Source organism: Haliotis rubra, unplaced genomic scaffold (genome assembly GCF_003918875.1).
Source record: "Haliotis rubra isolate DU_JTF1 unplaced genomic scaffold, ASM391887v1 Scf1008, whole genome shotgun sequence".
NCBI lineage: Eukaryota > Metazoa > Mollusca > Gastropoda > Lepetellida > Haliotidae > Haliotis > Haliotis rubra.
In genome coordinates, this window is record NW_025764902.1 from 201,803 (window position 1) to 273,891 (window position 72,089).

The 72,089-nt window shown below is 41.5% G+C and overlaps 6 protein-coding genes across 6 annotated transcripts in view; 5 read left to right on the forward strand and 1 right to left on the reverse strand.

Annotated features, from left to right (window-relative positions):
- LOC124268172 (scavenger receptor class F member 1-like) overlaps nt 1-3,134 on the reverse strand; it is a 7,283-nt gene extending 4,149 nt beyond the window's left edge. The window contains exons 1-3 of the mRNA XM_046703199.1: nt 2,959-3,134; nt 1,553-1,891; nt 1,162-1,258 (exon numbers count right to left, since the gene is read on the reverse strand). Of these exons, the coding sequence (XP_046559155.1) occupies nt 1,162-1,258; nt 1,553-1,891; nt 2,959-3,010 (488 nt within the window). The 5' untranslated portion in view covers nt 3,011-3,134. The remainder of the gene's footprint in view (nt 1-1,161; nt 1,259-1,552; nt 1,892-2,958) is intronic.
- A 14,968-nt stretch (nt 3,135-18,102) lies between these two features.
- Nucleotides 18,103-21,572, forward strand: LOC124268101. Its single transcript, XM_046703123.1, has 4 exons — nt 18,103-18,245; nt 18,498-18,584; nt 19,103-21,220; nt 21,517-21,572. Exons 1-4 carry the CDS (start codon nt 18,143-18,145, stop codon nt 21,570-21,572), a joined length of 2,364 nt encoding a protein of 787 aa, XP_046559079.1. The 5' UTR covers nt 18,103-18,142.
- Nucleotides 21,573-24,569: 2,997 nt separating this feature from the next.
- LOC124268112 (ankyrin-3-like) lies at nt 24,570-26,022 on the forward strand. Its single transcript, XM_046703134.1, has one exon. The coding sequence runs from the start codon at nt 24,655-24,657 to the stop codon at nt 26,020-26,022; it is 1,368 nt and encodes a 455-aa protein (XP_046559090.1). The 5' UTR covers nt 24,570-24,654.
- Nucleotides 26,023-26,922: 900 nt separating this feature from the next.
- On the forward strand, nt 26,923-27,750 carry LOC124268118 (ankyrin repeat domain-containing protein 17-like). Its single transcript, XM_046703142.1, has one exon. It carries the CDS (start codon nt 26,923-26,925, stop codon nt 27,748-27,750), a length of 828 nt encoding a protein of 275 aa, XP_046559098.1.
- Nucleotides 27,751-31,743: 3,993 nt separating this feature from the next.
- Nucleotides 31,744-47,120, forward strand: LOC124268071. The gene is made up of 5 exons (XM_046703093.1): nt 31,744-32,328; nt 42,731-42,906; nt 44,537-44,622; nt 44,951-45,149; nt 45,738-47,120. The coding sequence occupies exons 1-5, from the start codon at nt 32,025-32,027 to the stop codon at nt 45,852-45,854; spliced, it is 882 nt and encodes a 293-aa protein (XP_046559049.1). The 5' UTR covers nt 31,744-32,024; the 3' UTR covers nt 45,855-47,120.
- A 1,725-nt stretch (nt 47,121-48,845) lies between these two features.
- Nucleotides 48,846-56,890, forward strand: LOC124268081. Its single transcript, XM_046703103.1, has 3 exons — nt 48,846-48,954; nt 55,838-56,013; nt 56,498-56,890. The coding sequence occupies exons 1-3, from the start codon at nt 48,858-48,860 to the stop codon at nt 56,585-56,587; spliced, it is 363 nt and encodes a 120-aa protein (XP_046559059.1). The 5' UTR covers nt 48,846-48,857; the 3' UTR covers nt 56,588-56,890.
- Nucleotides 56,891-72,089: the final 15,199 nt, after the last annotated feature.

Here is a 72,089-nt window from a genome sequence, read left to right on the forward strand (position 1 = left end):
GTTTGATTGTAGGGAGCTATAGTGACAAGTGGTGGGAGGGACTCAACACAGCAACATGCAGACAGTACGATCGGTTCAGTTTATGATGAAGGAAAGGTTTGATTGTAGGGAGCTATAGTTACAAGTGGTGGGATGTACTCAACACAGCAACATGCAGACAGTACGATCAGTTCAGTTTATGATGAAGAAAATGTTTGATTGTAGGGAGGTAAAGTGACAAGTGGTGGGACGGACTCAACACAGCAATTAACATGCAGATAGTACGATCAGTTCAGTTTATGATGAAGAAAGGTTTGATTGTAGGGAGCTTTAGTGACAAGTGGTGGGAGGGACTCAACACAGCAACATGCAGACAGTACGATTAGTTCAGTTAATGATGAAGGAAAGGTTTGATTGTAGGGAGCTATAGTGACAAGTGGTTTGGACGGACTCAACACAGCAACATGCAGACAGTACGATCAGTTCAGTTTATGATGAAGGAAATGTTTGATTGTAGGGAGCTATAGTGACAAGTGGTGGGACGGACTCAAAACAGCAAAATGCAGACAGTACGATTAGTTCAGTTTATGATGAAGAAAGGGTTTGATTGTAGAGAGCTATTGTGGCAAATGGTGGGACGGACTCAACACAGCAACATGCAGACAGTACGATCAGTTCAGTTTATGATGAAGAAAATGTTTGATTGTAGGGAGCTATAGTGACAAGTGGTGGGAGGGACTCAACACAGCAACATGCAGACAGTACGATCAGTTCAGTTTATGATGAAGAAAGGGTTTGATTGTAGGGAGCTATAGTGACAAGTGGTGGGAGGGACTCAACACAGCAAAATGCAGACAGTACGATCAGTTCAGTTTATGATGAAGACAATGTTTGATTTTAGGGAGCTATAGTGACAAGTGGTGGGACGGACTCAACACCTCAACATGCAGACAGTACGATCAGTTCAGTTTATGATGAAGGAAAGGTTTGATTGTAGGGAGCTATAGTGACAAGTGGTGGGAGGGGACTCAACACAGCAAAATGCTGACAGTACATTACAGAGCAGCTGATGTCAGGGACGACACCTCACGTCGTCGTGGTAGGACCCCACGTTATTGTCACTGACTGGGACATTCACGTTAGTGTCAGTTCTTGCGATAAACAATGCGAGGACGCGCGCACCTGTTCTGCCTTAAGCGTTGACAACACTTGCAGCACATGACCAGGAAGATGATTGAGGAAACTCCGGACAGTCCCACAGATAGTCCCACTGTAGTACCTTTACAAAACAAGTTAATTAATATAAATAACTCGTTCCCTGGGAGAACATTGAACAGAATCAGCTGGAGATACTTAAAATTCTAATTTACAATTACGCAAAACTTATTGTAAACAACAAAGAGTGAAACTTAATACTGTTGGTGTTTGTTGTTTGTGTCATCAATTTTGCCTTTGAGTATAGTTTCTGAATACAATGAACTAAGGGTAGGAGTGTCATTTCTCCGTGGACTCAAAGCCCTGGGGAGTATACAACATAGTCTTCATGATAGAATAATAACCTAGCTGTACCTACCAGCTTTACAGACAGTCCCGTAGTAGGAGTCTACACATCCAGACACACAGGATGACCCCAGCTGACAATATCCTCCATCACAACCACCTGGACATGCTGTACAGCTACCTCCTGGACTGTCACATGGTATGTTGCAGCCAATGCCAGAATAACCTGGCACACAACCCTCAGTGCAGTTACCGCTACCATGTTCTGACAGCACGCATGTGTTATTCCTACAGTTTCTGCTGCATGTAGAGTTGCATTGTCGATCGTAATACCCAGTGTCACACTCAGTGTGGCAATCCCCCGTCTCTCTGTCACAGTCTGAACAGTGATGGGTGTAATGGCATGGAACAGCTGAAAGTTATTGTGACAATATTATTTCATTGTTTTGCGTAATGGCAATAAAGAGTTTGTTCTTCAACAAAAACACAGGATACTTAACTATAGCAAATGAGTTACAAGACCTATAATACCTGAACGTTTAGCGGTACAGAGTGGTGGTTGTCCCTATGATTTTTCTATTTTTTTCTTGTTATTGTTCTTGTTCAACACTGCACACACCTATATGGCGGCGGTCTGTACACCATCGTGTCTGGACCAGACAATCCAATGATGAACGGTATGAACATCGATCAACGCAACTGGGATACGATGACATGTGTCAACCAAGTCAGCGAGCCTGACCACCCGGTCCTGTTAGGCGCCTCTTACGACAAGCATAGGTTGCTGAAGACATTTCTAATCCGAATATTCAAGGGTTCTATTCTTAATAAAGATAAGCAACACTTGTACGGTTTTGAAGCACTACAAAATTGTTGGGAGCAGGACAAAAGCCACGCGGACAAAAAACACAAAAAAATTGGGTATAATCGAGTCTGGACCCAAAATTGTTATACCTGTATACTAGTGCATGATAGAAAAATACCCAAAAAATATTTGACATTCATACAGCAGTTACTCCACGAAGTATGGAGCAGGATGTAGCGTGTTGGGTTCCAACCTATGACCCTACCCCAACAAGGAGGTCAAACCTTTGTTTTAGCTAGTCAGTTGAAGTGAAATTGGGTTTAACGTCGTGCTTGAGAATATTTCGCTCATATGACGACGTGCATGCGTGTGTATGTGTATGTGCTACTGCTTGTACTAGCCCAGAATTAAGCTGGTTTTACAGTACTAGCCCACTGAGATACCACGCCGCAGTGAAGCATGAGTACCCCACTCAGACACATTATACTCCGAGCCGACCAGTCCTTGTTGTACCCATTAATGCCGAGCGCCAGGCAGGGACCAACAAGTTCCATATTTTAACGTATGGTATGAGGCGGTCGGGGATCAAACCCGCGACCTTCCGCTCTCCGGGTGGACGCTCTAACCACTACACCACGGAGGCGGTCAGCAATGGTAACAGTACAATGTCTTACCTTCTGTAGCCATTACCATGAGTGCTGTCCACATTATCAACCAGACAGTCATTCTCTTCACTGAAACAGAACAGAACAATTAAGTGATATTTTGTTAACATACTATAATAATAGATTACGATCATAACCAAAACACGAAGACAAGGGGGACTTAGGCAGCTTAGGGATGTGCAAGTGTATACTCCCCAGGAAACTGAGAACATAATAATGACGGACACTGAATATGTAGCATATTGTGGAATGTAGTGGTGCATTCATATTCTCAAATGATGTAGTATGTAAATAATAAATCAACAATATATAACTCCTTTGAGTGGCATTTTAGAAGTTAAGAAGTCCAATATAGAACAAACTTTATGGATAACAACTTCTTTTTTATTCGTGAGTGCGACGTTTCGATACAGATTCATTTAAAAAGGAAGCAAGCTTCAAAATTCACAAAAACTGGACACCCTGGTATGAAGGTTTGAACTCTAATGAACCAGCACAAAGTGAAAAGTCAATAAATAAATTATCAGCTTTTACAACGGGGAAGTACTTACGTTATGGTTTACATGTGTATACTTCACAGGAAGTTGATAATAACATAATGACACACACTGGATATGGAATCAAGTGATCTGTTCATGTTTTTTGAGAAATGTGTAAATCTGAACTTCACAAGATATAGCTGAGAGTCAGGAATGACGCGTCAAGGTTCAGAAATCTTGACTACGTTCTGTGAAGGTTCTTACGCTAGTGAAAGTCTCTGTGTGATGTACTTACAATATGGTGGACCTTCTACATGGAATTCTGTTTATACTGTATACAGAAGACACGATTATTCGGAGCAAGAATCATCCCTATCTCCGATGTCCGATGCGGCTGGCGAGCATCCAAAACCTTCTTGTGTAATCACGGCATGTTATACGTCTAGCACCCTTCTTATTACAAAAATACACTTCCTCTTCACTTCCCTCTTGCCCCTAACCAGGAAGGTGAAAATCTCTGGTTTCCCCAAACAATTGCGCTTTCTCACATTCTGTCCAGCTAAACGAATTTCCTGAATCTTTGAATACAGAAATGTACGTGATCTATACTACCAGTTGTCAGACTTTTCTTTTCTGCATGATTAGATCGGTGCCTTTGTTTGCTGTCGATTGATGTGGGTTCGAATCCCGGATGGGACTCAGCCTAACAGAACTACAAGAATCCGTATTTTACTGAGAAGGTATAATCTCAAATATAAGATATAAGTTGTAGGTGTACTATGTAGTCACTGTATGTAGGTGTACTATGTAGTCACTGTATGTAGGTGTACTGGGTTGTCACTGTATGTAGGTGTACTATGTAGTCACTGCATGTAGGTGTACTATGTAGCCACTGTATATAGGTGTACTGGGTTGTCACTGTATGTAGGTGTAGTGGGTTGTCACTGTATGTTGGTGTACTGGGTTGTGTGTGTATCTAGGTGTACTGGGTTGTCACTGTATGTTGGTGTGCTGGGTTGTCAGTGAATGTTGGTGTACTTGGTTGTCAGTGTATGTAGTTGTACTGGGTTGTCAGTTATGTAGGTGTACTAGGTTGTCTCTGTATGTAGATGTACTGAGTTGTCTCTCTATCTAGGTGTACTGGGTTGTCTCTGTATGTAGGTGTACTGTGCTGTTTCTGTATGTAGGTGTACAGGGTTGTCACTATATCTAGGTGTATTGCTTTGAGTCTGTATGTAGGTGTACTGGGTTGTCACTGTATATAGGTGTACTGGGTTATCTCTGTATGTAGGTGTACTGAATGTAGGTGTACTGGGTTGTCACTGTATGTAGGTGTACTGGGTTTTCTCTGTATGTAGGGGTACTGGGTTGTCTCTGTATGTAGGTCTACTGGGTTGTCTCTGTATATAGGTGTACTGGGTTGACCCTGTTTCTAGGTGTGCTGGGTTTTCTCTGTATGTAGGTGTACTGGGTTTTCTCTGTATGTAGGTGTACTGGGTTGTCACTGTATGTAGGTGTACTGGGTTGTCTCTGTATGTAGGTGTACTGTATGCAGGTGTACTGGGTTGTCACTGTATGTAGGTGTACTGGGTTGTCTCTGTATGTAGGTGTACTGTATGTAGGTGTACTGGGTTGTCACTGTATGTAGGAGTACTGGGTTGTCTCTGTATGTAGGTGTACTGTATGTAGGTGTACTGGGTTTTCTCTGTATGTAGGTGTACTGGGTTTTCACTGTATGTAGGTGTACTGGGTTGTCTCTGTATATAGGTGTACTGGGTTGTCTCTGTATGTAGGTGTACTGTATGTAGGTGTACTGGGTTGTCACTGTATGTAGGTGTACTGGGTTGTCTCTGTATGTAGGTGTACTGGGTTGTCTCTGTATATAGGTGTACAGGTTTGTCACTGTATGTAGGTTTACTGGGTTTTCTCTGTATGCAGTCGTATTGGTTTGGCTCTGTATATAGTTTACTGTGTGTCTCTGGATTGTCAGATTTGTGTTCCATTTTAGATGGTATGGCAAACCTCTTGCATTGAAAACGTGCGCAGAAATACAATAATGTATTTTGTCAATATTCCAATTTAACATGTTTCCGTGACCATGGTTTCATAAACAAGAACGTTGTCGTCGAGGGATGGTGAAAGCCTACAAAATGTAAATGGGACAGCACGGAAACTGAAAGCACACATGTGAGGTTAAATCACGTCTTTGTCAGACAGATGTAAGAAATACTTCCTGGCTGAATGAGAGCATCGTCATAGTAATCAGTAAACCCAAGAATTCGTTCACCATGACCTTCCATTACGCGTCAGTCAGAAGCACTCCAACAATAGCAGATTGTCTGTGACTTACTGAGACTTGACCAGAAGCCCGAGAGGTTGATATCGTGACACATGAAACCACGTCATGCAATCCAGTGAGTGAGTGAGTGAATCTGGTTTTATGCCGCTTTAACATCATTCCAGCAATATCACTGACTGACTGACTGAGTTTGGTTTTACGCCGCTTTTAGCAATATTCCAGCAATATCACGGCGGGGACACTAGAAATGGGCTTCACACATTGTACCCATGTGGGGATTCGAATCCGGGTTTCTGGCGTGACGAGCCAACGCTTTAACCCCTTGGCTACCCCACCGCCCCTCAAGCAATATCAAAACTGGGGACATTAAAGATGGGCTTCACACATGGTATCCGTATGGGGAATCGAACCCTGGTCTTCGGCGTGACGAGCGAACACTTCAACCACTAGGCTACCCAACCGCACCGAAATCCTGAAAGTTGCCGACTGCACCGAGAGTCAAGTACTCCACCGAGAGTTACTGATCATCAACATGCGAAAATACAGTAACTCATAGAATGAGTGAGTTTTACGCCGCTTTTAGCAATATTCCAGCAATATCACGGCGGGGAACACCAGAGTGAGTGAGTGAGTATGGTTTTACGCCGCTTTTAGCAATATTCCAGCAATATCACGGCGGAAACACCAGAAATGGGCTTCACATATCGTGCCAATGTAAGGAATCGAACCCAGGTCTTCAGCGTGACGAGCGAACGCCATCACCACGAGACTACCCCACCGCCCCAGTAACTCATAACAAGTTCGCAAGTTCATGTTCAGGGCCCTATGCATTCAATCCCCAAAGGAGTATTTACGCGTTGTTGCAATTTCGCCCTTTAGTGAAATCAAAAACAATAGTATGATCCAATGCGCGACAACGGGACAAAGTGACGATGCAATAAATGGCCAAAACGTCACATTGTCACTGTTGATTTTCACGTTTTGTTTCTTTTTGAAAGGGCGGAACGCGATAATGTTCCTTCCTGGATTCCATAGTTTAATGAAACTTTCACCAAACTGTTAATGTACACAATGAGGCATATTCAGGACGGTATTCAATTCTCGATTTATGACTGCTATCTGGGTCAATTCAACAGCTGTTACTGCAAGGTCATATGCAGACTGACACTGCAGCTTGAACAAAACGACCCCCAATCTACGCGCGACACCGTCACTTCCTTGAAACAGGTAACATAATCCCGCAGGGGTAGGAGGTACCTGGCAGTTGACCGACAGAAGAGAAATACAATACATGCATATTGTTTAAACATTTCCCTAATTAATATTTATGATGTTTAAGTTCGTTTAGTTTCTTGGTAAGAGTAACATTTAATAAGTACGTCATTCTGTGAATGGCTGGACTGACTGTCACCCCCATATATAATAAGCTCGCCCACATTGTATTCTCGGGAAATACGCTCAGCTCGGTCCGACTGCAGAAATATCTGATCACGATATGTGGAGAAAGAGGCCTCGGCTTGTTTGAGGGTGAGTGAGTTTAGTTTTACGCCGCAGTCAGCAATATTCCAGCTATATGGCGGCGGTCTGTAAATAATCGGGACCAGACAATCTAGTGATCAACAGCATGAGCATCGATCTTCGAAATTGGGAACCGATGACATGTGTCGACCAAGTCAACGAGCCTGAACACCCGATCCCGTTAGTCACCTCTTACGACAAGCACGGGTTACTGGAGGCCAATATTCTAACCCGGACCTTCACGGGGAAGAGTGTGACAGCCCAGGGCTTGAAGTTACCAAGTGCAGGGTTGAGGAAGGCAAGTTTACCAGTAGAATTGTATGCAGGTTGTATAATCAGACAGATTGATCGTGTAAACTTGTGAGCAGTAGCGGGTGCGGGTGCGGGGTGGGGTGGGGTGGGGGGGTGGGAGGTGTTGTTAGTTCTATGAGAAGCTGTTGAGATGAGAAGTTGGGAGATATTTGTTACAACTGAGGACGTGTTGGATTGATCTATGAATGAATTCACTTTACTACAGCGGTCAACCTGTCCTTGCACATGTCATCGTATCCCAGCTGAGTAAATAGATGCTCATGATGTTGATCACCGAATTGTTTGGTCCAGACTCGACCATTTACAGACCGCTGCAATACAGCTGGACTATCACTGAGTGCTGCGTTAAACAACAAACAAAACAAGCAAACACTACCTATCAACTGCACATGTCATCGTATCCTAATTGCGTAGATCGATGCTCATGCTGTTGATCACTGGATTGTCTGGTCCAGACTTGATTATTTACAGACCGCCGCCATATGGCTGGGACATTGCTGAGTGTGGCGTTAAACAACTAACAAAGAAACCAGCAAAAATACATCTCTTCTGCGCTTCTTTATTTAGGCGAATATTTCATATATATCACTACCTGTTTATTGTTATATCTGTCTAGTCAGTGTCGTAGTAGATACAGCTTGTCGCAGAGTCTACCCAAGGATCTGTGATGTTGTATGGGGAGACACTTGGACTAATATGTTGTATTCTATGAAGTAAATAGTACAACCTTGTGTAATATATTACAAGACACTAGCAGATGGACTCATTGCTTGTGTGTAACGGATTACGTGACTATTATAAAACCACAAACGATTAAATAGATTCCCTCCAGATATGACTCATTTCCCCTCCATCTTGTTTGTTAGTCAAACAAAACTCTCATGTCACAGGAGTCAGCAAACAGCCAAGTGTAGATCACCAAACCCAGTGATTGACATTATGAGCAAGTGATCACATCAATGCACTGATCAGCCTGGAATTGTAGCACTGCATTCGTAAGCCAGTGATATAGTATAGCGTTGCGATAGGTCGTAACTTTACGAACGCTTTGGGAATCAGGACCCTGATGAGTTTCTCACAGTCGCTAAACCACACTATTTTCCGTACTGCCAGGCCCTGTCTGCAGTTCTAAAGCCCTAAATAAAGTAAGTCTAGATTTCCTCAGGTTCAGGGTCTGTAAACATCTGCAAGAAAACTAACTCACTTCGGGGATCGGGTTACGAATTAAACACATATTACTGCGATGGCTGGTCGGACTAACATCCTCACCAGTGGTCTGGAACCTTGCCTCACATTTGCATCTGTCAACTCTTTATCAAAAAGAGCTCGGGGTGACACGAAGCTATTATATAGTGTGGGCCTTGTTCACAGTTTCTGCTTCTTAGGAGACAAATCAAGCAAAGTCTTGGGGAAAGGTTTCTCTAGACTAACAATCAGTCTCTGAAAAGAACATATTTTACAGAAACAAAGGATAAGAAGGTAAACTCTCTTGAAAACCCTTTCCTGACCTGTGGATTTTCTGCACAGCTGTTAAGCGCTTGTACAACTGTAAACTGTAATCGATGTGACACAGAACGGGTTTTATTGACTTTCACTGTGATTGGCACGTGATCGCGGTGTTGCCCGTGACTACGTTTGTCCTATGTCACATTGTGTCATGGCGCTGTGCAGCCATAAAGTGGAGGACGGTTGATGTCTGGAAGGCTTTTACACCATTGCATTGTGTACCTCACTTCTTGTGAGGGTGATGAGAAGCAGGTAGGGGTCGTGTCAAAATCACACAAATTAAAACATTTGGACAACTTTCAAAAGAACCTTGTAAGGCAGTCTATCAACAAGCTCTATTCTGAAAACAAATACATGTCGCTGAAACCACTCACACCATCCACACAGCAACCACTCAAACCACCCAGGCAGCAACCAGTCACACCATCCAGGCAGCAACCACTCAAACCATCCAGGCAGCAACCACTCAAACCATCCAGGCAGCAACCACTCACACCATCCAGGCAACAACCACTCTCACACCATCCACACAGCAACCACTCACACCATCCAGGCAGCAAACTCTCACACCATCCAGACAGCAACCACTCACACCATCCGGACAGCAACCACTCACACCACCCAGGCAGCACCAGTCACACCATCCAGGCAGCAACCACTCACACCATCCCCAGGCAGCAACCACTCACCATCCGGGCGGCAACACACCATCAACCACTCTGACACCATCCAGACAGCAACCAGTCATACCTCCACACAGCACCATCACAGGCAGCAACCACTCACACCATCCAGGCAGCAACCACTCACACCATCCAGACAGCAACCACTCACACCATCCAGGCAGCAACCAGTCATTTCACACAATCCATCCACAGCATCCCACTCAACCATCCAGACAGCAACCACTCACACCATCCAGGCAGCAACCACTCACACCATCCAGACAGCAACCAGTCACACCATCCAGACAGCAACATCCAGACAGCAATCCCAGCAACCACACCATCCAGACAGCAACCACTCACACACCATCCAGGCAGCAACCACTCACACCATCCAGACAGCAACCACTCACCACCATCAAGACAGCAAACTCACACCTCACACCATCAAGACAACAACCACTCACACCATCCAGACTGCAACCTCTCACACCATCCAGACAGCAACCACTCACACCATCCAGACAGCAACCTCTCTCACCATCCAGACAGCAAACACTCACACCATCCAGACAGCAACCACTCACACCATCAAGACAACAACCACTCACACCATCCAGACAGCAACCTTTCACACCATCCAGGCAGCAACCACTCACACCATCCAGACAGCAACCTCTCACACCATCTAGGCAGCAACCACTCACACCATCCAGACAGCAACCAGTCATACCATCCAGACAGCAACCACTCACACAATCCAGGCAGCAACCACTCACACAATCCAGACAGCAACCACTCACACCATCAAGACAGCAACCACTCACACCATCCAGGCAACAACCACTCGCTTATTCTACCACCCGTCAGGGCAAAGTGTGTTGGATAATTGCCAGCTCCGGTAACCTTAACTACCAGACGCCATATCTGCCCACCAGGGACGCAACCAACGGTAAACACGTGGCCAAATTTGGTCGCGTTTTACGACCAGCAATGGCTCTGGATCCTTGTGCAGTTTGTATTTACGGCAAAAGTGAATACAATTTGTTTTGCATTTTAAAACGTAAAGCCATTTTCATTGGCCCAGTTTTGAATTGTATTGATGCAGAGTTGTAGCTGCTTTTCTATTGCGTGCATGTTCTCACCACGACATGAAATATTGAAATCATCCACGAAAAGGGACCCATCAACACAACTGTTTAAAACTTTAGTGAGGCTGTTAATTTTGATGCTAAAAATGTGACAGACAGGATGCCGCCTTGAGGGACGCTCTGGTCTTGGTGGAATTAAGCAGACAATGTGGAACCCACCACTACTTGAAATTGTCTGTTGTTTAAAAACTGAGATATGAACAGAGGTAGTTTGCCATTCAATCCAAATTCATGCAATGTTTTAAAGATACCATGTTTCCACGTTGTATCATATGCTTTTTCAAAGTCGAAAAAGATAGACACACTGAAAGACAGTATGTTGTTTGTTGACAAAATCATTCCAGACGCACCAGATGGTCACTGGTACTTCGGTTCTTTTGGAAACCACATTGGAGGTCACTAAGCAGGTTATTGGTCTCCAAGTACCAGATTAGACGATTGTTGACCATGCGCTCCATGGTTTTACAAACACAACTAGTTAGGGATATAGGACGGTAGTTTGAGGGATCAGTATGATCCCGGCCAGGCTTTTGTATAGGGATAATAATGGCATTGTGCCACGAAGGAGGAAAGTTGTTGTTTCCGGTTGTCCAAATGTCAGAAAGAGTAGAGTTTCCAAACTTGAATTAGGGAGGTGTTTCAGAACCTGATAATGAATATGAATTCATGGAGAGAAAAGGCTTCATTGTAATCCTCACCATTATCAGAGTTAAATTTGACGGGGTTTTATTCTTGTTCGGTTTGGTACCTCTGAAACAGGATTATAATTTAATGATGAGGAATGTTTTGCCAAAGTCTCACCAAGTTTATTTGCAATGCCAGATTTATTCAGAGTCACAATCTTGGAGATAGCGAACCCCAGATTATGATCCTTTGCCCTTAACCGAAAGTGCTGAAAGTTCAAAGTGTCCCAGGATTTCATGATCAGCACGGTTGATACAGTTGACATCCACGTCAGCATCACTTTCAGCGTTCCTTCTACATTTACGTGATATAACTTTAATTTTTCACTATTCCGCTGTTAGACCAGTTTACTATCAGATATTTTGTCTTTTATAATCAGTGGATTCATCTGCGGTACATTCAAGCTGCGTATCTGCGTAAATTATGCAAATATTTATGTAAAATCACAATTCCTATTAAGTTTAGTGCGTACAAGTATGCTTGAAGTTTGGTAAATACTTTAAAAGATTGATCTTAGATGCGTGCACACACAAATGTCAAATCTTAGCTTGCGTGCCGATGGATAGATACAATAATTGAGATATTTTGAGAAATTCTTTTTCTACACATGAACTTTTTCATCGTTTCTCATATTACTAAATAAATGTAAATAAGAAACACGTAAACCAGCATCTAAACTTCAATACATTTTTACAACTAATGGGAAATTGGAAATTACCCAATTGAGTTTGAGTGAGGTGGGGACAATGTATTTGGTTACTCAAAGGAAAATTAGGATACCCAATTGAGATGAACACAAGAGAGTACAAAACTCGTATAGGTATAGGATATATTGTCGAATACATTTCAACTCAGACAATGGTGAATACTATAATAGTATTAGTATTTTCATTACATGAGCTATATACAGCCCTTCCGCAAATTCATGATGCAGCAACAGGGGCATATAATATTCACTATCAGCTCTTTGAAGCATTTCCCTGAATCATGTCTGGAAACACTTCTAGATATATTTGAGAAAATGTAAACCTTACACCCCACGACCAAACGCACAAGAAGTGGGACAACCAAGTAGGAAACAATATATTACATGCACTAAAACCAAAGTTTAGTTACACATACTTGTGTTCTCAGTCCAGATTTGAAGAGGTCATGATGCCTCGATAACATGTAAAGGGAAACGTGAAGTGTCTGACAGGTGTGATAAATTACGTACGGAAAATCCCTGATGACGTGTCTGCACGTGACATACATGGCGGGTGGCAGCAGTACTAAAGGTTGGGCTTAGCGGTAAGAAGGTGAGGATGTCATATTTGCCTTTAATTTTGTCCGTAATACTCTGAGGTTGGTTTCCCTGAAGATAGGGGACTTGTCCTCTCACTTGTAGACAACAAAGACTGCTACCAAACAGTTGGTTTGAGATCAAGAAACATAGGCGTGTGAAAACTCAGCTAGAGGACAAAATGGCTGCGCAAGGTGACATAGAAATCGGGAACATGATTTAAGTTCCAACGGCAAATTCGTTATACCTTCTAGGTTTGTCTGTTACTGGTTTGTTTGTCAGGTTTAGGGTTCAAGTTCATGAGTTGTATGTGACGTCTCATGGGTCTCTCTCTCTCTCTCTCTCTCTCTCTCTCTCTCTCTCTCTCTCTCTCTCTCTCTCTCTCTCTCTCTCTCTCTCTCTCTCTCTCATCTCTCTCTCTCTCTCTCTCTCTCTCTCTCTCTCTCTCTCTCTCTCTCTCTCTCTCTCTCTCTCTCTCTAAATACTCATCTCTCTCCCCCTCTCTCTATCTCTCTAACACAACCCACACACACACACACGCACTACACACACACGGGATCACGCTCAATATCGTTGCTGTATGCTTGTCATTCACTGTGATTTAATTGTGTTTTTCAGTAATTTAACACTATGGCAAAATCTCCTCTAACCGTTAGTTTGTTTAGCAGAGTCACATTACACTTGACTGGTTTGTGGCAGTACGTGCCTGTGTGAGTGTGTGTGTTTGTTCTCAAGTGAATTATTACGTCACAGGCAACTCAAGTTTTAAGTAGGTCACTATTGCGAAGTGTCTCTCCTGATAAGCATGAAGTGTCAACAGTTAAAGCTGAAGCTGTTTCAGGGACCGTCTCAACACATTGTAACAAAAACAAACTTAACAAACGTGTCCATAAAGAATTTATTTGTCGGTTGCAGAGATCAAATGAACCTATCTCATCAACGAAATTAAAACACTTAAACATGAACAAGATATTAATATCGCTTGGTACATGTACAACTTTTGTGTGATGTTGGGTTACAAATACAAATGGTCAAATAACCGAAAACTTTGATACTTTGTGAGAGGGAGTGAACGCCATGTGTCTCAGGGCTATCCGTGACATAGGAGAACAAGGTCATGAAATTGTCCGCTAAGGTAGACCCACAAGCGTGACAACATCCAGGCAGTTTGTTTTTTCGAAGCACTTTAATTCGGAATGGGAATCTTAAGGCACATTGTCACGCCTTTCAACAATATTTTTGTCTTTAATATACTATATATATATAAATATGTGATTTCTGCAGGTGTATAAGCAATAGATATACAAAATATGAGTCCAGATATCTCATCTTGCCAAATTTAATTTATATATGCACGTTCAACGGCTCTTCAGGTGTACAATGAAAGCTGAGTGTCGTCATCATGCGTATGACGTTAAGCAGTTAGTAACAATAGCGGGAGACATAAACCGTAGTCATAGGTGACAGTAAGGTTACGTTTGTGACGGCATCCTGTTTTTGACGTCATAGTTAGAAACAATAGTGGTGGACGTGTATGCGTTTAGTCATGTGACCAACCTAATGACTTCATCATGTACGTCGCTTAGGTCAGTCTTGTTCTGTGCACTCCATGCAGACAGACGTTATGTCGGAGGGTTCTGATAACAGAGCATTAACTGCTGCCATTTCCCGCATTGAACAGAATCTTTGGTAAGGTCCGACATTCCACAGCTCAGAAATAAATGGCCAAAAGAGGACGATGCACAGAACAAGACTGACGTAAGAGACGCATGACGTCGCTTAACGTGATGATGTCATTAGGTTGGTCACATGACTAGACTGAAGACTGCTGCAAATGTTTTTTTTGTGTGAAGACAAACTATATACTATCAAAACCAAAAAAAATGTTATATATAGTACTAAAGAAATTGCTTTTTGAAAAACATTTAAGGGAAGTCTTGAAAGTCTTTGAAGAAAATCCAGTGAACCATTCTTGAAATATCTTGCTGACAATTCAGGTTAACATGCTGAAATCTTCAAAGTGTCGCCATGACCTTGAAAATAAAGTGAAGGTCACCAAAATCGAGTATGGGCCCAACCTGCCGTGGATAAGCTTGGTGTTGCTGAAATCAGTGAAAGTGTATCTTGCTGATGAACCTTGTTAATATGCTGAAATTCTGTGTGAAGGTCATCAGGATCGAATTGACTGGGCCCTGTGCCTTCCCTAGACAAAGTTTTGTATTGCATATGAAGAAAATCCAGTGAACGGTTCTTGAGATAGCTTAACATGCAGGTTTACATGCTGAAATCTTCAAAGTGTCGCCATGACCTTGAAAATTATGTGAAGGTCACCAACATCGACTGGGCCCTGTGCCTTCCCTAGATAAAGCTTTGTATTGCATATGAAGAAAATCCAGAGAACGGTTCTTGAGATAGCTTAACATGCAGGTAAAACGTTAAAGTCCCCTTGTGACCTTGAAATGAAGGTCAAGGTCACCAAACCTGACTTCGATCTTTCATATACTGTGATAAACCTAGGTGCCAAATATGAAAAGAATCTAGTCAACGGTTCTTAAGATATTCCAATTCGTACGGACGGACGGACGGAGCCTAATACTATATCCCCCCCGCTTCGCGCTAAACGCGCGGCGGGGGATAAAAAACACAGAGTTGATCTTTGTGGAGTTAGGTCTCACCATGACAGTCTTAATCGCCAAACAATGAGACCTGTGGCAGGAAATGCATGACCGAATACTGCAGCATACACATGATGACGATAAGGAAAGGTAACACTAACTACACGTGTTCGGTATGCTTTTTTTTGTTTTTTGTTGTTTGTTTGTTTTGTTTGTTGTTCAAATCAGCAATGCTCCAGCCGTATGATTACTAAATTTCTAACTTTAGTTTTACGCCGCTCTTTGCAATATTCCAGCTAAATGGCGGCGTTCCTTAAATATTCGAATCATATATGAAGAAGATATTACTTCGAAAGGTTTATTGGGATCTTCCCCTAGTTTACCTTAAGGGCGACAAGCTATGGGCCCTAACTTGGATGTCTTCGGACACTTCCATGTCCTCTTAAGGATCCGAACTTACTGAACGTTGGATTTTGCTATTTGAACATTTGGAGACTGGTCACTTTGATATTTTTTAGTCATTTCCGGCTTTGAATTTGATTTGGGTAACATGTTTCCCATTATTTTTGGATTGATGTTTTGGTATGGATTTTTCCTGTGAAGATGACCGAGCTTGAGGAAGTGTTTTTGGACGTGATTCAGCGTCTGAGTGGACTGATCTAGAGAGTATACATGAAGCTTATCTGTAACCACCCATGCCAAATCAGTTGGCAGTGTGTTGATGAAGTAGACACAGTTGCTTTGTACATGTGGCTGATTACAGAGAATGTTCTCGTAACTGAGGCATAGGATTCATTTGGTTCTATGGCGAGAACAACATTTTGGGGGCCTCAGTAAAACTTATATTCCGCGTGATTTTAATTTTATTGATCTCCATTTGTTGCTTCCAGATTGGGTATTATTTAGAAAAAGATGAATGTGTCTCAGCCAGTGCAGTTGGCGCATTTTGTAATGTTGTTATTGTAATCTTCAGTTACACAGGTTTTCTCACTGCATTGAGTGCATGTTACATCATGGTCGTACATTTGGCATTTAAAACACACTCCCATATCCTGCTTTAACTTATTTTGGAGCTGTTTCAGGAATAGGTAGGTGTTTGTTTGTTTAGTTTCAGAGTTTTGTCGGGTAGTGAATCAGTTTACAAAATTCACTCCTTGTTCTTTGATTTCTGTGACGATGTCTAGTTCACACATGAACAGTAACCAGATGATCCTGGTCAAGTTTTATGTAGAGAAACCGATATCGGTATTCCAACAAACAGCTGACATCAAATTTGTCGATTACTGTTTCCTGCTACATTCTACGAGCAGAGATCCTGTACGCAATCATTTGATATTTTGACCTCACCTGCAAAATCATGTACGTCTTTTGGTACTGCAAATTGGTTTAGCTTTATAGGTGTCAAGACAACAAATCGTGGCCAATATTCAGTTGAGTTGGAAGGTCGTTAGTTGTCACCTATCATTGTCCAGTTGACGATTGTTTCGTTTTAGGGGTTTTGTAATCCATGGTTAGTGTTTCATCATCCAGCGAGCTTCACCACCCATTACGGACGTATTATAGGCTAAGACAATGATAAAAACAAGTGGATATCCGACATGCAGCACCAAGGATGTTCGGATGATATACTCCAGCAGAAAACTAGAAGTTTAATTATTCCACAGGATCGGCCCATGAACAACCGCCTTCTGGGCATACGCCTTTAGGCCAAATGAACATCTGTTGTAATTTTAAGTCATTATAAATTCTGTGAAATTATTTTTGCCAATACCCAAATCAGGATCAGTTACAGAAAACAAATTTGAAATCGAATGCAAGGCCATGAAATCGAATGCCCAGGGCATGGCATCACCACCCGATTGATAGAACCGGGCCCATTCTACCACCCGTCTAGGTGAAGTAAGGGCAAAGTGGTGTGTTTGGCAATGGAACACTTTTCCTGGAACCAGTGCCCTCAACCAGCACAATCATTTGTAAACATGAACATGACAAATTATACATCTTTGTAAACCATGTTTTTCCATTTGTCAGCACACTCTTCACGCGTCAAGTCATATTGTATTTACGAATGAGCTAATGATTACAGTGTGATTATCGTTCAAAACTGATCCAATAGACCCACTTGACATCTCGGCGTGGTGCATGCCAATGATACGCCATTTTTCTATTTTTAGGTTTGGGGCGCTTTAGTATTTGAATTCTACATTTGCAAGCAAAGCCAAATATTGTGAAAGGTTGCACCAAAAAATAAGATAACAGAACATGTCATGATTAAGCGTCTTACGAAACTGGTGGCATCCATCACAGACACATGTAAATGCTAGTGAAGTTATAACTCGATTTATCAGTTGGTTTATCAATTTAAGTTTCACTTGAGGATTAGGTTAAATATTGTGACATTGATTTTCAGACAAGTCGAGGAATCAGAGGGAGACAGAATCTGAACGTCCTGCCAGGGAACGTGAGACAGGTGGTGATGTAACATTCACAATGGACAACCTGGCACCATCAGAAGTAGCACAACCTGGTAATGACAATGATGTTAATGTCGTTCCCCAAGGAAGACATGGTGATGGGACATTCTCCATGGACATGATAGCATCATCAGAAGTAGCACAACCTGGTAATGACAGTGATGTTAATGTCTTTCCACAAGGAACACATGGTGATGGGACATTCTCCATGGACATGATAGCATCGTCAGAAGTGATCGAGCGCCAGGCCAGTGCCACGGCTGTTTCTGAGAGACGAGAAAGGCAAGCAGTGTCAACTAGAATCACTGCAGGTAAGTAGAATGTTTACCACAAGCAAAATATTCGCCACATTTAATACAAATTAGTATCAATGGCATTATTTTCTGAAATTCATTTTATTGTCCAAAACGTAAAAGTGAGTACGCACCGTTGGTTCCACTTTTTGTTGTCTCCTTCCGAATAGATGAAATTATCTTACAAATATCATACACAATCAATCAGGCAACAACAAAGCTGCGGTAAGCTCCATTGTGACTCACCTGCTGTTTCTACTCTCATTCCAGGGTCTGACTTAAAAGGCATCATAGTACAAGACTCTTCTGATGTCAGCTTATCTGTTGGAGGACAGAATGATGGAATAATGAAACCAGGTAATAATGGCGTTTTATTGAAAAAGACTTGAATTGTTATGGAGCCCAGCCGATTCATTTAGCAGATGTCAGACTCAAAGGGATGACTTAAGAATTCAAACCTCCAAATGTAAGACTTCTTTAACTTCATAGCACATGGTGATAGACCTAAACAGAAAAATAATAGGCAGATGATCACAAGGGAGGTTTTATGCAGAAAACAATGTTGTATAGTAAACTAGTTTGTAGTGTGATGGTAGGATAACTGGGTTATGCAACTCTCATCTTGGTTGAAGGTCAGTTTAAATCTTTTGATTAAAATGGCTTCTGGATTAGTTGGCAGGTGGGCTGTTGCTACGAGATGGCAGACATACATTATTCATAGATTTCCTGGATCGTCTTGGAGTAGACGTCTCAGAAGATGCATCAGATGTTATTATGTAAATGGGCCACAAGAGATAGATTCGATACTGCAGATGAAGCAGGATATATAATTGTAAGATGATGTGGTGGAATTTAATGCCTTTTTTGTCTTGTAGATATGCTCCAAATAAATCTGAAGCGAGTCAAAGATGTCTTTGAGAAAACGGCTAACTACAGAAGAGTGAAGGAACTCTTGGAGAAGTATGACCATGTGACAATAAGTGGTGCTTCTGGTGAAGGAAAAACGTCTATTGCCTTGATGATAGGAGCAGATCTCAGGAACCAGGGGTATGAACTTGTGTTTGTTGATGATGTGGATAAATTCGAGCTGAAGAATTGTGACCTGCGTGGAAAGAGAGTGTGTCTGATACTGGATGATATATTTGGAACAGTCGGCCTATCAACTGACGTTCCCCATCTTAGGTCCATTCTACAAAATCTCAAACAATATTTAGAAGATGCCAAATCTACCAAGGAACTGAAAACACATCCAGGCGCTGAATCAGTGATTCGTGTTATCTTCACCACTAAATCGTACAACCTTGAATGTGGAGTCGCAAAGTTGGAAGGCCAAGAATATTATTTTTTCACAGGTCCATCACTTCTCGATTTGACAAAAAGTAAATCATGTCAATACAGTCCCCAGGAAAGAAAGAAAATACTCCAGAAACAACTAAAACACCATAACATCGACCTGGACCTCGATATTGATGAGCTTTGTGACACAAGAGAATCTTTGTTTGGCTTCCCCCTAATATGTACCTTGTTTTGTGAATTTCTCAGCTTTCAAAAAGAACCTGCACAGTTTTTCCGAGAACCCCTATTTTATCTACGGCGAGAAATTGACATGATCATGGAACGTAGGAATGATCAATCCGCTGCGCTCATCCTGATGTTGGTGTGTGAAGATCATCTGAACTTGAGCCAGGTGGAAATGGGATCTGAAAATGATTTCTTAGAAGCCGTAAGAAGCGTGGTGCCAGTTACCTCACGTACTGCAGTTGCCAAAGCCATCAGATGTTACAGGGGTGTATTTTTCACGGATGGAGATATACTTGGATTTTCACATCCCACCATCTATGACGCCTGTGCGTGTGCCCTATTCAAAATGAATCCATCCTTTGTTCTGAACCACTGCAGCATCAGATTCCTTTATGAGCGTGTACAAGCCCAGCCAGTCCAGTCCACTGCAATAGATAATCACCTCCACATCATCTACATCTCAGATGCTTACAATGACACAATTGCCTCCAGACTGGCCGATGCAGTTGCCAAAGGCAACTACAGTATGTCTATTACACATCCTATTTTGAGAAAAGAGCAAATAGTTGACAAAGTGTTCCAGATGCTCAAACTGAAGAAATTAAATACATTAAAGCGGTTCCTGAATACGAAGGATACAAAAAGGCTTGCCGTGTTGCATGCAAAGGAAGAAGAGAAGCACTTACTGTACTGGGCAGTTCATGCACATAGTCAGTACTTGGTTGAGAAAATCCTCGATGTTGGATACAGTTTTTCAGACGAAGAGATCATGGAAGCCTTCAAGGCCTGTGCTTCCTGTGGGAACGAAGCAGTGTTGTTGTTTTTATCTTCCAAATATAAGTCACTGCTTTATCAAAGTGTGCTCAACAAAGCTCTAGTGACTGCCACAGACAATAATTACAAAGGCGTTGCATTAGCCTTACTTAACATGGGAGCTGATATCTTTGAATCAAAAAATGATGTTGGTGAAAATGTCTTTCAAATTGCTAGGTTAAAGGGGTTCAGTACAGTTGGAAGAGAATTGTTTAGATTTATTACCAAAGGATTAAATATCACAGATCTGACTGGAGACTTTGACTTTCAAAGCGCATCCTATTTAGCCTTGCAGTACAGCTGTAGAGTAGGCGATGTGAGTCTTTCACAATTCATCCTCCCAGTCGCTGACATTAATGCAAGAGATTCTATGGGCAAAACACTGGTTATGATTGCTGCTGTACATGGAAACTATAACGTTTTCAATCTACTCGTGTCAAAGGGAGCTGATCTCACAATAAGAAATGACAACAATGACACCATCCTTCATGTTGCATGTCAAGGTGGAAATAGTCCCATTGTAGAAGCTCTGCTTCCACAGTTTGACATTAATTGTCGTGGACAGGTGGGATTTACACCAACGATGACATCAGCTTTGTATGGGAAGAAGGATGTTTTTGACCTGCTCGTGTCAAAGGGAGCTGATCTCACAATAAGAAGTGAGAAGAATGACACTATCCTTCATGTGGCATGTGAAAGTGGAAATAGTCCCATTGTAGAAGATCTGCTTCCACTGTTTGACATTAATTGTCGTGGACAGATGGGATTTACACCAGCGATGACATCAGCTTTGTATGGGAAGAAAGATGTTTTCAATCTGCTCGTGTCAAAGGGAGCTGATCTCACAATAAGAGCTGACAAGAAACACACCATTCTTCATGTGGCATGTCAAGGTGGAAATAGTCCCATTGTAGAAGCTCTGCTTCCACTGTTTGACATTAATTGTCGTGGACAGATGGGATTTACATCAGCGATGCCATCAGCTTTGTATGGGAAGAAGGATGTTTTTGACCTGCTCGTGTCAAAGGGAACTGATCTCACAATAAGAAATGACAACAATGACACCATCCTTCATGTTGCATGTCAAGGTGGAAATAGTTCCATTGTAGAAGACCTGCTTCCACTGATTGACATTAATTGTCGTGGACAGTTGGGATTTACACCAGCGATGACATCAGCTTTGTATGGGAAGAAGGATGTTTTTGACCTGCTCGTGTCAAAGGGAGCTGATCTCACAATAAGAGTTGACAAGAAACACACCATCCTTCACGTGGCATGTCAAGGTGGAAATTGTCCCATTGTAGAATCTCTGCTACCACTGTTTGACATTAATTGTCGTGGACAGGTGGGACTTACACCAGCGATGATAGCAGCTTTGTATGGGAAGAAGGATGTTTTTGACCTGCTCGTGTCAAAGGGAGCTGATCTCACAATAAGAGTTGACAAGAAACACACCATCCTTCACGTGGCATGTCAAGGTGGAAATAGTCCCATTGTAGAATCTCTGCTACCACTGTTTGACATTAATTGTCGTGGACAGGTGGGATTTACACCAGCGATGATAGCGGCTTTGTATGGGAAGAAGGATGTTTTCGATGAGCTCGTGTCAAAGGGAGCTGATCTCACAATAAGAAATGACAACAATCACACCATCCTTCATGTGGCATGTCGAGGAGGAAAGAGTCCCATTGTAGAAGCTCTGTTTCCACTGTTTGACATTAATTGCCTTGGAGAGGTGGGATTTACACCAGCGATGACATCAGCTTTGTATGGGAAGAAAGATGTTTTCAATCTGCTCATGTCAAAGGGAGCTGATCTCACAATAAGAGCTGACAACAAACACACCATTCTTCATGTGGCATGTCAAGGTGGAAATAGTCCCATTGTAGAAGCTCTGCTACCACTGTTTGACATTAATTGTCGTGGACAGATGGGATTTACATCAGCGATGATAGCAGCTTTGTATGGGAAGAAGGATGTTTTTGACCTGCTCGTGTCAAAGGGAGCTGATCTCACAATAAGAAATGACAACAATGACACCATCCTTCATGTGGCATGTGGAGTTGGAAATAGTCCCATTGTAGAAGCTCTGCTACCACTATTTGACATTAATTGTCTTGGAGAGGTGGGATTTACACCAGCGATGACATCAGCTTTGTATGGGAAGAAGGATGTTTTTGACCTGCTCGTGTCAAAGGGAGCTGATCTCACAATAAGAAATGACAACAATCACACCATCCTTCATGTAGCATGTCGAGGTGGAAATTGTCCCATTGTAGAAGCTCTGCTTCCACTGTTTGACATTAATTGTCGTGGAGAGGTGGGATTTACACCAGCGATGATAGCAGCTCTGTATGGGAAGAAGGATGTTTTTGACCTGCTCGTGTCAAAGGGAGCTGATCTCACAATAAGAAATGACAACAATGACACCATCCTTCATGTTGCATGTCGAGGTGGAAATAGTCCCATTGTAGAAGATCTGCTTCCACTGTTTGACATTAATTGTCGTGGACAGGTGGGATTTACACCAGCGATGACATCAGCTTTGTATGGGAAGAAAGATGTTTTCGATCAGCTCGTGTCAAAGGGAGCTGATCTCACAATAAGAAATGACAACAATGACACCATCCTTCATGTGGCATGTCGATGTGGAAATAATCCCATTGTAGAAGCTCTGTTACCACTGTTTGACATTAATTGTCGTGGAGAGTTGGGATTTACACCAGCGATGACATCAGCTTTGTATGTGAAGAAGGATGTTTTTGACCTGCTCGTGTCAAAGGGAGCTGATCTCACATTAAGAAATGACAACAATGACACCATCCTTCATGTGGCATGTGGAGTTGGAAATAGTCCCATTGTAGAAGCTCTGCTACCACTATTTGACATTAATTGTCTTGGAGAGGTGGGATTTACACCAGCGATGACATCAGCTTTGTATGGGAATAAGGATGTTTTCGACCTGCTCGTGTCAAAGGGAGCTGATCTCACATTAAGAAATGACAACAATGACACCATCCTTCATGTGGCATGTGAAAGTGGAAAAAGTCCCATTGTAGAAGATCTGCTTCCACTGTTTGACATTAATTGTCGTGGACAGGTGGGATTTACACCAACGATGACATCAGCTTTGTATGGGAAGAAGGATGTTTTTGACCTGCTCGTGTCAAAGGGAGCTGATCTCACAATAAGAAGTGAGAAGAATGACACTATCCTTCATGTGGCATGTGAAAGTGGAAATAGTCCCATTGTAGAAGATCTGCTTCCACTGTTTGACATTAATTGTCGTGGACAGATGGGATTTACACCAGCGATGACATCAGCTTTGTATGGGAAGAAAGATGTTTTCAATCTGCTCGTGTCAAAGGGAGCTGATCTCACAATAAGAGCTGACAAGAAACACACCATTCTTCATGTGGCATGTCAAGGTGGAAATAGTCCCATTGTAGAAGCTCTGCTTCCACTGTTTGACATTAATTGTCGTGGACAGATGGGATTTACATCAGCGATGCCATCAGCTTTGTATGGGAAGAAGGATGTTTTTGACCTGCTCGTGTCAAAGGGAACTGATCTCACAATAAGACATGACAACAATGACACCATCCTTCATGTTGCATGTCAAGGTGGAAATAGTTCCATTGTAGAAGACCTGCTTCCACTGATTGACATTAATTGTCGTGGACAGTTGGGATTTACACCAGCGATGACATCAGCTTTGTATGGGAAGAAGGATGTTTTTGACCTGCTCGTGTCAAAGGGAGCTGATCTCACAATAAGAGTTGACAAGAAACACACCATCCTTCACGTGGCATGTCAAGGTGGAAATTGTCCCATTGTAGAATCTCTGCTACCACTGTTTGACATTAATTGTCGTGGACAGGTGGGACTTACACCAGCGATGATAGCAGCTTTGTATGGGAAGAAGGATGTTTTTGACCTGCTCGTGTCAAAGGGAGCTGATCTCACAATAAGAGTTGACAAGAAACACACCATCCTTCATGTGGCATGTCAAGGTGGAAATAGTCCCATTGTAGAATCTCTGCTACCACTGTTTGACATTAATTGTCGTGGACAGGTGGGACGTACACCAGCGATGATAGCGGCTTTGTATGGGAAGAAGGATGTTTTTGACCTGCTCGTGTCAAAGGGAGCTGATCTCACAATAAGAAGTGAGAAGAATGACACTATCCTTCATGTGGCATGTGAAAGTGGAAATAATCCCTTTGTAGAAGCTCTGCTTCCACTGTTTGACATTAATTGTCGTGGACAGGTGGGATTTACACCAGCGATGACATCAGCTTTGTATGGGAAGAAGGATGTTTTCGATGAGCTCGTGTCAAAGGGAGCTGATCTCACAATAAGAAATGACAACAATCACACCATCCTTCATGTGGCATGTCGAGGAGGAAAGAGTCCCATTGTAGAAGCTCTGTTTCCACTGTTTGACATTAATTGCCGTGGAGAGGTGGGATTTACACCAGCGATGACATCAGCTTTGTATGGGAAGAAAGATGTTTTCAATCTGCTCATGTCAAAGGGAGCTGATCTCACAATAAGAGCTGACAACAAACACACCATTCTTCATGTGGCATGTCAAGGTGGAAATAGTCCCATTGTAGAAGCTCTGCTACCACTGTTTGACATTAATTGTCGTGGACAGATGGGATTTACATCAGCGATGATAGCAGCTTTGTATGGGAAGAAGGATGTTTTTGACCTGCTCGTGTCAAAGGGAGCTGATCTCACAATAAGAAATGACAACAATGACGCCATCCTTCATGTGGCATGTCGAGGTGGAAATAGTCCCATTGTAGAAGCTCTGCTTCCACTGATTGACATTAATTGTCATGGACAGGTGGGATTTACACCAGCGATGACATCAGCTTTGTATGGGAAGAAAGATGTTTTCGATTTGCTCATGTCAAAGGGAGCTGATCTCACAATAAGAAATGACAACAATCACACCATCCTTCATGTAGCATGTCGAGGTGGAAATTGTCCCATTGTAGAAGCTCTGCTTCCACTGTTTGACATTAATTGTCGTGGAGAGGTGGGATTTACACCAGCGATGATAGCAGCTCTGTATGGGAAGAAGGATGTTTTTGACCTGCTCGTGTCAAAGGGAGCTGATCTCACAATAAGAAATGACAACAATGACACCATCCTTCATGTTGCATGTCGAGGTGGAAATAGTCCCATTGTAGAAGATCTGCTTCCACTGTTTGACATTAATTGTCGTGGACAGGTGGGATTTACACCAGCGATGACATCAGCTTTGTATGGGAAGAAGGATGTTTTCGATCAGCTCGTGTCAAAGGGAGCTGATCTCACAATAAGAAATGACAACAATGACACCATCCTTCATGTGGCATGTCGAGGTGAAAATAATCCCATTGTAGAACTCTGCTACCACTGTTTGACATTAATTGTCGTGGAGAGTTGGGATTTACACCAGCGATGACATCAGCTTTGTATGTGAAGAAGGATGTTTTTGACCTGCTCGTGTCAAAGGGAGCTGATCTCACATTAAGAAATGACAACAATGACACCATCCTTCATGTGGCATGTGGAAGGTGGAAATAGTCCCATTGTAGAAGCTCTGCTACCACTATTTGACATTAATTGTCTTGGAGAGGTGGGATTTACACCAGCGATGACATCAGCTTTGTATGGGAAGAAGGATGTTTTCGACCTGCTCGTGTCAAAGGGAGCTGATCTCACATTAAGAAATGACAACAATGACACCATCCTTCATGTGGCATGTGAAAGTGGAAAAAGTCCCATTGTAGAAGATCTGCTTCCACTGTTTGACATTAATTGTCGTGGACAGGTGGGATTTACACCAACGATGACATCAGCTTTGTATGGGAAGAAGGATGTTTTTGACCTGCTCGTGTCAAAGGGAGCTGATCTCACAATAAGAAATGACAACAATGACGCCATCCTTCACGTGGCATGTCAAGGTGGAAATAGTCCCATTGTAGAAGCTCTGCTTCCACTGTTTGACATTAATTGTCGTGGAGAGGTGGGATTTACACCAGCGATGACATCAGCTTTGTATGGGAATAAGGATGTTTTCGATCTACTCGTGTCAATGGAAACTGATCTCACAATAAGAAATGACAACAATGACACTATCCTTCATGTGGCATGTGAAAGTGGAAATAGTCCCATTGTAGAAGCTCTGCTTCCACTGTTTGACATTAATTGTCGGGGAGCACTGGGTTGTACACCTTTGATGTATGCAGCTTTCCCTGGAAATCAAAATGTTTGGGAACTTCTTCTGAAACATGGAGGTAACTGTGTATGTGTAGGTGATGATAATCACACATCACTACACACAGCATGTAGAGGTGGCAACATGTTGATTGTTGAAGATGTCATTGGTGATTTTGACATTGACACAAGAGGTTTGTTCGGTCGCACACCGCTTCTGGAGGCAGCTAGAGGTGGTCAAATTCCCGCAGTTGACTTCCTTGTGTCCCAAAACGCTGACGTCAAGATAGTGGACAATATGGGTAATAGCCTGCTACACGTTGCTTGTATGGGTGGACATCTTGGTATGGTGAAACATGTGTGTCCATGGTTTAATATTGATGACAGAGACACATTTGGGTGGACTCCTGCAATGGTAGCATCTATATTTGGAAATTCTGCAGTGTTTGACTACCTCAGACGACAGGGTGCAGATCTGGCACTGGTTGATAAGACTGGAGATGATTTGTGCACTCTCGCCCTTCAGGGAGGATGTAGACAAATCATAGAACGATTATCACCTGATGGACAATATGTGAAGAAGCACACCCCTTGGACAATACTGATGAGATCCGTAGTGACAGGATCTTTTGAAATGTTGAAAGTTTGCTATGACAACAGTTCTGATTTGGTTCAAACAGACCAGTTTGGAGATAGTCTGCTTCATCTGGCTTGTCGCGGAGCCAACAGACAATGTGTGGAGTATCTGCTCCTGACCTTTGACATCAATGTCAGAGGTCGGTACAACTGGACACCGGTGATGATGGCGGCTGTGTGTGGACATTGGGATGTCTTCCAGCTGCTGGTGGACCACAAGGCAGATCTCTCTCTGGTCTCAGACACAAGCGAATGCATCCTTACTCTGGCTCAGAGAGGACAAAGCAATGCCATTGTGGAATACCTGAGGAATAAGTCAGGGAATTCTCGGGAATGAGAAAGATTTGAAAAAAGTTTCGACAGCTGATGGACTTTCCTAAAAACTAAAAAATGTCAAGGATCATCCTGGGCATCAAAGATTGAATTCTTAAATATACTGATACACTGTGAAAATGCATAATAAGTATGAACAAGAAAACAGCAAAGGAATTTTGTCACAGCAGATGACGCTTCAAATGAAACCTGTAATACGGCATTGTTGATTTTGATGATCTTATGCCTCAAGAAGCTGAACAATCTGATGTTTGTGAGGTCAAATATGTGAAATAACAACAAAGAATCTGGTATGCTTTTTCAAAGCGTCTCAGCATACAATTTGAATATGCCCATTGTCTCAAGTGAATGTTTGGAAGATAACACCTTCTTGTATTTGACACCTGACTTATCGGTGTTCCACAGCTATTGGTTCCAATTGTAATCAGATCTTGTAGATATGTAAATAAATGTCGATATCATTTTGAGACAGTACATAATGCTGCAGTACATAGGTGCTGCATTACATGTGTTGTTTTACTCCTTGCCATTTAAATATGCATTAAACTTGTGAGCAATAAATAAGTGCATGGATGGAAACAGGTCGGTGAAGATGTTCAATATGACGTCAAAGTTCCCAGGAACCACCGCATCCAAATATGAACTGTTAACAGAAATCTATATCATTTCAATTTTACAAATATATGTTAAATCTTGTCCACCCATTAATCCTTGTGATTTAAATATGCATTTACTATATTGCTTGTTGCAAATGGCACACTGTGAAAAATGATGTACATTCAGGAATTACTAAATGTTTATTTCATGCCAAGACATGTTCCTTCGTTGCTATGGATACCAACTATTGCCTTTTAATCAGATGTTGTAGATATGTAAATAGATGTCTATGTAATTGTCTGACACAGTTTGTTCATTCCTGGAGAAATACTGATAAAAGACATTACAGATGTTCACTAAATATATGACATTATGTATTGACAATATGTGATGGTTGCAAATGTTTTATAACGAAAATAATTCACATTCAGTGATTACTGGATTGTTTTTTTGCATGCCAACGCATGCTTTCTTTGGCGGCTGTGGGTAGCAACTCTTGGTCTATATTCAGATTCTGTAGATATGTACATAGATGTCTATGTAATTGTTTGACATAGTTTGTTCATTCCTGGAGAATACGATGAACTGAGGGACTCGTATTTCATCTGTTCACTAAATATTTGACACAATGCATTGACTATACTTTCTGGTTTCAAATCTAGGATATTGTAAATAATTCACATCTCAGTTATTACATGCTTATTTAAGACATGCTTATTTGCTTGTTACCAGATCTTTGTTCATGTTGATCATGGAATATATACATGTAATATAATATAATGCAAATGGTAGTAGGTAAACTTATTTTCGGTTACGCATGTAGATGTAACTGATGTGTTAAGATGGCTCACAACCTGACATCTGCCTTATGTCCCTCTGCCTGTCTCTGTCTGTCTGTCTGTCTGTCTGACTGTCGAATTCCGTTCATAACATTTCTCATTCTTTGCACGTTGTCAAACGGCATATGTGTACATATCGATGTGTTCTTGGAGTCAGAAAAGATACAACCCGACGTCTGTCTGTCTGTCTGTCTGTCTGTTTGTCTGCTTTTCTGTCAGTCCGTCCTTCTGTCGATTTCCATTCATAACTTTGTCTGTGTACTCTTGGGAGTGTGGGAGTCGGAGAAGGATATTTCTCTTTCTTCCCATTTTGTCATGGCAATAAAGAAGTTGTGAGTTAACTTTGATAGACAATTTGACTGGTCGACCATTGTACAGATTGTTAATATATTCATTGTACAGTTACAGACAGAACTGATATGATATTGTACATAGACCTATTCAGATATTACATTGTATATATATGCTCCCTTTGTACCCAAGACATGCCCAGTATCCAGACACTTAAGTATATATCTACATTATTGGTAATAACTGTGAATTGTTCATTTTAGTGTCCTGATGTCTACAAACTATAATTTCTTTTCAATGTTTCAGGATCTCTTATGTGAGAAATACATTTGTACTCATTGTAATGGCATTTGTATGTCGATTCATAATTAAATATATGATAACAGCCCTCCTGAAGGAAAGCTTATTATTTCACCTGATAACATGTACTAAAAATTACATTGCATTTTTGGTTTGCCTGTATGACAAACAGCATATCTCTGCTTCAGTAACTGTTGGAGCATATTGTAACACGTGGCTGTATGTTATGTAATTCTGTTTAGATATAAATGTTCTGTTGATGCCGCGTTAGGCAGTATTTACTCACTCACTCACTCACACACTCACTAGATATAACTGTAACATTTGATAATAACTCTCAGTCTTACTTACTTGATGCCCAATATTCCACCATGTATCCCAAGTGAATCAAGCCAAGCTTTACATAAACTAGATATTGTAACATGTTGTGACTTCATGGTTCTGCTGATGAATCGCTATAATGATCTGTTGTGTTATGAATGTCTTTAGTGACTCTTAGCAGAAAGTTCACCTTACAGCCCCTCTATGGATCAGTACAGAAACTGAATGAATATGTGCACATGCGTGTGCGTGTGTTTGCTGTGATGAATCACAATAATTAAATATTGAATGTCCTTACTTTATTTACGGTTTTGTGTGTGTGTGTGTGTGTGTGTGTGTGTGTGTGTGTGTGTGTGTGTGTGTGTATGTGTGTATGTGTGTGAGTGTGTGTGTGTACTTTGTTTGTATGATAATCTACTTCAGTAACTCTTGGGACATATTGTAACACGTGGTTGTATGTTATGTAATTCTGTTTAGATATATATGTCCGCTGATGCGGCGGTAGGCAATATTCACTCACTCACTCACTGACTAGATGTAAATGTAAACATTTGAGAATAACTCTTAGTCTTACTTGCTTGTCACCCTATATTTACACCATGTATCCAAAGTGAACAAGCCACGTTTTATATAAAATAAATGTCCTAACATGCTGTGGCTAACTTTGTTGATGAATCACAATAATTAAATACTGAATGTCTTTAAATTGTTTACTGAAGTGTGTGTTTGTATTTTCATGTTGTTGTTTCTCTCTCTCTCTTTTTCTCCCTCTCTTTCTCACTCACTCTGTGTCTGTGTGTACGCGCGCGTGCGTGTGTGTCTTCTAGTATTTGCGCCCTCTTTTTAAAACAAATCGATGTATTTCTCTACTCTTTGTCCAGACGCTACCATGAGTGCCTGATCAGTTTCTGTAACAGGGAGTCAGAAATAAAAATATTAATCGTGCGTTCCATTTTGTGTTAGCTACTTGAAACAGACCGGGGGGCGGTGGGGTAGCCTAGTGGTTAAAGCGTTCGCTCGTCACGCCGAAGACCCGGGTTCGATTCACCACATGGGTAAAATGTGTGAAGCCCATTTCTGGTGTCCCCCGCCGTGATATTGCTGGAACATCGCTTAAAGCGGCGTAAAACGTAACTCACTCACTCACTCAAACAGACCGAATAGTAACTTGCAAGTTGTTTACCACAGTTGTTTGCGCAAGGCTGTAATGAATCGATATGATAATCGAACTTCCTGACATTGATGCCAAACATGGTGACGAGCTGTCTTCCGTTCTTTCATTAATGTAAACTATATAATTCATGTAACATATGTTATATTTCGGATTACACTTTCTTAGTAAAATACAGATTCTAGAACGTTTTGTTGGGTTGAGTCCCATCCGGGATACGAACCCACACCCTCTGAGTCAGGCACCTAATCGCCAGTACACAAAGTCAGTCGCCTAACCCGCTCAGCCACCGCGACTTCCACAAAAATGGAAGTCGCACAACTGGTAGTCCAGAGCGGACTTGTGTACATGTGATAAGAGTACTTTGGCCTGGCTCCGACGGCCAAAAGCTGTGATTACACAATGCCATTTAGAAGTTATGGTCAGATACACTTTCTTAGTAAAGTACAGATTCTAGTGCTTTTTGTTGGGTTGAGTCCCACTACGAAAGTACAATCCCAAATATAACATATGTTCCATTTGACCACTTTCTAAATGGCATTGTGTTATAATATATAATTCATATCTCAAACGGCCGCTCCTTAAAGATTGTCACAGGAAAACTTTGTCAGTGATTGGTCGGTGAACAGAGCCAATAAACATGTTTACAAGGCAACCGAGCGTGTACTCAATACTGGCGTCATACCACCAATTAACACATTGAGCTGTTAATATTCTCCCGTTCTCTAACTACTGATCACTATTCTAGAAACTTGCAGCATGAGGATGGTTGCGTGGGAATTTGTTCAGCTAGCTCTCGCCATCACCATGACTTACAGCTCAGGTGTACAGTCATGTCACATTTTGACATTTAACCATCATGGAAGTTTGGACGGACAAATGTTCAATGACACCTTCATCACTGAACGCAGTGTTTATGACAAAGCTGCATGCTTGTGGTGGAGTTTCCATGATCTGCAGTGCAACATGGTACTGCACAATCCAGCGTCTCAACGTTGCCGGTTGTACTATTCATCCGTCATCACTGGGGGTGAACAAGAGGCAGGCTGGCAGTATTATACAGGTAAGTATCTATTGCCTTATGCCAGTCACTGATATTCGCTTCGTGACAGATAATCTTGGCTTGTTATAAGACCGTGCTCCTTCGTACTCCAGTATTCCAGCTATATGATGGCAGCCTGTAAATATTTGAATCTGGACCAGACAATCCAGTGATAACACCATGAGCATCTGTCATCGAGCATAATAACAGAAGTTCACAATCAATTCAACAATGCATGACGACAGTACACGTTTTTCTCTTGGTGCAGTTTCGTTACATGTGTGTTTGTCCATTTATTATTTAAAAGGTTGTTCTTTGAAAAACAAAAACATTCAGAAAAGAGTATTCAATCAGTGAAGGTCTTATATGCCAATGTCGCTATATGGCTGACAATTTTACTTTTTAACTCACTAATATGTCAGTTCAACCTTCAAAATTAAAGGCAGAGAAAGGTAGACGGGAACTATGGCTTCATGGAAGTTTAATCATTCCATGGCACGAAGGAACAGAGTTTGTCCCTTTATCTTATGGTTCCTCGAGAACCAGTTAAATTTGAGACCTGTGAATGACCGATTTTTATTACTTACATTTTTTACTACAACGAATTATGTGATGTCCAGTGAGTGCAAGACAGCTTTTTGTACTCTCTTTCTTTGGAATAGATATTGATAAATGTTCAGGGTTCTAAATGAATCAATAGATGGGTCCATTTTGTTGTTGATTTTAAAAGTGGGAATGTTTAATCAAAGTTCCTAAAATGTTTGCTTCGTCAAAGAAAGAGAACCACTAGACAAATTTTGATTAGCTTGCGTGTGTTGTAAAGTAACTAAAATATTATGATCTGTGGTTATTGATGGAGGTTCCATTCTGGAAGCTACAACTGTATTAAGGGTTTGTCCAATGACAGTCTCTAGTAAGTCCATCATTGATCAACGTGAGGGTCGGTCTAAATGCTGCTGGGAAGTGACACAGGAAGGAAGGGCTCTGTAAGTCCTCATGATCCCCAGTAAGGTGGTCTCAGTTTGGTTACTGGTCTTTCATAGGTATTAATTAAGGGGGGTTATATAACTGTCATTTGTTTTGAGTTATTCTAAACTATGACATACACCACAGTCTAGTTGTCCTTGATCGACACACCTTTAAATATGAATATATTGTTTTCATTGCTATATGAAATGAGTTGAGTTGTTGCGTTTTACATCGCATCGGCATTATTTCAGCCATACAGCGACGACATTCTTCAAGGGCATTTAGAAGTTGGTGTAATAATACAAGACAAATCTATCGATAACGACCTTTCCGTGCTGGTTCTTGCCCCTTCGTATGTAGCGACGAGACCAGGTCTGCATAAATGAACATTTTAAGTACAAAGTTTAACTGATCAGGGTTTTTAAAAAACAAAAACAACATATTTATTCAATGCTTTTTATTTACAAACAGAAAAAAGTCATAGCACAAAAGTTAATACTTGCAATTCGTCATTCACATTATATTGGTCAACTTCCCTCAATTCGTTAACAATGAGATACCCGCCCACGCGGGAAAACATATCTTTCTGATTTCATTGCTACATTACTGTAATTTTGCCACTGCAATGTAACATTTTAACTCATTGACTTGTCGACTGCGTTAAATAACACATTGTAATTACAAAGCGAGGGGGTGAGTGAGTTACGATATTAACGTACTCAGCGATCGTACTCGAATTAAGCTGTCACTTAAAAGAACAAATATACTTCGATTTAAAAAATGGTAGACACAAACATATCTTAAGAGACATGGTCTTACATACCCACTAGGTAGGGCGATAATGGTATGGTACTTCAGCCCCCATCAAGGGCATAGTCAAGAACAATTTGGGTTGATCACAATCTCTCGATTTATTTCAATTTCCTTTAAATAAGCAATGATTAAATGTGAACCAATACTATTACAAAGAACCTTCATTGATGATGATAGGAAATATTGATCCCTTGTGATGGAAAAATCAAAACAGTCATGCAGGAGTTTAGGAACTGGTCGTAGAGTGCCTGAAGATCAGATTGTTGAAGAGCAAAATTTAAGTATCTTATCTCGAAAATTCGTCAATTAAGACATATCTCTATCCATTAGGATGTTCCCGTAACTTTTTCGCTTCATAAAAGAGTAAGTATCTGCATCGATTACGGTAGAAATAATGGTGTTGATCATCCAACCTGAAACACTATAGTCGTCAAATCGAATTAATTATTTCAATGCTTCACGTATTATATTGATTCCCAAGTTGAAACTAATGCAGTAGTTAAATCTGTTAGTAAAAGAACCCAGTTTCATACCAACAAACAACAAAAGAATGAAATACAATCAACCATTGTATTCAAAGTTTATAAATTAATACAAACTACTGCAAAGGTATGACAATGGCAGCAAAAATGAGTGTGTTTGTGAGTCAAAATGTTACGTTGTATGAACGTTATTTCACCCATATAGTTCTGAACATTCTTACACATTTTAAACACAATGTTTAAATGAGTTTCTTGAAATATATATTTATTCATTACACTATTATTGACAAACAGAAAATAATTTAAAATAAGCAATTTATCTTACCCATAACACAGTTACAATTTATGATATACATCATTTTCTCTCATTGAGATGCAGATGCAATGGGAAAAGGTTTTCAGATTTGTTGTTTCATAATGTGAGTCCCTCTCAGTTGTTATATACTTGGAACGCAACTGGTTGTATTCCTGGTGGAATGCCAAAGGATTTGTTTAAGACTTTTTGAGTATGGTGAGGGTAAGATCGACATGTGGTCTCACCATCTACCAGGGTGGGGAAGACAAAAGTCGGTAAGGTCAACCTCTGGTGTCACCCTCTGCCAGGTGGGGAAGACAAAAGTCGGTAAGGTCAACCTCTGGTGTCACCCTCTGCCAGGTGGGGAAGACAAAAGTCGGTAAGGTCAACCTCTGGTGTCACCATCTGCCAGGGTGGGGAAGACAAAAGTCGGTAAGGTCAACCTCTGGTGTCACCATCTGCCAGGGTGGGGAAGACAAAAGTCGGGAAGGTCAACCTCTGTTGTCACCATCTACCAGGGTGGGGAAGACAGAAGTCGGTAAGGTCAACCTCTGTTGTCAGCATCTGCCAGGGTGGGGAAGATAGAAGTCGGTAAGGTCAACCTCTGGTGTCACCATCTGCCAGGTGGGGAAGACAAAAGTTGGTAAGGTTAACTTCTGGTGTCACCATCTGCCAGGGTGGGTAAGACAGAAGTCGGTAAGGTCAACCTCTGGTGTCACTATCTGCCAGGGTGGGGAAGACAGAAGTCGGTAAGGTCAACGTCTGGTCTCACCAACTGCCAGGGTGGGGAAGACAGAAGTCGGTAAGGTCAACCTCTGGTGTCACCATCTACCAGGGTGGGGAAGACAAAAGTCGGTAAGGTCAACGTCTGGTCTCACCAACTGCCAGGGTGGGGAAGACAGAAGTCGGTGAGGTCAACCTCTGGTGTCACCATCTGCCAGGTGGGGAAGACAAAAGTCGATGAGGTCAACCTCTGGTGTCACCATCTGCCCCGGTGGGGAAGACAAAAGTCGGTGAGGTCAACCTGTGGTCTCACCATCTGCCAGGTGGGGAAGAGAAAAGTCGGTGAGGTCAACCTCTGGTGTCACCCTCTGCCAGGTGGGGAAGACAAAAGTCGGTAAGGTCAACCTCTGGTGTCACCATCTGCCAGGGTGGGGAAGACAGAAGTCGGTAAGGTCAACCTCTGTTGTCACCATCTCTCAGGGTGGGGAAGACAAAAGTCGGTAAGGTCAACCTCTGGTGTCACCATCTGCCAGGGTGGGGAAGACAAAAGTTGGTAAGGTCAACCTCTGGTCTCACCATCTGCCAGGGTGGGGAAGACAAAAGTCGGTAAGGCCAACCTCTGGTGTCACCATCTGCCAGGGTGGGGAAGACAAAAGTTGGTAAGGTCAACCTCTGGTCTCACCATCTGCCAGGGTGGGGAAGACAAAAGTCGGTAAGGCCAACCTCTGGTGTCACCCTCTGCCAGGGTGGGGAAGACAAAAGTCGGTAAGGTCAACCTCTGGTCTCGCCATCTGCCAGGGTGGGGAAGTCAGAAGTCGGTAAGGTCAACCTCTGGTGTCACCATCTGCCAGGTGGGGAAGACAAAAGTCGGTAAGGTCAACCTCTGGTCTCGCCATCTGCCAGGTGGGGAAGACAAAAGTCGGTAAGGTCAACCTCTGGTGTCACCATCTGCCAAGGTGGGGAAGACAAAAGTCGGTAAGGCCAACCTCTGGTCTCACCATCTGCCAGGGTGGGGAAGACAAAAGTCGGTAAGGTCAACCTCTGGTGTTACCATCTGCCAGGGTGGGGAAGACAAAAGTCGGTAAGGTCAACCTCTGGTGTCACCATCTGCCAGGTGGGGAAGACAAAGGTTGGTAAGGTCAACCTCTGTTGTCACCATCTGCCAGGGTGGGGAAGACAAAAGTCGGTAAGGCCAACCTCTGGTGTCACCATCTGCCAGGGTGGGGAAGACAAAAGTCGGTAAGGTCAACCTCTGGTGTTACCATCTGCCAGGGTGGGGAAGACAAAAGTCGGTAAGGTCAACCTCTGGTGTCACCATCTACCAGGTGGGGAAGACAGAAGTCGGTGAGGTCAACCTCTGGTGTCACCATCTACCAGGGTGGGTAAGACAGAAGTCGGTAAGGTCAACCTCTGGTGTCACCATCTGCCAGGTGGGGAAGACAAAAGTTGGTAAGGTTAACTTCTGGTGTCACCATCTGCCAGGGTGGGTAAGACAGAAGTCGGTAAGGTCAACCTCTGGTCTCACCATCTGCCAGGGTGGGGAAGAGGAAAGTTGGTAAGGTCAACCTCTGGTCTCACCACCTGCCAGGTGGGGAAGAGAAAAGTTGGTAAGGTCAACCTCTGGTCTCACCATCTGCCAGGGTGGGGAAGACAAAAGTCGGTAAGGCCAACCTCTGGTGTCACCATCTGCCAGGTGGGGAAAACAAAAGTTGGTAAGGTCAACCTCTGGTGTCACCATCTACCAGGTGGCGAAGACAGAAGTCGGTAAGGTCAACCTCTGTTGTCACCATCTGCCAGGTGGGGAAGACAAAAGTCGGTAAGGTCAACCTCTGGTGTCACCATCTACCAGGGTGGGGAAGACAGAAGTCGGTAAGGTCAACCTCTGGTGTCACCATCTGCCAGGGTGGGGAAGACAGACGTTGATAAGGTCAACCTCTGGTGTCACCATCTGCAAAAGTTGGTAAGGTCATATGAAAGCGCAGAGTTGTGAATTCTGATTCCATGTGGTGGAACCGAGCTTGACAGATTAGGAAATAGTTTTTTTTGAAAACACAACTGTATGCCGGATTTATCTGATTTGAACGTAATTTACTGATATTCTGTAGTGAAAGTATAATATGACTTTGTTCAGGGGTGATTCATTCACCCCCACTTACAGGCTGTCTACTGGAGAGGTCCTTAAAGTTCCAAGACAGAACCCTTGACCTTGGTATAATACAAAAACGGTGATTATGTCAATAGAGACAGAAATAATATTATTTACTCACTGCAAAATTGTCCAAGAAAACTTGAGACGTAATGTGAGATGAGAGTCAAGAGTGAGCTCCTCTTATATACCTAGGAAAAGGCACCAAACCTGTCTATAATGTTCTCTGCGTCAGTGGAGAGTTGTAGAATATTAAAATGCTCTGTGTCCCAGTGACAGTGACATCATGTAATGGAAATATATAACATCGACTAGTGATTTAATTGCTTGATTGAAGTTTAATATTTTTAAACTGGTTAGTCTTGCATACAACCACGAGTGGCCAAACTGATGGCGTAAATCCTCGTGGGAATCTTGCAGGAAGCAGAAGCATCGTAAGTCCCCTTGATCCCAAGGAAGGTGGTCCTGCTTGGGGCGCTAGTGGTCTATCTATCACTTCTCAAAGAAGAAACTTCCAAACATTTCAAATCTCCCCCACAAGTCAGTCCGAAACCAAGCATGTCGGTAGCAACACTTCACTCGGAGTCAGTGTCACTTTCAATGACAGGTCTACGACGCTTGTCAGACGAAAAGTTGTTGACATTTACGGTGAAAGACCCCCCTGCATGTACCTTGAGCCAAATACTGACTGGAGGTGGTTTCTCTTGCTAGAAACACAAGTAGTGTTGGAGGCATATGTCATGGACAAGCAACAGTCGGGGTGCCGGGGCTTTGTTTACATCCCTCCTTGCTTCGCTACAACATGAGGCCAGCTGACCTGAAACTGAAGAATTTGAGTTTGAGAGAATGGAGGATATCTCGGTGTGCTGTGCATCACTGATGTGAGAATAGTTATGGCGGGACATTGTTGTGCTTTCGGGCACTGTGATTCGTAAGATTTCTGTTATTTGACAGACCAACTGCTGTTGACATACGCTTCATGAACGACTCCAGTTTATGGATGCCAACTGGTTGTCGTTTGATGGCGTGTTGGTTGATATTCTTGCACAAGGTCTGAGAGATAAACTGGTGCCATGTTGTGCAAGGCTTTGAACATCAGTATCAATATTTTGTAATGGATACGTTGTCGGATGGGTAACCAGTGCAATGTGATCAGAACAGGTGTTATATGTTCTGTCTTCTTTGTGCGTGTCACAACTCGGGCAGCTGAGTTCTGGACTCTCTGTAACTTGCTCAGAAGATATTCTGGAATCCCCTGCAGCAGAGCATTGCAATAGTCCAACCGAGATACTACATATGCTTGCATCAATGTTGCAGCAGTTTGCTGGTTGATGTACTTCCTGATTAAGCCTATGTTGCGGATGAAATAGTAGGCATTCTTGCACATTTTATTGACGTGCTTTTCAAGGCTAATAGTGCTGTCAAATATCACCCCAAGATTGCGAGCATGATCAGTTGGTTCAATGATACACTCATTAATTTCGAAACTTATTGAAGACAACCTTTGTCGTGCTGAACTTGAACAGAGAATGAGCATTTCTGTTTTGTCTTGATTCAGCTTCAGGAAATGTCTGGTCATCCATTTTTGGATATCAGCAATACTATTTTGAATTGCCGAACATGCTGCATCGCAGGATGACGACTGCAGAGGCTTGAAACCTAGGTAGAGTTTGGTATCGTCTGCGTACAAGTGAAAAGCAAGGTTGTGTGATCGGCCTATGTCTCCAAGTGGTGATGTATAAATGACAAACAGAATCGGACCGAGGACTGACCCTTGAGGTACTCCAAATTGAAGTTCTTCCTTCGCCGAGATTGCTCCATTAATACACACTGACTGATGTCGGTTTGATAAGTACGATCTGATCCACTTTAACGCTAGACCAGTGACCCTGATCCTACGTTCAAGAATGGAGATTAAGATGCCGTGGTTTACCGTGTCAAACGCAGCGGATAGGTCCAGTAAAACTAGGATGGCTCCTCCTGTAGAATCAGCAGCACACAATAAATCATTTTCACACGAACTAGCGCCGTCTCGGTGCTGTGCCCTTGCCGATATGCAGATTGCATAACTTCAAACAAGCAGTTTGATTCCATGTGCTCTTTGAGTCTTGATGCAACAACACGCTCCATGAGTTTTGAGAAATACGACAGGTTAGATACTGGTCTGTAGTTCTTCATTATCTCAGAGTCAAGCTGGCTCTTCTTTATGAGAGGACTGACAAGAGCTTCCTTCATTGACAGTGGCATTGATCCTTCTGAGAAAGATGTGTTTATTGTGTGCATCAGGATAGGAGCAACAGAGTCAAGGCACTCCTTTAGGAACCATGTTGGCACGGGGTCTAGGGAACATGATTTACCCGGACTCATCTTAATTATCTCACCCACTTCTTTTTCAGTTGTATCACCGAAAAAGGCCAGTGGGGAAAATCACAAAAGTCTATATCTTCGCTGTATGCAGGCGAGGTATCAGATTGGAGATTTTCCAAACATGTCCTTATAACTTGAATTTTCTCTTTGAAGTACTTTGCAAACTTGTTTGCGAGTTCATTCAGTGCATCAAAGGTTGGTAGAACTTTATCTGTTTTCTTGAACAAGAGCTTGTTTGAAAGTCGATAAACCTCTTTAACATTAGAAGCTCCATTTAACTGCTCAACAAAACAGCATCTCTTGGTTTTTTCTATCAAACAGGTAACCATATTCCTTTGGATATTGAAAAACTGTTTGTGAATGGAAAGTCCAGTCGGTCTCATTTGTCGTTCTAGTTTTCTGCGTTTCTGTTTTTCATTGCGTATGTTGTCATTGTACCAAGCGGCATTTTGGTGTATTGTAACTTTCTTTGATACCTGTGGTGCATGCTTATCCAAAGTTTCCTTCAATGCCTCATTGTACAGATCAACACTTTCATCAGCGGATCTGTTCCCATGATGTACCAGGGCATTGTCGAGATCTTGTTTGAAGCTAGGCATATTGATAGTTTTCCATCTTCTGAACACTAATTCTTGTATTTCTCGCCTGGGGTCAATGATGTTCGTGTTGAACAGAACGGCAAAGTGATCCCACTTAACTGGTCCAGTGTGACATCGGTGATGTCAAGCTCATTGTCTCTAGTAATAACTAGATCCAGAATATGTCCTTTGCTGTGGGTGGGCTCCTTTACATGCTGGTGCAAACCGTGAGATTGAAGAAGATTATTGAACCTTACAACGTCTTTCCTCTGTGGCATATCAACATGAAGATTGAAGTCACCGCACATGAGTAACTTTCCAGGAAGTGTCACAATGCTGTCAAGCAGCAAAGGGAAAGATTGAATGAAAGTTGCTTCTTGCCCAGGTGGACGGTAAACCACAATCAGGGTTATGGATTGATTATCTACAGATAGTGTCACTGCTAGAACTTCACAGGACGACTCCCAATTTGTGAGTTTTATCCTTAAACACTGTAGAGTTTTTCTATATACAATGGCCACGCCTCCTCCTCTCTTGATATTCCTTGGCACCTGAATGCACTTGAATCCAGGAGGAGTCATTTTGCCAATGGCAATCTGATCTGTGTCATCCTTACGTAACCATGTTTCCTTCACTGCCAGAACATCAAGGTTATTGTCTACAATTAGATCACACAATGACTGAGCCTTATCATCTGTTTGATTGGCATTTAGAAGTTGGTGACTAATGAAAGTAAGAATATTTATGGATAACAGCATCATATATAATAAAGAAGTTGTTATCCATAAATATTCTTACTTTCTTATGAGCCTTATCAGTCGAGGAATCATAGGTTTTAGCTGATCTTGAGTTGATAGTGCTAAACTTCAAAGTATGTACCTTGTATGTACATGATCCAATTAAGTGTTTTAGTTTCATTGAAGAGAGACGTGAAACCTCCCCGTTGTTGACAACGTCCGCCACGGTAGCCTCGACGTGTTTTCTTGATGCGACAGATGCCAAAGTCTCTTAATGTCTTAATTGTAGTGGCTTGATCTTCTACAAGCGATATCTCCTCTGGAAACCAGTATTTGATGATAAAGCATGTTGTCACATTGAATAATACCGCCAATTCCGTCTATGAAACAGATGTACCTCCCCTCGCCTTCACTGGAAGTAACAGTGGCTTGGCCATATCCATCAATTGAAACTGTGTCCCCTGTCAAAAATGTTTGTGTGTCTTTTACAACATAATAGTGTCATCAGTCACACGTTCAAACCAACAACGTCTTTAACTCTTTGTTCAGTGAACTACGTTTAATACGAACGCTCTGAACTGACAGATATAACAAAGGCGTAAAACGAACCGTGGTTATAACGAAATTAACCCTTTGAGTTCGTTAGGGCCGTTGTTGATTGTATTAATATCTTGCTACAACATCTACAGTTTTATTAATTCAAGACCCAACAGACCCAACCTAATTATCAATAAAAACAGTTATAGACTACACATCTCTGTTGTTATTGTTTATTATTTATGACCTCTATGGATTTATTTATCATTAATTACCCCCCACATCACGTAAACTGCTTTGTCAATATGTATTGGACCGAACAAATTCACTATGTATAACTGAAGCACGGTTGGCCAAGTCTTCTAATTCACTGGGAGTTGCGTACCTAGGGCGCAACAGGAATATGATTATTGTATCCAATGTTGCTATGTCGGTAATCATCATATGCTCGTCAGTTTTAAATAACAGAGAGGCCTGTATAGAATATTTAATATTTACCAGAACTTTTCTTCCATGCAAGCTTTAGGGGTGGGTCCTCCTGTAAAATGACACAGCATTAGAAATGTGCTTTCATTCCAAACCAGAAATAATGTCATCCCTCGTGTAACCTGTTGATTCCAAGTTGAAACGATAAGGTAACTGGGAATCAGGCTGTAAAAGATCTCACTGTGCAGCAAAATATTATTTACTACTATTGTTTCAGCACTGTATTGACAGGTCAGAATTACCAACAAGAATTCATGACAAGACTGATGTGGAATCTGTGTTGTGTTTAGTTGCCTGCAGCGACTTCCGGATCCTGAATGCCCTCTCGGTGATGAGGAACCAGACCCACGAGGATGTCAGCTGCTCCAACGGATTCTCCTATCTACCGACCACGTCAGGCAAATGTTTCCATGACAACGTACCATTAGACATAGGACGGTGCATGCAGACCCTCTGGATTGACCCGGTACAGTGATACATGTCTGGAAACCTACCACATGTCTATACATATTTCCATGCATACATCACTTCACGTTTTACTGTTAATAATACAAGTGAAGATCAGAGAAAGATTTGGTCTTCAGCAACCCATGTTTGTCTTTAGAGGCGACTAAGGGGATCGGGTGATGATATTACCAAGTCGCTATTCAACACGTGTCTTCTTTAAAACAGGTGTGATAATTCAGTACCTCATCCCTGTCTAGTTGTTATGTAACACGCACCTGCTCACTGTCTTTATTACAACAGGAGCGAGTATTCAGGACGCCTCTTCCTGCTCCCCTGTCTAGTTGTTATGTAACACACACCTGCTCACTGTCTTCTTTACAACAGGTGCCAGTATTCAGGTCGTCTCTCCCTGTTCCTCTGTGTAGTTGTTATGTAACACACACCTGCTCACTGTCTTCTTTACCACAGGTGCGAGTATTCAGGACGTATCTCCCTGCTAACCCACCTAGTTGTTATGTAACACACACCTGCTCACTGTCTCCTTTACAACAGGTGCGAGTATTCAGGACGTATCTCCCTGCTAACCCACCTAGTTGTTATGTAACACACACCTGCTCACTGTCTTCTTTACCACAGGTGCGAGTATTCAGGACGTATCTCCCTGCTAACCCACCTAGTTGTTATGTAACACACACCTGCTCACTGTCTTCTTTACAACAGGTACGAGCATTCAGGACAGGACGCCTCTTCCTGCTCCCCTGTCTAGTTGTTATGTAACACACACCTGCTCACTGTCTTCTTTCCAACAGGTGCCAGCATTCAGGACGCCTCTCCCTGTTCCTCTGTCTAGTTGTTATGTAACACACACCTGCTCACTGTCTTCTTTACAACAGGTGCGAGTAATCAGGGCGTCTCTGCCTGCTCCCCTGTCTAGTTGTTACATAACACACACCTGCTCACTGTCTTCTTTACAACAGGTGCCAGTATTCAGAACGCCTCTCCCTGCTTCCCTGTCTAGTTGTTATGTAACACACACCTGCTCACTGTCTTCTTTACAACAGGTGCGAGTACTCAGGACGCCTCTCCCTGCTTCCCTGTCCAGTTGTTATTTAACACACACCTGCTCACTGTCTTCTTTACAACAGGTGCCAGTATTCAGGACGTCTCTGCCTGCTCCCCTGTCTAGTTGTTATGTAACACACACCTGCTCACTGTCTTCTTTACAACAGGTGCCAGTATTCAGGACCTCTCCCCCTGCTCCCCTGTGTAGTTGTTATGTAACACACACCTGCTCACTGTCTTCTTTACAACAGGTGCCAGTATTCAGGACGTCTCTTCCTGCACCCCTGTGTAGTTGTTATGTAACACACACCTGCTCACTGTCTTCTTTACAACAGGTGCCAGTTTTCAGGACGTCTCCCCCTGCTTCCCTGTCTAGTTGTTATGTAACACACACCTGCTCACTGTCTTCTTTACAACAGGTGCCAGCATTCAGGACGTCTCTTCCTGCTCCCCTGTCTAGTTGTTATGTAACACACACCTGCTCACTGTCTTCTTTTCAAGAGGTGCCAGCATTCAGGACGCCTCTTCCTGCTCCCCTGTCTAGTTGTTATGTAACACACACCTGCTCACTGTCTTCTTTACAACAGGTGCCAGCATTCAGGACGTCTCTTCCTGCTCCCCTGTCTAGTGGTGCGGAGATTGTCGTGGAGGCAGCCGCAGATGGAGTCAACAGGTATGTGTTTGTGAAGTGTACAATAGTCAACATTTTAATAAGTGTGTTTTTTAATGCCTGTGGATGTTTCTAATCATGTGAGTGTGTGACCTTAATGGGAAAAAGTCATCCATTTCAAGTCAGCCACCACAGAGTCGTCCTTCAGCAAGCATACTTGTTGTGAGAGGTGACAAACAGGATCAGGCCAGCTGACTTGGTTGATGACTGTTATATCTCAGTTGCATAGACCGATGCTGACCCAACAAACCAATACCTCATCTAAGACTAAAACAAATTACAGAGAACGTTTGAGTTATGGTTTCATATCTGGTAAATGCATCTTTTTCAGCCCTGTAATGTTTCTGTTGGCCAAGGATGACGATAAGGCTGTGTTTTATCTGACTGTTCGGTGGTCGCCCTATACCATCATCTACAATACTGCAGGGGCGTCCTTCACATGGGGAGCTGAAGTGAGGTTTTTCAACCCCGTGCTCACACCAAAAGTGACGTCAGTCCTCTCAATCAAGATGACTGAGACTCAGTTTCTGGTAGGTTCTGGCAGGATATGTGACACTACAAACATGCAAATGAGGTGTGCTGCAGCATCTGTTTAGGAACTTAGTCAATGAGGAGGACTGAATCTAAATCACGGTGGTGAACCTCAGAACCTTTATAATGGCATGACACATAACCACTGTGCTACTACACCACTGTTGAGTGAGTGAGTGAGTTTGGGTGTGTGTGTGTGTGTTTGGGGGTTGGGGGTGTGGTGTAGTGTGTGAGTCTTGAAAATATAGATTGTTCAATAGCCTTCTGATTATAGTAATTGCGCTGAGTGAGTGAGTTAGTCTGCTTTCACGCCGATTTTAAGCAACAGCTTGGGACATTGGAAGTGGGCTTCACACAATGTTCTCGTGTGGGGAAACGAACCTAGGTCTTCAGAGTGAAGAATGAACGCTTTAACCACTGTGCTACCCACCTTCACGCTGAGAAAACAATTAAAGATGTAAATGTGCTCAAGGTATACTCAAGGTATACATTTGTGCTGGTAGTGTCAGTGTAATGAGAAAGTATGGCCTCATTTTACAGCTGACCAGTCACTTTAATGAAATTGAATTTTTTTGTGTCTTTTTCAGATATCCGACGATGACGACAGTCTGTTCGATGTTCCCAGAAGGTTACCTCTGCAAGAGGCCGTCTCCCTTTACATTGACTTCACAGTCATCAAACGAGTGCAGATAAACTATAAATAAGTAAAAAATATACAATACAAATATTATTTTGAGTTTGATACATTTGGCAATAACATTAAGCCTTCATGAAGGAAAACATTTTTGTGAAATGTTCTGATACCCTAGAGACTGGTACTGACATCATCAAACAAGTGTAGATCAAATATCCATAATCAGGATATACAAATAATTAATGTCAAATTTCCTGATACGATAGATATTGACTTCGTCATCATGAATTTCAAATTTCTGACATGCTGGTAATTAGTGTTCGAAATCTTACAATTGATAATTATTTCATTACCAACGAGCAATAATTAAAGAAGTATGTTTATGGTCAGTTTTACAATGTATGTGTTAAGGTTGTTATTGCAGATAAGTATAACATAGTTCTCTGTTGTCTTTTGCTTTATGTAGAAACTGCGCAAATTGCATTTGCAAATTTAACACGCAATGTAAAATAATGCACCTTGCTATTTTAAAGTGAGGACATAAACATAAAGTTCCCAGAGTCGTCAAGAAATATTCAGTCTTGACTTTTCAGTTAGTAAACTGATTTTTCTGACAATTAAACACGTTTTCGGGCCCTGACAAATTCTAAGATATGTTCCATCGTCAAGTGTTTCAAATACTAAAACAGTTGCTCCAAAATTGTTCGAGTTTGATTATAAGAAAATGTGATCGATTGCTTGGTCATTTGGTCACTGCGACCAATCTTTGACTATTTCAATTAATTCGGAAAACCACTGAACACCCATGGAAATCATTTTTGTTACTTTTTGTCAAATTTCTGACATGCTAAAAATATAATCATCAAATATCCTTAATCGACAAGACAAGTTGTGATATTTGATAAATTCACGACATTAATTGAGCTTAAATATAGAAGTAAACCAAATGCCAAATTGATGGTACAGGTATATTATGATGGTCATGTTCGGGAATGTTAGCCCTTCGCAAACATCTCCTCACCAGAACAAGAATTGAGTGAGTTAAAACTTAAACTCACATCGGCTGTGTTTCAGGAATATGGTATCTATAAAATCCATACAGTGATAAGAAACAAAGGGAAGATATACATACGTGGAAACAAACAGTAGCTTCCCCGGTTGGATTGACACAATACCTACAGCAACTCTTGTAGAAATAATAATCGAAACATATACTGTTCAGTTTCAGCGATCAGTTCATATTCATTCAATGTTAATATATATTTTGCCATTAACATCCAATGGAATTTGTTTCAGCAGATAATCGACACTGAAATTCATTGCTATACATAAGCACTGTTAGAGCTGTATCATCGCGAGTTTCTATACGTCCATCTAGATTTATTTGGTCTTACAACTTGACGTAAGAGATGATGTATTGTCACTTCAATGCATGAGACCTTAAGGCTCGTTTGATCGACTGAGACAATATTACTGAGCTGCCATGTTTTGTTATATGAGTATTCAATTATGGAACCATCTGCCATTTACAGACATATCCCAACATCTTACTGATTGAATCAATCTGTCTCGACGGAGTAACAAGAAGTTTATTATTATTTTATATGTCAGTGTAGTCGATTTTCATTTGTTTCTTCATTACACTTTCATCTTTCATTGATTCTGTTTCTTTACGTGAATCGATTTAAGATATTCTCGGCTTAGAATATAGACATGTACATCACTGTCAATGAGGTGTTCATTTCTGTAATGCTTTTAATAATAAAGATTCTAATGTAAACAAATGCAGTAAGTGCTTCATGCTTAGTGAAAAAGCCCATCTCAAAAGACTTACACAATTAGATACTGTGTAATGTGATAGATAGAGGATACTAAACGACCTTCCGTGGAATACCAGTTTTATTAAACGAGTTAATGAGTTGGTATCAAACGAGCGAAAATTGGTATCCCAAGGAAGCGGGTTAAGTGTTCTGTTTATAACTCTCTAACATAAATAGATAGATACTGCCTACAGTGTGATGAGTCAGCTTTACGCGAGTCAAGCAAGGTCTAATGCCATTGTGACAGGGGATTAGCATTGTGACATCATACTTGTAAACCATTACACTGGTGTAACATCGCCGTAAAAAAATATTACACTGCATTATCTCCCATGCACATAATATAGGCGGAATCGTACAAACGGCTCAGGTAAATGATTGATTGGGCACTCTTTCGTTACCATGTAACAATCTGACTCCTGCATGAACTATTTCTCAGCCCATCTCCTTCTCCGAGTAATGATTTGCATATTTGTACGTATGAAAATAAATCATTACTTCTGCATGTTTTTCGTAGTTTCTTACGGGTGTTCACTTTCAGAATGTATTTTCCTGGATAGCTTTCACAGCTGAAATTGACCCTCTATATATTACACAAACGGACTTTGTTACTTGTTTATTGTGGTGCATGTGTTTGTCACGATGAAGACTTTACCAGGAAGTACTTTGTCATCAACCCTCTTGTCTACTTAATGCAGACCACAATGGCGGCACCAGAACAAGTACTCCGGCAGCTTGAAAGACTGCAACAAAAAAGATTTAATAATCGAACCTGCCACTATTGATGCCAAGCAGTGCACCTCATTGTCAGACGTCCGTTCATTAAGTGAAACTTATTAAAACATAAAACATATCTTTGCAGATTGTTATGGCAAGGACGTTTCTCCTCAATGATAATCACGCAATAACTGAATCAGTGATCGGTTTGTGAACAGAGCCATGTAACTTATTTAAAACGTAACCCAGCGTGTGGTCAATACTTACGTCATACCATCGATTAATACAGACTATCTAACTACGCGGACTTATTCCCAGAATCAAGAAGCAAGGGCATGGCTGTGTGGGAAGTTGTTCATCTAGTTCTCGCCATCACCATGACTTACAGTTTAGGTTCACAGTCATGTGGCATTCTGACATTTAACCATCATGGAAGTTTGGATGGACAAATGTTCAATGACACCTTCATCGCTGAACGCAGTGTTCCTGACAAACCTGCATGCTTGTGGTGGTGTCTTCGTAATCTGCAGTGCAACATGGTACTGCACAATCCAGCGTCTCAACGTTGCCGGTCGTACTATTCATCCGTCATCACTGGGGGTGAACAAGAGGCAGGCTGGCAGTATTATACAGGTAACGAATGCTGTATGTCGTTCTGGTGGTATTCACATAGTAATACATGGTCTGTGTTTGTTTGTTCAGTTGTACCCATCCCTAATCCTGCTATACAAATAGCACATAACTGAATCTGGACCACACAAGTTAGTTACTGACATGAGGTGTATCGGTCTTTGCAGTTAGGATATTTTGTTAGGATGATTGACATGGTATTCACTCATATTCTCCTAGAAAGTTAGGATCTTTGTTTGTTTTGACACCCGGCTCAGGAATATTCTGGCAACGTGATGTCAATCTGTAGATATTTGACCACACAATCCAGTGATTGACATTATCAGCATCGGACAACGCAGTTAGGGATACTGTTGTTAATCAACGTGTACTGGATATTTCAATAGAAATATACCACCTGAAATTTCACATGTTACAGATTCACTGGACCTTACAGAAGTCAAAGGGGTTATGTTATTTATTGTTCTTGTTTATTTAAATATTTATTACTTTTGCATCAAATGTTGCTTTTACAAACCAAAGGCACAGAGATCTGAAAAATTGTTGGATTTTTAGAGGAAATTCACGTTTGTTTCAAGCCTAATAACGTCCCTTCATAATATTGTAATGAAGATATTATTGCCACAATATGCGTTGTTTTCCTTTTCGTAGAATCTATTGCATTAAATAACCGATGTGTTGTAAAACAAATGTATTTCCCGATCGTCTGAACAGTCTGAATTTTAAATTATCTCACTGGATTTTCCGGCACGTCGATCACTGGATTATCTGGTTTGTTTACCTGTGCATGGCAGGTGTACTGATGTGTAGCGTCAGGCAAAATATGTTTCCAGTTTTAGGCAAATTTTTGTGAATGGCGGGCGGTACCAGGAGACAAGGGCATGCCGTATCCTTTCGCCAATAGCTGGTCTCAACGACCGATTTTCAGTGCTCTATCTATATACTTTTTTACTGCTTTTATTTCCTTTACACCACACGGGTGTGTAAGACTGGGTGTTCCTTTGGACGTTTTATATTTATAACATGTTATATATGCATGGGACAAACGCACCTGGCCTCAACACAAATACAGAATAAATGGTTTGGTTTGTTGCTAATATGTCTGTGTCGCTATATGATTGAAATAATGCCTATGCCACTTTACATGTCAGCTAACTGTTATATCAGTTCAACATTTCAAACGATTTGTGTGTCACCTTGTCAGTACAAAACTTATTCCTCCATCTTCAGTTAGAGCCCATATATTTATAACATGTGGTATATGCAGGTGGCAAAAACAGGAAATAAGGCCCTAACATGTGAGGGTTGCTATATGCTTGAGTGAGTGAGTGAGTGAGTATGGTTTTACGCCACTTTTAGCAGTATTCCCGCAATATTAAGGTGGGGGGACTCCAGAAATAGGCTTCGCGCATTGTACCCATGTGGGAAATTCTTCCGCCTTACGAGCGGACCCTTACCCATTAGGCTACGCCACCGCCCCAATATGCTTGAAATGAAGGTTACATTTTAACTCACTATTTTTTCAGTCCAACTTTTCAAAAAAATACGCAGAGAAGTTGCTCTGAGTGTCATTTTGGAAGTCTAATTATCTCCTGTCACGGCCACTTCTCAATGGGGCTATTTTTCATAAGAACTACTAAAGTTGAGGGCCTGAAAGTTACACTTAGTAACTGGTAACGATCTAAATGAGTTCGAAAATTAGTGTCTCAAATTAGATATGTCCTGATTTCCATCTCCTCCAACTTAGTCTACACTGCACGGACAGGTGTTCTCAAAACTACTAAAGTTACGCAGATTTCCTCACGCCTGTTCGAAAATTGGTGTTAATGTTATGCTCAGATTCTCAGAATTAAAACCACTAGATACATTTTGAAAATGCTGTAAAGTAAGCATAACATTATCATTTGGGATTATTGACGGAGGTGCCATTCTGGCGGTTAAATAATTTTGAAGGTATTGTCCTATGGGAGGGGCCAGAAGTCCATCCTTGATCAACGAAATTGCTAACATCAGAAGAGATGGTGTAGATCCAGCTGAGGTCCATACAGAAAGTCACCACGCACCCTAGTAGTGTAGCGGACATACTTTAAACCCAGTCATCATTAAGGCTGACACCTTGCTGTTATCAGTTGATCATTCAAGTTTGTTTTGCGCTTTACACAGTGCCTGTACGGAAATCAATTACGTACAGAAAGACCCGCAATACTGATGTTGACAAATTCCACAATGATGTGAGAAGGTATCTGGAGAGTAAACCAAACCTTGGTGTAACATCCTCATTTGAGGGTAGTGCTGACGAGAGTCAACCAATCCTTGGTGTAACATCCTCATGTGAAGGTAGAGCTGACGAGAGAGCAGTAGCATACCACGAAGCAATGAGGGAAATTCTGGACTTACATGCTCCTGTAAGAACTGCTAATATCATCATGTAGCCTAAATTAGCCAGGATTAACAAGGACATACGAGTATTGACAGCAAAGCATGAACGAGGACGAGCTGAGAGGACCTGGCGGAATACCAAACTTGTGGTCCACAGACAAGCTTCCTACATGCTCGCAGTAATGTTAAGGTACCCATCGAGAAATCCTAACTTTCTGTCATAAAGGACAACATCAGTGAGAACAGACACAACTCCAAACAGCATTTTTCGATCGTGAAGAAGTTAGCAGAAGTCAGGGAAGCCTGTTCTGGAAGGTGTAATTCATATTCCAACCTGCATGCTAATCGCTTGGTTGTTTTGTTTCCAGAGAATGTGCGGAAACTTCAAACCAACAGTCTCATCAGGACAATCTGTCAGACGACACAGAGTTCAGTGGTACCACCCTTTAGGGGTTCATTCCTGTCAGTGAACTGGATGTGACCAGCATAGTTCGGACAGCACCCTGTAAATCCTGCTCTCTTGGCCCAGTTCCAGCGTGGCTATTATGTCACTGCATGCATGTTCAGTCATCAGATGCTCCCTGGACACTCGCATGGTGCCATAATGCTTCAAGAGGGATTGGTCATTTTTGACTCAGTAGACAACATCTTGACATCCGGTACACGTTTGGGATTAAAGGAACAGCTCTGGCATGACTTGAGCCATATCTTGATGAGAGGTCCATGTCCGTCCTAGTTGCTGGTGTCACATTAGACAACAAGGAATTGAAGTGCGGGGTTCCACAGGGGTCGGTTTTTGGCCCCTCTCCTTCTCAATCTACACAAAACCTCTAGGTGGCATTATTCGACAGTACTCACTCCAGTTCCATAGCTATGCTGATGACAAACTCCTGTACATTGACATTAAATATCAGGAAAAGAATTTCACAGCTAGAGGAACGTGTTTGCAAAATTCATAATTGGATGTCATCAAACGTTCATAAACTCACTAGTGACAAAACTGAACTCTCATGATCGGGACGCCCCACGAACGTAATAAACTGAAAGACACACGCTCTCGGTTGGATTATCTTCCGCAGCACCTTCCACATCTGGCAGGAAGCTGGGTGTTCAAATGGACAGGTGTATGTGCAGCAAGACTCAAGTTCTAAAGAATCACAGAACCACAAACTTCAAACTTTGTGCCATCTGAAAAATTAGAAGATACCTGTATGTTGATACCACCAAAACTCTTGTGCATGTATATATCACATCCTATCTGGAATACTGCTCTCCTGTTAGGATCTGGAGCCATCACACATCTACAAGGAGTCCAGAACAAAGTATTCAGAGTCATTACCCGTACCAGACAGCATGGGCATATCACACCTATCCTGAAACATCTTCGCTGGCTCCCAATCCAGAAACGTGTATTCTTCACAATTCTGACCCTCACCTACTCTGTTCTTCACTGTGAGACAGCCCCGACCTACTCTGCTCTTCACTGTGAGATAGCCCCGATCTACTCTGCTCTTCACTGTGAGACAGCACCGACCTACTCTGCTCTTCACTGTGAGACAGCCCCGACCTACTCCGCTCTTCACTGTGAGACAGCCCCGACCTACTCTGCTCTTCACTGTGAGACAGCCCCGACCTACTCTGCTCTTCACTGTGAGACAGCCCCGACCTTCTCTGCTCTTCACCGTGAGACAGCCCCGACCTTCTCTGCTCTTCACTGTGAGACAGCCCCGACCTTCTCTGCTCTTCCCTGTCAGACAGCCCCGACCTACTCTGCTCTTCCCTGTCAGACAGCCCCGACCTACTCTGCTCTTCCCTGTCAGACAGCGCCGACCTACTCTGCTCTTCACTGTGAGACAGCCCCGACCTGCTCTGCTCTTCACTGTGAGACAGCCCCGACCTACTCTGCTCTTCCCTGTCAGACAGCGCCGACCTACTCTGCTCTTCACTGTGAGACAGCCCCGACCTACTCTGCTCTTCACTGTGAGACAGCCCCGACCTACTCTGCTCTTCACTGTGAGACAGCCCCGACCTACTCTGCTCTTCACTGTGAGACAGCCCCGACCTACTCTGCTCTTCACTGTGAGACAGCCCCGACCTACTCTGCTCTTCACTGTGAGACAGCCCCGACCTACTCCGCTCTTCACTGTGAGACAGCCCCGACCTACTCTGCTCTTCACTGTGAGACAGCCTCGACCTACTCTGCTCTTCACTGTGAGACAGCCCCAACCTACTCCGCTCTTCACTGTGAGACAGCCCCGACCTACTCTGCTCTTCACTGTGAGACAGCCCCGACCTACTCTGCTCTTCACTGTGAGACAGCCCCGACCTACTCCGCTCTTCACTGTGAGACAGCCCCGACCTACTCTGCTCTTCACTGTGAGACAGCCTCGACCTACTCTGCTCTTCACTGTGAGACAGCCCCAACCTACTCTGCTCTTCACTGTGGGACAGTCCCGACCTACTTGAAGGAACTCCTCACTCCTTCTATTCCACCACGAAACCGCCGGTCCCCAGTACAGTCACAGCTCCCTGTCCCAGTCATTAGATCTCAGCTCGCTGGTCATGCCTTCTCTGTGGCAGACCCAGCACTGTTGAATAGTGTCCCTTTTGAAGGCAGATCTGCAAACTCAACTGACTTTTTCCGCCAATCCATGAAAACATTTTCTCCAAGACATTTTAACTTCTGTGATGATTCATGTTAGTATTTATGTAATGCACTGCTGAGCAGCTTTCAGTTTGATATCAGGTGCTACAGAAATGCATTATTTTTATCAGTAGTAGTATGGTGATCTACCTTCAGTTGTTGGCAATCTATTGTCATCAAAAGTTAAAATGTTTAATTACTAGTTTCAAATTTATATCTGTGATAATCTAGTTGTTTTACTGTCCATCGTTTGCATTATTTTAAAATGTACTTTCAATTACTATCAATCAAACTTGATTTAGTCACGATATGACTGAAATGCTACCGATGTGTTCTAAAATCACTCACTCACGCACGCACTCACTTGCTGAACGTACATAATATTTGGTTGCGTCTGTTTTAATATCTGCCAGTATAACGTACACTCCTTGTTTAAGAACGTGTTGGCATGAATCTGCATTGATCTGCAGTCAGGTGGTTTCAGTCTGGTTTCTGGCGTCTGTAGCCTGGCGTTAATTAAGAAGACTTCATCTCTTATATAGGATGATGTACTAGAGTTTTTACCATGTTTGTGCTATTAAGCGTCAGACATATTGTCGTCTAAAGCGTGGAAAACCATTGCATGAACCAGTCAGAATAGCCCCCTCAGCATTCCACTCTCTGTTCACAATACATGAGATAATAATTAATCCAAACCACTCGGTATAATAAATGGACCATTACAAATTGGATATGCATGCATGTTTATTGCAACAATAAGTCTACACAATGTGTTGATGAGATCGTTAAGATGTTTGGTACCTTCTGAGCTTCGTAAAAAGGTTACAATCTACATCGATTCTGTCTGTAGATGCGTTTATTTCAGAACTGCCAAGAACTAGTTAAGATCAATATACGGCTAACAACATTCAAAACAGAACACTTGTAGAAGAAACTGACGACAGTGTGGACAGTGTTTTTGTCGATCCGTGCATTTTGTGCATAAAGGTGTATAACAAACCACAGTTATAACGAACCACAGTTATAACGAACAACAGTTATAACGAACCACGGTTATAACGAACTGAAACTAGTGCTCCCTCTGAGTTCGTCACAAGCGTAGTGTATCCTATTATTCATTTGCCACATTACATCTACAATTTATTAGAATCCTAAAAATAACTGAAAATGGGGAACTCGCTGGGAAACAAGCAACAAAGAAATGTGGGATAATTAGCAATTGTATTTTCAACGTATCTAAGTTTACAAATCATACTACTAAGAACTACTACAAAATAGAGAGGAAGCTCCAATTTTAATAAGAGTTCAAATGCACAGGCAGTATTCTATAACAGCAGATATAAAGACAAGCTGTTAGTGGTTGCTAGGAACCCTGGGCGAAAAGTGATGTTCGTGTAATTTGAGATGTAACCGGAGATGAGGCGGGAGCTGGCTCCCCTTGTATATACAGCAAAGTTCTGTATTCTGGCATTTTCTACAGACCTTGGAATTTCCACACCAGGCTTGTCTTTAATCCTAAATCAGAGACCATATAATATACTATATATATGGTCTCTGCCTAAATATAGTAACCAGCACAGCAATGTCCTGCGATGAATATTAACAGAAACAATGTAATACAAATACAACACCGTTCTTCAGTGCCACATTCAAGATGTTACCACTTCATGGACGTGAGTCACTGTACAAAAGGGCATTGATTGCTGAGGATATATCTGCCCAATATCCAACAGGTACAGCTTATGTAACAGCAGAAAAACAAAGACTGAATAACTGTTTCAGCATGGTATCCTGTATTGACAGGTCGGAATTGTCAACAAGTAGTTCATGATGAGACTGATGTAGAATCTGTGTTGTGTTTAGTTGCCTGCAGCGACTTCCGGATCCTGAATGCACTCTCGGTGATGAGGAACGAGACCCACGAGGATGTCACCTGCTCCAACGGATTCTCCTATCTACCGACCACGTCAGGCAAATGTTTCCATGACAACGTACCCTTAGATATAGGACGGTGCATGCAGACCCTCTGGATTGACCCGGTACAGTGACATGTGTCTGGAAACTTAACACATTTATGTCCACGTCCTCCAACACATACATCACTTCATGTTTTTCATGTTAACTTACTGTAAATACAATGATGGCCGATAAGAACTGTACCGTAATTATAAATCAATCTAGTTTTACAAAGACCCAAAAGATACGATGATATACGTGTCATAAGGGTTTACTTTACTTCGTCAGGATAAAGCACTGAAAGAAAAGCATACATATTGCTACAGTTCTGCATAACATTTTACACGCCTGTCTTGTTGTTCTATAACACACACCTGCTCACTGTCTTCTTTACAACAGGTGCGAGTATTCAGGACGTCTCTCCCTGCTCCCCTGTCTTGTTGTTATATAACACACACCTGCTCACTGTCTTCTTTACAACAGGTGCGAGTATTCAGGACGTCTCTCCCTGCTTCCCTGTCTAGTTGTTATATAACACACACCTGCTCACTGTCTTCTTTACAACAGGTGCGAGTATTCAGGACGCCTCTCCCTGCTCCCCTGGCCAGTGGTGCGGAGATTATCGTGGAGGCAGCCGCAGGTGGGGTCAGCTTGTAGGTATATCGCTGAAACGAAACTTACTCAACATGTAGGTGTTTGTGAAGTTCACAATCATCAGCATTTTGATTGATGTGTTGTTTAATGCATGTGGAACTTTCGGGGCCTGTGAGTAATGATGCGTTTAGAAATTGATATGATTTGATGAGAAGACAGACACAGGTCTGAATTATGTATGATTAACACCGGAAAATGTCTACCATTTAAAGTCAGGTTGTTAGTAATAGAGAAGGGGTGTATGGGCAATGATCCATAGCCAGGCACGAAATATTTGGACTTTAGCAACTCATGCTTGTCGAGCAACTTGGTTGATGATTGTTATCGTGTCACAAATACACGACTGATGCTCATGATGATCACTGGATACAAACTGATAACCAGCTAATACCTCATCTAAGAGGAATACAAATAACAGACAACGTTTGTGTCGTCGTGTTATATCTGGTGAATACAATCATCTTATCTTCAGCCCTACAATATATCTGTACGCAAGAGTAATGTGGTGTTTGTTCTGACTGCTCGCTGGTCGCCCTATACCGTCATCTACAATACTGCTGAGGGGTCATGGGGAGCTGAAGTGAGGTCTTCCAACCCCGTGCTCACACCACACGTGACGTCAGTCCTCTACATCAAGTTGACAGAGACTCAGTTCCTGGTAGGTCCTGGCAGGATGTGTGCAAATAAACACGTGCAAATGAGGTCTGCTGCAGCATCCATTTAGATGTTTATTCAGTGAGGAATATTCAATATCGACTGTCTCTGCAAAAGTATACCGAGTCATGACTATCCTCAGAAACCAATTCCGTTTGGTGTAACGGGGAAAATACATGTGAGCATTATATGAATGGATCACTGAAATCAGTGTTGACACCAGTTGTTCGTGAAAAGGTTAAGCCTGTCCCGCCCTACCATTAGCACCCGCTATTTACACTATATTCCTGAATATATAAACATTTAGCCTGACGCTGCACAGCAATACCACAATACTGTAAATAACCCAAAAGATGGATGAACCGGAAAATGCAGTCAGATAATCTATAATTACGACTACGGTGTAAAGTATAGAAATTCTGACGTTTATGAAAAAAATTGTTTGGAAAATACATTTGTTTTACAACATATCGACCTTCAGTTTTTGTGTTTCGGACGAAATATTTCTTTTGCAGGTGACTCAGCATTCTTATATATGTTACTGAATGTAAAACGGAACTCGGGGACTTCAGGGAACCTGCAGAAATATCGACCGAGTCGACTTATCAACAATATTATAGTGGTGGGCACTCTGAACCTTTATCATGAACCACTACGTTATCTGAGCGGTATATGACAGATTAGGTTGGGTGGCTGAGGCTTGAAAATATGGAATTGTTCAACGGCCCTGTTAAAATAGTTTGTGTGCTGAGTGACTAAGAAAGCTTTTACGCCGCTCTTAGTAATATTCAAGCAACAGCATTGGATACCAAAAATGGGCTTCACATATTGTACCCACGAACAAAATGGATCTTCAGTGTGAAGAGCGAAGGCTCTAACCACTGCGCTACCAAACCTTTCTTTTTTGATGCTGAGAAAATATCAAAGATGTAGCAGGTGTTCGATTATATATATACATTGTATTTGGCCCTAATGTACAGTTGACGGGTCACTTTAATGAAACTGAATTGGTTCGTGTCTAGTTCAGATATCCGACGATGACGAAAGTCTGTTCGAAGTTCCGAGAAGGTTCCCTCTGCAAGAGGCCGTAACACTTCAAGATGACTTCACTGTCATAAAACGAGTGCAGATCAAATATCCATAACTTGAAAATGCACACAAAAAATGTTATTCTCCGCATAATTGATAACTTTACATTTATAAATTTCGACAGTTTGTTTTTCTGTTTAATCAAACATATATACAATTATATTAGACAGCAGTAAACAGTGTGAATGCTTTAATTTCTGGAATGGCTGTCGCGTAGCCCCGACCTCAATCCCATCGAACACATCTGGGAAGAGCTAGCTCGACGTGTTCGTCAGCAAATGAATATCACCACAGACATCTTCAACGTCACGTCTTCCTCGGGATGTGTTTACTAAGATCCATGAGAAGACGTTGTGTGGCTGTAAGAGACGCTAGAGGAGGCCACAACCCTTACTGAAGACCCCAATCGAATGGTTCTCCACGCTGTGAACTTCCTTTTGGAGGGTACCTTGACATCATGAACGTTCTAAGATCCACGAGGAGACGTTGTGAGGCTGTAAGAGACGCCAGAGGAGGCCACAACCCATACTGAAGACCCCAATCGAATGGTTCTCCACGCTGTGAACGGGTACCTTGACATCCTGAACCTTGTCGTTGTTAAAGAGTTTCAGGGAGACATGTATTTTGTTGTCCTTTGATGTCAACATGTTCTATGCACAGCATACAACTAAAATTATTGTGTTAAATCTAATATTAAAAACCTAGTCCAATAAATGCCGAGTGTCAATTTTTCAGTTTTGCTCAGTAATCTTGATCTTGATGAATTTGACATCATCAAACATGTAGATTAAATATCAAGAATAAAAAAATGCATATGTAATAAAAACTTTGTTTGATACTAATACATTCAAGAAAAACATTGATTAAGCCTATAGAATCGAAATTAATTTGTCAGTTTTTACAGACATGCTAGAAATTGATTTTGTCTCGATCAAAAGTCATCAGTCAAAAAAAATATATTTATGTATGATTTAGTTTTAAAATGGAAACTCTCCTCCCCCCACCTCACCCTGCAAATAACTTCACCGACATAAAACGAGTTAATAAAAATATATATGATAACCTACATTCGGGAAGAAATATTGGTCAAACTTAAAAACATCGGAACGGATTACACGTTTATCAAAATATCTGCCATGTTAGAAAGTGATAGATTTCGTTTAATAAATCGTCCTTAATCGAAAGATCAATTTCTGATATTTGCTACATTTCCGAAAACATTAATTTAGATTAAACATAGAAGTAAACCAAATACAAAATTGATGAACGTATATTTTATGTACTGTTAGCCCTTAACAAACATCCCCTTAAAAGAAACAAGTACTGCGTGAGTTAAAACTTAAAGTCACACTGGGTTTATTTCAGCCAGATTGTATCTATAAAATCGACACAGTGATAGGAAACGAAAGGAAGATATGAATATGTGTCAAATAGTAGCTTTCCCAGCTCATTTCACACAATGCCTACAGTTGTTGGCGGTTTTGGGCAAATTTAGCCAGGTGTTAAAAGAACATTTGTTCTTTGATTAAAAACTCGTGAAGCCCGATTATGGTGTCCCCCGCCGTAATATAGCTGGAATATGTCTAAAACCCTCACTCACTCCCTCACACGATTTAAAACGTAGTAAGAATTGGAAGCAACTGAAAAAATACTGAAGCGCTATATTTTTAGAATGGTACAAGAGGATCACACACAGTTGTTTCAAATGGCTACCATAGACATTGGCATGGAAGTTGATACACGACAGATTTCACCCGATAGTCTCTACAAGGTGCTCAGAGAATTCTGATTGTATAAACTGTCCGCCAGTTCCTCAGGTTTGCTCCCAAGTATCATTATAAGATTGAAATACACCCATCTGAATCACATAGAGTAACTTTATTGGCATATTTCTCTATCTAAATGTTGCATGTAGACTGGGTTTTATTCCTGCATTTTCATATTCTTGCATTTCAACAGCTTAGCCGATCTTTGCAAACATGGAACTCTCTCGTGGCATGACTGAACTGCATCACATTTGGCGAACACGTTTTGTGCAAATACATTGTAAGTACAAAGTATGTATGTATATTCCAGCAAAATCAGGTTACATGGATACCAACCGAAGGTGGATGTAGACATAGATGGAATATTGGTTACAGGTATTAGTATTAACACAATAAGCCTCAAAAGCAGGCTCAGATTGGGATTGATGAAGCTTCCCTCTTAAAGATAGTAATTAATACTGCAAAGTTGTGGCACAACATGCTAAATTAGTGCACACATAAGTCGTGAAATGTAAAAGACATAACATGCCAAGATAAGGCAACAAATTGTTAGTGACAGGGCACCCAGTGCATATAAACACCAAGCATGATATAGAAATGTTAATTATGAAAAGTGAGAAGCCATGAGACTTATTAAGGCGCGTTGATTTGGGTTCTTTATAGATCGAGCAGAGATAAACACTTATCAATGTTTGATGAATGATTCTAAACACACTATGTGATCGATGGTACTTCTGATTTTACCTCAGTCATTAATATCCAAATCCCAAGCTGAACAATTATTGATTATAGATTATCATCAAATGGTTTTGCAAACGCAGCTTGTTAGTGAAATTGGTCGATCAATTAAAGATCGGCATGGATTCAACTTGTTACTTTAAATTACCAATCTTAAAACATGTATCCATTCCGTTCTCAGTGAGATACCCGTTCACGTGGGAAAACAGATGTTTTAGATATATGGTGAGATAGTGTGAATCCCTTGCATTTGAAAAGTCCACACAGTCAAGGAGAAAATGTTTGAATGTGAGCACTTTGTCACAAAGGTTAACTGGTGACGTCAGACCTCGCGCGGTCAGTTGTTGACCCTCAGGAGCGGCCGCACTGTTCTGTAAGTCACCAATACGCCGCTCTCAGTGGTCGTGGCGTTTCAAAGCATTATAAATCTTAAAACAAAGTTCAGCAATTACCGAATCGCCGGTTAAACTCGTTGTTTTGTTCTCTTCCGATATTTGGCGTCTGATCGGGGAATGTACTGAGCATGACTGACACACTAGCGACACCTATCACGAGATGTCACATGGCTGGTCACGCGATTACAGAGAGGGTTTCTGTTTGCCGTTAAGGACCAGTCACGCCCCACTCGAAAATGTCATCAAGTTATGAATGGTAAAACAATATAATGAGACTGTCCAACACCTTAACAAACATATTATACAGTTATGATTCTAGGGGGTCGACAAAGGTGAGCATGTGCTGCCATAACTGTGACAAACGTTAAATACACATCTGACAAAGAGACAACAGCGAAACATATGGCAATAGAATTTTTGCAAAGATATCATTTTTTGCAAATGTTTTAGAAATAGTATACTTCGATGTGTTGTGCTGATTAATATCTGGTTAACCACATTACCCACTTATGTGAAACGTTGGATATGGCTTTACTAATGATGCCTTCAAAATAAAATGGAAGCTTTCAAACACTGGACATCGAGAATATAGTAAGGCCGACTACTATTTGACCGACGCTCGTATGACAACAGCATTTCTGTAAAGAATTGCCATTGCAGAGGGATAGACCTTTCTGCATCTGATTTTTTTGGACATTGATCTCGTATAGAGCAAATGAGACAAAGGCTATAAAATGTATCAGAAACATCTAAATATATCCCTAAAAAGAACATCTAATCTACTTCCAAAACAACAAATGGCTGCTGACATTTAGTCGTGATGAGCAGAATGGAATATTTTATGACCAACAAAATATTAAATGGGAAAATCTTCTGGGATACATCGAAATGGTCTGTTAGGTTTGTTCTTTGTCAAAACTGCAAACAGCCGACTTGACAAGTTATATATCTCTTTGACATGACTATTGGTGTTCTTATAGAGATGAAGAACTGGTTGTCAGCAACTCATGCTTATCGAAAGAATCGACTAACGGGAATGGCTGGTCTTGTGTATCAAGTCGGAAAACGTTAGTTTACATTAATACTACACTTATGAAATGTACACTCCAACATGCCTGGGGCCTTGGATGCACGTGGGCATGTGGATATATGTTTTGAGATATTGTGTGCAGCACTTGCTTTACATGTGTATTGCAGTGTGCTTGGGGCCCTGGATGCACGTAGGCATGTGGATATATGTTTTGAGATATTGTGTGCAGCACTTACTTTACATGTGTATTGCAGTGTGCTTGGGGCCTGGAATGCACGTGAGCATGTGGATATATGTTTTGAAATATTGTGTGCAGCACTTACTTTACATGTGTATTGCAGTGTGTTTGGACATGACTGACTGTTTTCACCAAAATCTTGAAACTTAACGTTTTATTCATGCGGTGCTCTATTAATGCTCATGTGTAGAGTTAGTATTCAGGCGCGGACATATACTTCTGGACATAAACTTTAATATGCCTTTGTTGATTTATTTTCATTTGATCAAGTTTAAATTCAAGTTGTACTTACAGAGAGCCATGCAGGTGAAACTGACGTGTGATGTTTTCCACGTTTAAATATAAAAGAAATTGCATGATCCAGACCATTGAATTCTAGTCGAGATTGTTAGTGGCTGTATCTTGGAAGGGGGTTAAATGTAAAATTAGTGTCCTCCTGGGAGGGTATGTAAGTCCCAAATCTTTCAATGTCCATTTTGGTCTGCCGATTTTTTTTATCGTGGAATATTTGTCGTTTTAAATAATCGTTAAATCTCACTACAATCGCCAGCGGCTGAGGGGATGGTGTAAATCCAGCTAGGGTCCATGCAGGTAGCAAATGTACTGTAAGTCCCCATGGTCCTTAGTAAGGTGATCTACCTTCAGTTGCTGGTGATCTATGGCCCATTTTTATATTGTAATGCCTTAAATAGTATATAATGTGAAGTTACCTGCAAATTTTAAATCTGTAATTATGATATTATAGTTGTTTTACCCTCCTTCGGCGATAGATTTTAGAATATAACGTTATAAAAGATTTAAGTATGACCTATTTTAGTCACGATATGACTGAAATATAGCCAATGTGATTGTAAACGTGTACTAACTCACACTCATTCAATATTTTGGGGCGGTTGGGTAGCCTAGTGGTTAAAGCTTTCGTTCATCACGCCGAAGACCCAGGTTCGATTCCCCAAATGGGGACAATGTGTCAAACCTATCTCTGATTTTCCCCGCCGTGATATTGCTGGAATATTGCTAAAACAGCGTAAAACTAAACTCACTCACTCACTCATTACATTTATTCGCATTCAGATACTTGTTTAGGATGCATGATGGTGGTGTACACCCTCAACATCGAATATGTAGACATAACATTTGTATATAGGATGACAGATTCTTGTACTTTTGTTAGGTTGAGTCCCATCCAGGATTCGAACCCACGCAACCGGCGCTGCTTAGACGATGAGAACCGTACCAAGGTACACTTGTCAGAGAGGTACAGAAAATACGTGATGTAGACTACCAGCTGTCCGAGTTCCCCTCAGCAGTTACTGAGTGGGGTAAATAGCTGAATATGTGTGCTGGCGATTAGGTGCCTAACTTTACTATTAAGTGTAATCTCATTTATGTAACATTTGACCACTTTCAAAATGGCATTGTTTATTCACAAATATACAGACACCTAATGCCCTCAAGAAATCACAGTCGCCCACTTCAGGCAAAAGACCATCGATGTGTGATAAAGGACAAAGCTTGAAGACAATCTGATTTCATTTCCAAGCCACTATTCCAAATACAGACAAATTTATACCAAATTTCAAAAAAATTATCGTAATACTTATAAACATGTTACTGTCTTTCTCAACTATAATGAGCGAGTAAAAATGTTTAGTTTACTTATACCTCTATCTCCTTGGAACTATAAACAAGTGTACTGGGGCATTGATGTAGTTAAGACAAACTAATTATAGAACTTGAAATGACCATTTACAGCGTATTTCATTTTGATATATGACCCGTGAAGATCCGGGTTAAACTTGGTCTTTTGCAACCCATGCTTGTCGCAAGATACGAACAATTAGATAGGGTGGTCAGGCTCGCTAACCTGGTTTCATTGTTCTCCAAATGCGTAGATTCAAGTTTATGCTGTTGATTGTCTGGTCTAGACTTGATTAGGAACATGCCTATATTAAGTAGAGCTGGAATATTGCTGCTGAGTCCAGCGTTAAACTACAAACGAACCAAACAACCAGTATAGAAATATATCAATCTATGTGAATTTCTGTGACTTTCACATCTCCGTCAAAAAGGAGGGAGTCCACAGTCATCGGTTGGAACTCCTCGGGGATCTTCTGAGTGAAGACCCATTTGTCATCAACAGATACCTTAAATTATTGATTAAATTTAATTGTGGTTTCGTATAAAGTAGGGTTGATATATAGTTAAAGCTACATATGGGCTCATTCGTGAATGTTGGATCCGTCAAATGAATATTTACAGTACAATGTATTTCATTTTGACATATGACCCGTGAAAATCCGAGTTAGAATTGGTCTTCATCGATCCATGCTTGCCGTAAGAGGCGACTAACAGGATCGGGTGGTTATGCTCGCTGACTTGGTTGACATATGTCTACGTATCCCAATCGTGTAGATCGATGCTCATGTTGTTGATCACTGGATTGTCTGGTCCCGACTCGATTAATTACATACCACCGCCAAAGAGCTGGAATATTGGAATAAGAGTGTGGCGTTATACAACCAACCAACCAACGTGAATGTAGAATTATCTATAACAATGTGTCAACAGTTTTAATCCAAACCCATTAATCAACATGGATCAATGATATGTTGACTTTCAAAGATGACAAATACTCCATACATTCATTTTTTTCACCAAACTAGAGGTATTCGTTATGAGCAACCTCCTCGTGGTGAGTGCAACAAGCAACAGAAGCTAGATCACCTTCATGGGATCATGATTCCCAGGAGGATTTACTTTGGCCACCAGTGGCTGTATGTAACCAACATTAAAACTGTAATCGTGTAATTATGATACTATATTCTGGTTACCCCCTTCTAATACAAACCAATAATAGAGATTTGAAACTATGATCGTTTGTTAAACAACTTTTATCGTAAGTTGAACAAAATTCTGAGATATAAATGTTCAGTTGACAAGGTCAAATTATGAGGATTTACAATATTAATTTCACTTTAATGTATTTACTTTTTTGTTTAAAGTGACATTCATCGGTACGTTTTCAATGCAAAGAGACTATAGTTGATGGTATATTTTCGATTAGGTTAGAATCGAGTGGTCTTGTTGTTTTACTTGCAGTTTACATGCATTTGTCATTACAGTTTTGGTTTGTGTCACGAAATGACTTACACACTGGCGATGTAAAATTATAACTCATTCACACATCTCATTAACATGATTAACTTGAGTATATGGCGATTAGGTCTCTCAGTATGCTTGCTCACCAAGAAGTGCCCCAAATGGTATTGTACATGCCTCTGTATACCATTGTGTAAAACGGCAGTTTTGTACCTGAAAGTCATTCTTCCCCATCACCACTGCCAACTCGAATGCCCTCGATATCATATTAGGAGGCATTTCTGCACTTTTCCACTTTTCACTGTCCATTTCCCAGTCCCCGCCATAAGTTATACGTTTGTCATCCTCATAGTCTACATCGACATCTAAAAGGACGGTTGCCTTGCGCTCCAGGCGGATGATAAACCTTCAAAATCAAAGATTTATGATCAAGATAAGGAGACTAATTGAGATTTAGTATGACCTATTGCTAAGTTGGTAATGTGTTGCACTAATATATACAATATTATTAATGAGAGAGGCAGTGGGGTAGCCTATTGCTGATAGGCTGGAATACTGCTACAAGTGACGAAATGTAACACTAAACTAAAACTAAACTCACTCACTCTCTCATGGACAAGGTTTTTTGTTTCTTCGTGAGAAATAGGATATTTCACATTTTATTTAGCAAAACGCGAGACAACAATGTCCGAAGGTACATACTACATTAACGACCATTTGGTGTTTGGCAGATATACAAACCAGGAAGAATCCGAGTCGGTCCTTAAGGTGAAGGTCACTTTGTCTCCAGAATTCAGACCTTTACTCAGAGGTACTGGCTGAAGACAGATCAATTTACACATTATAAATGAATGTATTTTGAACATAGAAACCTGTATCCAATGGTCTGCTACTGTATTACAGATGCAGAGGAATTTAAGATGTTATCACAAAACAATATCACCATAGAGAACAATACAATATAAAACAGCAACTGAAGGTAGATCACCATACTAGGTGAGGTGAAGTGACATTGGGTTTTACGTCGTGCTTGGAATATTTCGCTCATATGACGACGTGCATTCCTGTGCATGTGTATGTGCGGCTCCTTGTACTACCCCAGACCTAAGCTGGTTTTATAGTGCTAGCCTACTGAGATACCATGCTGCAGTGAAGCATTAATACCCTGCTCAGACACTGACTCCGAGCCGACCAATCCTCGTTGTACCCGCTAATGCCGAGCGACAGACAGGGACCACCAAGTACCATATTTTAACGTCTTTTGGCATGACGCGGTCGGGGATCGAACCCGCGACCTTCTGCTCTCCGGGCGGACCCTCCAACCACTACACCACGGAGGCGGTCACACCGTACTAGGAATCACGGGGACTTACAGTACTCTTGCTTCCTGCATGAACCCTAGCTGTAAACACTCCATTCCTTCTGGTGTTGGTGACTTTTGTGCAAATTAGCCATGTATGTATATTTAAAAAAGAAATTAATACCATTATTATTGGGATTAAAATCACGAAAATGATTGAATGAAATGAAACTCACTCGCGCTTCTTGGGGGAACATTATCGTACGCTACTTCAGCGCACTTAGAAGGTACAGTCAGTAAAAGTCTCAATTATTTATCCATTCGTCCAAATTAAATTTATTCATCAATGCAATTTCCAATTATTAGAACTAATATCAGTAAAACGATCCATCATAGATGATGGTTTGAATAATGATCCCTTATGATGAAATAATTCAGTACAGCCAAGCAAAGACATCACTGGCCGTGATTGGAATACATGGAATGAATTGAGACTTAATGCCTTTTCAGGAGGACAAGTAGTTTATTCATCCTCCTAGGAAAGCACAGCCAGCAATAATCTCAGTTTTTTTATCATTCTTTCAAATTGAAATAACTTTTCACTATCAACAGCACATAATATTATAAAAACTATCAACATCTTTCTAGAAACCAACAATTGAATGAGACTTACATTAAAATATACTTTAATGAAGAAACGGGTTAAAAACACAGTCAAGCAGAACATGCTTGACCGTAATTCTTTCATCACAAGGGATACAGAATGGAAGATCCTCGCCTTTTAATATATATTCCTGAGTACCCCTGCTACGGCAATACGGCATCGTCTTAAAATGACCTCTAAGCAGGTGCACCCAATGTTTATTTCTATTGCACGTTGCTCATCGATACCTACCAACCACTTGTTTGCCATGTTATCTTAGACGTAACTTCTAATGTTACAGATATGAACTAAGATCCAATCTAACAACCGTCTTTTAGGTTTCAAGAGACCTGGTAGACATGTTAAAACACTGTTGCTTATCAAGATGAAATATCAATCTGTAAAGTATTTCTGACTTATTTGCCGTTAGGTTATAAAAAATATACACATATTGGAAAACAAGCATCGCAACACCCTATATTGTTCATAATATCAATATCTTGCCATTATCCTTAACACAGGAACCTATCCAAATCTGAGTTTAACACGCAAGAAATAGTGGGTGAGTTTAATTTTAAAGTAACAAGCTATTTCAGCCATATTGTGAGAGTAATATTAGTACTCATTAAGAATACAACTTCAGATTAAATATAACCTGTCAACAAAGGACAGTAAAATAACCAGATTATTGCAGATGTATTATTTAAAAGTTAGTATCTAACTGAAAACATATTACCACTCCTAACTGTACATTATACAAACACTGCCTATTTCACAGTTACAAAAATCGCCAGCACCCAAAGGTAGGCCACCACAATAGGGACCTTGGGGACTTACAGTCCTTCTGCTACCTGCATAGTACCCCAGGTGGATTTACGCCCTACCTCTGGCAACTGGTGATTATCAGACAGTTTAGTCAGACAGTTAAAAGTAAGACATATGCTTCGTTTAAAACCACGTACAATGAGAGATACTTTGAATAGAATTGGACTTACGTATCCTCTCAAGAGGACAATTATTTTACGCTACTTCAACCCCCCTTGATGGTACACTTACCAACAATCACAGTTATTTAATAATTCTACCAAATTAAAATCACCGATAAATGGACACCAATAATATACGCAAACAGACCATTACAGGTGTAGTGTACTCAGGGGAAAGCAGGCATGGAATACAATTTACTCTGTTGTAGTGCTAAGAACTATGGTGATATGACGTTTACAAGTGCAATAATGTTCAGGATTCTGGCATACACTGCTCAAGAGAGTATCCTAAACCGAGCATAACTTAGCTATCTGGTGTAACCTCCACCAACTGCAATAACATCCCTCATCCTCCTCATTGAATTACAGCTTGACGTTGAGATGTTGCGTTCCATTCTTGATGAAGGGCTTGTCAGGATTTTGTACTGAAGGATCTCTCTTGCGTATTCTGCGACCATAATTTACTAAACATGATCTATGGGACTGAGATCTGGATTCCTGGTGGGTCAAGATTGCTACCGTCGCTTGACATGGAAATCTCGTCAGCAGCAGCACTTACACGATGTCGGTGTCGCCTAGCATTGCCAACCCGTAAAGACGGACCTTGTTTTCGGAAGATGGTTGATGGAAATTTGGTTCAACAACTCAATCTGGGATGTCGGTGATATACCGTTGTCAATTCACAGTTTGTCTGATCGTCAAGTTTACAGCCATGTGAGAGGCACATTAATGAACCCCCACCAAACAGTACTTACTACAAGGTATTCGGTCAGGCGCCATTTCATGAAACAATAAATCGACATTCGTGCGACATATGGACACTCCCTATGGCATCAAATTCCAGAGAGTCTGACGCCGAGCTAGTCGTACTGCTTTGTGCTCTGGGGATAACGATGAACGTCTGATACATCTTCTGTCTTTATTTTAGGCGATTTTGCACGGTTCTGTGAGCGGGTTACAATTTTACATAGCATCGGCAATATTGCAGTCATATCGTGAAGTTTACAAACAAACAACATGTGGCACTTGAAACTATCCTTGGAAGCATCTTCACAAATTGAACGCCGAAAGTTATCTGTAGAACGTAATTGTGCATATTCCTGTTTACAAATAAGCTAACATGTGCTTTTGTTATTTGTGTAAAGATATTGAGTGAGAGATATAATTCAAGCCTGAACCACCCCGTGAGAAACGCCACATTGAACTTTCAATGCAGTGTATCACTAAATTCCTTTCGAATACGTCAAATCCAGTCAATTGTGTTTTCAACCATCTCTATGAAAACTTGTATATCTGCACAGGTCTTGGCATGACCAGCTGATAGATACAATCAGGCCCATCCTTCCACCCGTCTAAGTGAAGTAAGGGTCGAAGAATTGTATTGGGTAAAAGTGAACACAGATCTGGACCCTTTACCCTCAGCCACCAGAATCATTTCCTCCGGCATAGGGGTGCTCTCCACAGGTTGCCTCTTACAACCAGCAATGATGTGCTGAGGACCACACGGGAAAGAGCTGTTAGCGTTACCCAGCACTCACCATGAGGAGGTTGCTCTTCACGAGCGCCCCGTTCTGTTGGACAAACTCTGATGTAGATGCCACTGTGAAGTCCTGTGATTCTGGAGTCCTGTGATACGTTTTTCGTCATATGCATGATAACTTCCCAGGTTTGTAATAATTGTCATATTGAAATAACTATTCAACGAGGAGTATTTACCCTCGACTGGCAACGATGTGCAAAACAGCGAACATCTTGTTGTAACAACGCTACTCATAACGTACGTTACAGACTGCACTTGTTGGTATCAATTTGAGGATACAACCCAACTTTTCTTTACCTGCCACAGATACGATAGCATCAGAAAGACTATGTACTTTTACATACATGGGAATGACCTGAGATCAATACTTCGTGGCCATAGTTCAGTCTGCAGTTCCACAAATATGGACATCATTCAATCAGGTCATGACTTTATCGTAAATGTTAAAGCACAGCTGCATGATTATAATTGTCCACAGACACCACAAACTTCAAAATACTGACTGTCTACGTGAACTAACCAGCCGGTTCAACTCATTACTTGCAGATGTATTTACATAAGCAAGTTTTGCTTTTTTACAGATCCAGATTTTTGGAAATAAAAATGTCTCCCCGATGCCAGGTAAGCAAGGCGGAACGAGCCGTTTGGACATTTAAGCATCCCAGTTTCGTCGGTTCCTACAATATTGGAATATCAGACTTGTGACTTGAAGAAAAAACATCTAAACTTAACATAAGTTTTATGGATGTTAACTTCTTTATTATGAGGATCACAACGGTTCGGATAATATACTTACTTCTTCATCAGGTGAATGAATGTCATGAGGCAGAGTGCATATATGTGTACATGTAAGTACAACAATTTTGAGAAGACAACAAAGGTGGAGACTGAGCAAGAGTGAGTGAGTGAGTTGGGTTTTACGCCGCTTTTAGCAATATTCCAACAACATAACGGAGGTGGACGCCAGAAATGGGTTTCACACATTGTACTCATGTGAAGAATCGAACCCGGGTCTTAGGCGTAACGAGCGAACTCTTTAACCACTATGTTTCCCAGGCGCCTCTGTGTGTCGTAAGAGGCGACTGTTCAGGATCGGGTGGTCAGGATCGCTGACTTGGTTGACTTATGCCATCGTATCCCAAATTCGTAAATCGAAGCTAAAGATGCTGGTACAGACTGGATTATCTACAGACCGCCGCCATGCAGGTGGAAACAACGCTGAGTGCAGCATTGAACAAAAACTAAACACACACAAAAATGGTTGTACATCACTAATTGCACAAGATTTGGAGCTACAGGCGGTTATCTTTTTTGTAAGTATATTTGTATTATTGATTAGATCATAATGATATGTGACTGCCTTCACATTAGCAGTTACCAACAGAGGGGTTCATTGTGATTTGAGAACTCTGATAAGAGATATCATCACATTTTCAATTGTCACCATTGTAAGATTGGAGTAGTAAAATATGTTAGTTTTAGGTCTTTGAAAGGCATTTAGAAGTGATACACATACCAAAGAGAGTTTTATGGATGTTAACTGTTGGCACTATTACCCGTTACCTCCCGTTAGTTCTTTTCCATTGTTGACCCCCCAACCCCCACCAGTGATTTTGCTGGAATATTGTTAATAGTTGCGTAAAACCATGCTCACTCACAATTTGACCATTGCCTGTAATTTAACTCCCGGCGTCGAGCTGTCAATGTCATGATCAATCAATGCTAATTAACTCCTAATGGCTTCCAGTTGCCCTTTAACATCAAGACAGACAGCTAATTTCTAATATATTTGGTTGGAATAAGTAAACTTCAGACTGAAGCTAATTCAGTCTCGGAATCAGTCAGTCCTGTATGTCAACTTTACCTTTTGTAATATGACAGCTGCACATTCCAATCCCCATATGATTCAACCGCTTGTTACACTGAAGGATTTCCCTGCATTTGACATCACCGCAGTGTTGTACCAATGAAGGAATCGGCACGTTGGAGCAGAGGAAAATGTGGAACAGTTGATGAAGCAACAT

Bases quoted from the DNA above. Each gene is read 5' to 3' on its own strand.
- LOC124268101 (XM_046703123.1), top strand. From the start codon at position 18,143: ATGGACATGATAGCATCGTCAGAAGTGATCGAGCGCCAGGCCAGTGCC. The intron at 18,585-19,102 runs GTAATAATGGCG...TTTGTCTTGTAG, and splicing joins TGATGGAATAATGAAACCAG to ATATGCTCCAAATAAATCTG. The intron at 21,221-21,516 runs GTGAGAAGAATG...TGTCGTGGACAG, and splicing joins AGCTGATCTCACAATAAGAA to ATGGGATTTACATCAGCGAT.
- LOC124268112 (XM_046703134.1), top strand. From the start codon at position 24,655: ATGATAGCGGCTTTGTATGGGAAGAAGGATGTTTTTGACCTGCTCGTG.
- LOC124268118 (XM_046703142.1), top strand. From the start codon at position 26,923: ATGTTGATTGTTGAAGATGTCATTGGTGATTTTGACATTGACACAAGA.
- LOC124268071 (XM_046703093.1), top strand. From the start codon at position 32,025: ATGAGGATGGTTGCGTGGGAATTTGTTCAGCTAGCTCTCGCCATCACC. The intron at 42,907-44,536 runs GTACAGTGATAC...TCTTTACAACAG, and splicing joins AGACCCTCTGGATTGACCCG to GTGCCAGCATTCAGGACGTC. The intron at 44,623-44,950 runs GTATGTGTTTGT...CATCTTTTTCAG, and splicing joins GCCGCAGATGGAGTCAACAG to CCCTGTAATGTTTCTGTTGG.
- LOC124268081 (XM_046703103.1), top strand. From the start codon at position 48,858: ATGGTACTGCACAATCCAGCGTCTCAACGTTGCCGGTCGTACTATTCA. The intron at 48,955-55,837 runs GTAACGAATGCT...TGTTGTGTTTAG, and splicing joins AGGCTGGCAGTATTATACAG to TTGCCTGCAGCGACTTCCGG. The intron at 56,014-56,497 runs GTACAGTGACAT...TCTTTACAACAG, and splicing joins AGACCCTCTGGATTGACCCG to GTGCGAGTATTCAGGACGCC.